A 72,089-nucleotide genomic window follows, 5' to 3' on the forward strand; every position below is an offset into this window, starting at 1 on the left:
ACACACACACACACACACATTACGCCACACACACACACACATACACACACACACACACACACACACACACACACACACACACACACACCTGCACACGCACACACACACACACACACACACACACACACACACACACACACACACAGACGCACACACGCACACGCACATACGCACACACTTAAATGCATACACACACACACACACACACACACACACATACTATTATAGCTGCAGGTGAGTCTATCCTTGCTAATAAATCTGGGCAGAGATTTTCCACTTCCTCTTAAATATTGTTGATTTAATCTCTAGTAACTGGTCACTTTACTCCTGTCTTATATTTAAAAAGGAGGCAGGAAAATGAACTTGATGATATGTTGAAGAGCTTAATAGAATATTCTGATCTCACTTTGTTCGCTTGCAGTCATTGCAAACTTTGTCAGCCAAAGTCCTCCCATGCTGGCCTGTACTTCTGAGAAGTAGATGCCAACAATAGGGGGCCAAGGACCGAGCCCTGTGGGACACCACTTGTGACCGGCTTGAGTCTGACACAGCGCCAGCAACTCTAACCCTGTGGGTTCTGTCCTTGCCAGTTTGCAACCCATCTTGTGACATATGGGTTTACATTTAAGCTGGTAAGTTTTTCTACAATACCCGAGTGGGGTATTGTCGAAAGCCTTGCAAGGTCAAGGTAGGCTGTATGGACTGCCTTTCCTCATCAATGGCCTTGGTGACTGTTTCAAGAAGGCTACCAAGTTCAAAAGGCATGATCTTCCCTTGACAAAGCTAAACTGGGTCGGGTCCAATGTCTGCAAGTCCCCTATATCTTTGTTTATGAGCTCCATTATGATCCTCTCCATAGCTTTGCAGACTAGACTTGTTGCTTATGGGCGGTAATTACCAGGGTCCGAGAGAGCCGCCTTTGTGGAGTGGGACCACAGCTGCCGCACGCCACTCCTTGGGCACGATCCTGTGGTAAGGCTGAGATTAAACAGCTGCCTTATCTGGGGTTAATTCCTCATTTAGCTCGTGTAGCACACAGCCGGGGACACCATCCGTCCCATTGATGCTGTGTTTTTAGCTTTAGAGAGAGCAGCTTTCACCTGCATTTGAGATGTCCGGGAGGCTACACTCGGCTGGGATAGTTATCTCTCCTTTAGGGGAGAGGGTGAAGTTTGCACTGAACCTGTCTGCCAGTATGTTGGCAATGTCTGTGGGTTCAGTGATTTTTGTATCATTTTGGACTAATTCTGAGCATATCTGGGAGTTTCCACCCAGGTTCCTAACATAGCTGAAAAGGCCTTATGATTGTCCTTGAATCCATGGCAATTTTTCTCTCAAAATTGGCCTTAGTTGATTTTATGAGTGCTCGTAATTTTTACTAATAATGATCAGGGTGACTTCCTTTATGGATTTTGTTCTATCATGTAATAGCTTTCTCCTCTTATTGTAAAGTTTGTTAATGGCTGGGGTCCACCAGACTGGACGTTTGCCCTTTGTGGAAAGAGTCTTGGTTTTATTTGGGATTGCCTGATCCATGCAGTATTGGAGGTATTCATAGAAGGCATTTGTAAGGACTTCCGCAGCTTGGGTTGTGGTTTCCTCTGGCTCAGGGGCCTTGAAGGATACCACACCAGTCTTGAGTAGTGTGAAGTTTGCTTTAGAGAAGTTCTTCACTATGGTCTTTTGTTTGGGGTGGGGCGATGTGGATTTCCAGTGAGATTAGTTTATGATCAGATCTCACCAATGAGGGATATACTTCCGGTGTGGAGCATTTGTCCCCATGTTTGTGACAATGAGATCTAGTATATTTTCTCCTCTCGTGGGAACAGTGACTAGCTGTTCCATGGCATTTGAATTTATGAACTCCAGGAACCGTTGGGCTAGAAAGTTAGGGCTTGAGTAATGTTCCCAGTCTATATTCGGGTAGTTGAAGTCACCCAATATGATGGTGTTTGGAGATACATTTATACCTCCAGTGTCTTCAGGAAGGCTGTGTGGGGTTCCTGAGTTTGAGAGGGTGGCCTGTAGCATGCTACAATTTGTAGAGCAGTTTTGCCTATGGTTAGTTGCACCTGGATGGTTTCGAAGCCGGCGTTGCCACCAACCTGGAGGTGTGGGTATCCTTTATGAATATAGATACACCCCTCCTTTTGTGGTGTGGTCCGGTTTTGGGGCCGAACGCATGATATGAGGTAAAACCTAATAGTGCCGGGTGCTCTCAGGAGCCTTGAACCAGGTTTCAGTTACAGCACAGACATCGATGTTCTCCATACTGAGAAGGGCCTCGAAAGTGCATTTTGAGATTTAGACTTCTGGCATTGAGCAGCATTACCCTCAGTTTCTTCCCATTTTTGTTTTCTAGGGTGGTAGGTTTAGAATTTGAGCCTTGCCTAAAAAAGGCACTATGGGGGTGGTAAGAGCCTTAGCCAATATCCGGAATCCCAGGGGTGACAGGTGCAAGCCGTCCCTCATGGCAGCGTGGCTTGTCAAGCATGTCATCCCAGGCAGACAGACACTGGATCCCCTTTGAATGACACCAGACATTAAGCCAATTGTTAAAGCTGATCATCTTGTCTCTATATTGTGGCATCATGCTTGAGAATGAACATTTACTGTCTGTGTGTAATAATGTTCACTGTGTCAGACAGAAAACACAGTCTGCAGAGGCAGATAACTAAAGAACTCGGGCACTTTAAGTAACTTTATGATGGGAGATGGCAGATTTCCTCTGGTACTGTTAAGCTTTTGTTATTCACTGTGCAAGGAATGTGAAACAGTCATCAAAAAGAACGCAGCATTGACTAAGAAGGTAAAAGCAAGCTAATTTCATATCTAGCAAAAAGTACTGCAACCTTTTAACTACTCCTCTCAACACACACACACACACACACACACACACACACACACACACACACACACACACACACACATGCACACACACACACACACACACACACACACACACACACACACACACACACACACACACACACACACACACACACACACACACCACACACACACACACACACACACACACACACACACACACACACACACGCACATGCACACACGCACATACGCACACACTTACATGCATACACACACACACACACACACACACACACACACACACACACACACACATACACACTATTATAGCTGCAGGTGAGTCTATCCTTGCTAATAAATCTGGGCAGAGATTTTCCACTTCCTCTTAAATATTGTTGATTTAATCTCTAGTAACTGGTCACTTTACTCCTGTCTTATATTTAAAAAGGAGGCAGGAAAATGAACTTCATGATATGTTGAAGAGCTTAATAGAATATTCTGATCTCACTTTCTTTCTGTAGTGGCCACAGGACTGGGCAAGCTATCTGGATCCCTTCAGATTAAACACTGAAGAACACGGAAAATGCTGTGGTCGTTGACTTAACAAAAACATTTGCTCTTTTCTAGCCATTCCTTGTTTCATAAACATCATCTATTGGACTGGTTTCAGGAAATGCACACACACTTCTCAACCTGCAGACATTAAAAATGGGTAAATAGGTATGTGCAGCTCAAAATTTGGAATCTAATTAGCATTAGATTTGAATAACAGATATTGCATAACTCTTCCCTTTTTCACTAGGAAAGCAGGATAATATTCAGAAACCCATATTTAAAAAACAAACTGACAAAAATGATAGAAACATGTAAGCACATTACCAATCAGAAAATATACAGTCTGAAGACTTTAATGAACTGTGTTGCAAAATTCTACTAGACAAGGTCATTTATTTATGCTTCTAAAAAGGAATAAAAGCCACAGTGAAAAAGATGTAACCGTGAACCACAAATCAGAGGTCAGGAATCCAAGAATGCTTTTACTAAAAAATAATAAAATACTTCAAAAGGTCTCTAGAGCCTTGGCTTTTACACCCTAGAGAACTTTTGAAGTTTTTTATTGTTTTTTAATAATTTGTTAAAATAATACAGGTTTCTTGATGATCTGATATTTATATGCAGAGATGGTCGTGAATAAGAACAAATTTAATTTAAAATTTGATGGATTACAGATGGGAAACAAAGTAGTTTTTCTGGATATTGAGATTGAAGGAAATGTGGATTACAACATCAAGACAAACGTTCATAGGAAGTTTGAAAGTGGGAACCAATTTCTGCATGGACATAGTTGTCATCCCCCCATACTTTGCGGTTCTACCCTATGGGGAATTTTTGAGACTGCAGAGGTTATGCAGTGATAATGGGGAATTTAATGAAGAATTACAGAAGGCTATTACAATGTTTAGTAGAAGGGGTTATGATGATAAGTTATTATGGGAGAGTGTAAATAAATTGAGTAAGATTGATAAGAGGACTAATTCAACTATTAAAGATGAAGATCTCCCTACGCTGGCTAAGGTTGAAAGAGAACAGATATTTTTTTGCCACTGGATATAGCTTATTTAGTGCAGAGTTGATATAATTATTGTTTTTTTTTTTGGTGCATCATAAGGATTTTATGAGCGTATTAGAGAATAAGCCATGTATTTCGTATAAAGGGGATATGAGTATTGGTGGTATATTGATTCATGGGAAATTTTTTACACCATTGGAAGGTATGAATGGGGAGATTACTCTTAAGGGAATAGTCCCTTGTGGGAAATGTTGTTGTTGTAGTTTGTGATTGGGAATTTTCCTAAAATCAATGGAAAAAAAAAATATGAGGTTCAGGGAAATTTTAGGTGTAATAGTGCGGGGATGGTTTATGCATGTAAGTGTCCATGTGGAAAATTTTATCTTGGTGGGAGTAAAAGGGCATTTACAACAACAATAAAGGAGCACATTAGGGATACAAAAATGTAAAATAGAAAGTCCAGTTGCCATGCATTTTAAAATCCATCCCAATAGTGATGTTGAGGGACTTCAAGCAACAATTTTAGAGCAAATACATATTGAGCCATTTGATGAAATTAGTATACAAAACTAAACTGCTTCAGAAATAATTTATTTTTATTTTAAAGTATGATCCATTGTCCCTTAAGGGATTAAATATGGAATGCAATTGAAGGATGTTAATTTGATTGTTTAATTAATTGATTGATTATTGTGTAATCATCATTTATATATAAGGAATGTTTCACCAACATGGGGACTCTATGCTCCAGACCAGAAGTGTATCCCTCACTGGTAAGATCAGACCATAAACTAATCTCACTGGATATTCACATCCCGACCCCACCCCCTGCCCAGAAAACCACAGTGTAAAACTTCTCTAAAGCAAATTTCACACTCCTCAAAACCGAGGTGGAATCCTTCAAAGCCCCTGGGCCTGTGGAAAATACGGCCCAGACTGCAGAATCCTTTATAAACACATTCTATGAACACCTTCAGGAATGCATGGATCATGCAATCCCAAATAAAACCAAGACCCAATCCTCCAAAGGCAGACGTCCTGTCTGGTGGACCCCAGCCATAAACAAACTATACAAAAGAAGGAGGAAGCTATTACATGATAGAGCAAAATCCCAAAAAGGGAAGGCATCTCTGATCAGTATTAGCAAAAAAACTACGGGCACTCATAAAATTGTCTAAGGCCAGCTTTGAGAGAAAAATTTCACAGGACACTAAGGATAATCACAAGGCTTTCTTTAGTTATGTTAGGAACCTGGGTGGGAATTCCCAGATATGCTCAGAATTAGTCCAAAATGACAAAAAATACACCGAACCCACAGACATTTCCAACATCCTAGCTGACAGGTTCAGCACAAACTCCCCCCCCCCCTCCACCAAAAGGGCAAATATCTATCCCAGCAGAGTGCTGCCCCCCTGACATCTCAGATGCTCAGGTAAGAGCGCCCTCTCCAAAGCAAAAAACACAGCATCAATGGGACCAGACGGTGTCCCAGGCTGCATCCTACATGAACTCCAAGAAGAGCTAAACCCAAACATAAAACTACTGTTCAGTCTCAGCCTTACTACAGGATATGTACCCAAAGAGTGGCGTACAGCAACAGTGGTCCCTCTCCACAAAGGTGGTGCCTCAACAGATCCTGGAAACTATTGCCCCATAAGCCTGACTAGCTTGGTCTGCAAAGCTATGGAAAGGATCATCATGGACCTCATAAATAAAGATATTGGGGACCTACAGACACTGGATCCTACCCAGTTTGGCTTTGTTAAGGGCAGATCCTGCCTCTTAAACCTGGTCAATTTCTTTGAAACCGTCACCAAGGCCATTGACGAGGGGAAGGTGGTTCACACAGCCTACCTGGTCCTCGCAAAAGCCTTTGATACAATACCCCACTCAGGCATTATAGATAAGCTCACCAGCTTAAATATAAACCCCTATGTCACTAGATGGGTTGCAAAATGGCTCAAGGACAGAACCCACATGGTTAGAATTGCTGGAGCCATGTCAGACTCCAAACCAGTTACAAGTGGCGTCCCACAAGGCTCAGTCCTGGGACCTCTCTTGTTCAGTATATATTTCTCGGAGGTACAGGCCAACACGGAAGGACTGTGGCTGACCAAGTTCGCAGATGACTGCAAACTGGGCGCCATAATCAACTCTCTAGCCGACACAAGCATCCTCCAAAAGGGCCTCATAGAAACAGACAACTGGTGCCAGAGCCATGGCCTCAAGCTAAACGACAAAAGTGTATAGTCATCCCCTTTGGCAAAAACAAAGTGCCCACAAATTACCACATAGGTGGTAATCCATTAAGTACAGAAGAAGTAATTAGAGACCTGGGGACCCAAGTTGATAGCAATCTCTCATTTGACAACCACATGGCCAAAGTGGTTAGAAAAACATTTTATATAGCCCACCTAATCATGAAGGGATTCACATCTAGATCAGGGGAGGTCATTGTGCCTCTTTACTCATCCGTCATCAGGCCCATAATTGAGTGCAATGCCCCTTTTGGGATGTACCTTACCAGACACCTGCAGCAACTGGAAAGACCCCAAAAGTACCTCACCAAGAGGATCAAAGGGCTCAAACAGATGCCATATGCTGCCCAGTTAAAGAAACTCCAGCTCTACTCAGTGGCATACTGCCTGCTCAGAGGCAATCTGTGCCTGACGTATAAAGCAATGTCCAACCCGGAATTAATGGACATGCTGCACCTCAGAAAATCCAAATCCCATTGAGCCACGCGCTCAAGAGACTTGAACCTCAGCACTGAAATAAATAGGACATGCTGGAGGGACAGATTCATAACCCAGAGGCTCCCTTCACTCTGGAATAAAATCCCAGTCCAGGTTAGGCAGAGTCCCTCATTGACTCTCTTCAAGAGGAATCTTGATGAGTGGATGGGAGATCATAGGTTTACCCCGGGTATCACTTCTGTGTCACTGTTAGACAGAGGCACAGTATACTAACCTCGAAAAAGGGCATAGTAAAATTAATTTAAAATGGGTGGCAAAAGCCAAACACACTCTGGCTAGGCTTATAAATGCCCTAGGGCAGATAGCCTAGTATGAACCTATGAACCTAATTGTATACTCTGTAAAGGCTGTTAAAGCTGAAGTGCTAGAGAAGTTTTGAAGTTTGAGAACTTTTGACATTTTTTATTATTTTTTTAATTAAAGAATTTTTGGATTCCTGTCCTTTGGATTTGTGGTTCACTGTTAAAAATAAGATTGTTTCTCCAAAACAGGGACAGTTGGGAGGTATACACATAGTAATTCTATTAAGATTGGCATATCTCTCTCTCTCTTTGAACACATTTGTTCTCTTATGTTTGGACCTATTCCACCTTGAATCATCTTGCTACTGACCAACTGGACAGCTCTATAGACCTATTGATTCCCACTGCAGGAGAGAGCCCTTTGGCCCTCTCATTCTCATTGCAGTATTTATGTTAAACCTATCTGCACATGCTCAGTAGGCTATCCCCAAGGAGGACATGAAATGGGCACAATTCAGTGCTGTCAGTGTCTCGTACAAATGATGTAAGTCTGCAGAAAATCCCCATCTCCTTATTGGGTTTGGTATTTCCCATTAGTTTCTCCTGTCATTATCTCCCTCCCAAAATTAAACAGGCTAAGCTCAATCATTTCTTAGCCCCTCACACCTACTCCAGCAGATGCCTGAGTCACTAATCAAATGGGAGACACCTGTGTTAAAATCTTGACACAAATATCGTAATTCTTGGTTACCCCAGGGCTCATTTAGAGACCACCATTTTTAATTATTTGATAACTATGTGATCCCAATAGGTGCAATTGCATTTCTTTTCTTTTTCTTCTTATTTTTCAATATCATTTTATTAATATTAATGTATATACACCATTTAAAAAGAAAGGAAATAATCAAATTACAAGCAACAGTGTTCAATAGCTAGAATTATATTATGTAAAAATGGAAATCGAATTCAGCAACTTTGTTTAAAGAGTTTTTAGAGTTAGATACAGTTTTATGCATAAAAAAACAATGCAGTAAGATTTATAATTGTAAATAATAGTATAGATTTTGGATGCAGGAACAATGTGGAAATGCTACATTTGAAGTATAAGAACAATTAAGCTGAAATGTCTAACCATTGCAAGTTCATTTCTAAGAGTGATCAAAACATGTCTGAGCATTTAATTGATGTGTTCAGAATCACATTGTTTGAAATCAGAGTTTGAAAAAAATCAGACCGAAAGCAACAGAATAACACTTATTACCAGATAATGACTTTATCTCTGTTTGCTAAACTGCCATACTAATTTGCATTGACTTATTTGCATTGTTCTGTAGCTTATGATTTGTAGACCTGCCTAACCATCTGATATTTCTGTGTTCTGTTTACCTGTTACTAATCAGATTGTCGTAGTCAGCAGCCAACATTAAGAATGCTCTGTAAGTAGCCAGTGCCAGTGACACAGAGGGATAAACCCCTGACTATAGCCAAGGTAACCCGAATTCTGTTAGTGGCTCAGATGTCTACCGGATATCCATCATAATTTTTATGCTGATTGTAGGACAAAAAATGTGGTTTATTTCAGTTTCTGTAAGATATTTTATGCATACTACATTGGTAAAACCAATCATATGCTGAAAGACACGATGCTTGAGCACTACAGGGATGTATGGAACGCAAAATAAACTAGTGCCTTGGCGCAACATGTTTTAAAAGAAGAAATGAATCATAGCTTTGGTTTCTTTGTATTAGAAATGTTAGTTGAAAGTATAAGGGGAGGAGACTTTAAAAACAAAACTGAAGTGGCAGAGCAAAATTGGATAATTAGACTTCAGGCAGACAGAAGCCACGGTGGTACAGCAGTAGCGTTGTTGCCTCACAGTAAGAAGTTCTCCTGTTCGATTCTGAGCTGGAGTGCCTTCTGTGTGGAGTCTGCATGCCCTCCCCACGGTTGAGGGGCCTCCAAAAGACATGTGTGAATGGGCGTGCCTTCGCTGAAGGTTGGGTGTTGGGCTGGCAACTCGGCACCATAAAAATCAACTGCCAATCATTAGCAGACCAGAGTTCCGCTGTGGCAACCCCTAACCGGGAAAAGCCGAAATGACAAGAGATGTCAGACAGACCTCCAGGACTGAATGCCAAAGTCTCCCTAAAACCCTTCTTGAAGGAGAGACCTTTAAAGTATGATGAAACACTAAACTGTTATTTTTAAGATAGCGTTTTTAAAAATTTTAAGTGCTCGACAATTTGTCTTTAATTTGTTAATTGATTTGTGATGTCATTAATTGATATGGTTTTAAATGCTTCTGTATTTTAAGAGAATGCATGTCTGATGAAGCAGTGAATACCGTGAAAGCACTAACATAATACATTTTGTTATTTTTTTCTTTTTCCTGCTGTGAGTAACTGAGGCTGTTTCTTATTTATTTTCCACTGTTTTGCTGCTGTTGGTTACGCTGCAAGTGTAAGCTGTTTTCTTTTTTCGTTTAAATAAAATGGTTCTCTGCAGCATCTGGAACAGAAAGAGGATACAAGTGTTTAAAAGATCTGCTGGCAAATATTGTTACTTGTAGTTCTGGCACTGACTAATACTTCTCTTACCTAGCCACAGTCCTCAGAGTCCCTAGCTATCAGAATGTGACAGGTGTGACCTTACAGTATGGACATCCTCCCTGAGCAACAAAAAAGCTGTCCTAATCTGTTTTGACTACTCAAAGTTCAATGCTCAGTGTATAAGTATCTCAAACTCTGAGCTTCATTTGGGACCTTACATGAGTTTGCCACCTACCAGTCAATAATCACATATCCTATTCCTAAACAATTTATTGACACCACCCTTAAATATCTCAAGATTAGTAACATTCCTAATAATTAAAGGCACTTTGTTTTATAATTTATCTTTCCTGCTATGGAAAGAACTTCTCCCAATACAGTTTTTGAGACTGGAATGTTCACAGGTAAACAGCTTTTTCTCATTCCTAGTACGTGGTTCTTAAACTCCATCTCGAAGGTTGTTGCCAAGATATTGTTATATTTACATCTGTAAATTAAGATAAGATCACCTTAATCAATCTATAATTAACAGAAAAATGAGGACAGCATATCCAACTTTAACTGTAGCTAAGATGATTTACTCTGTGAACTGTCTAGTGTAGAACCTCTGCAGCCATCTAAGCCTACACAACTTGGAACCACTATTAACACAGGCTACAGCAGGACAACATTCACAGTATTGTATGCTAGGTATTACCACCACCTTATAAACAGGAATAAGTACTCCTTCACTCCTATTAGCGATACTGCATCAAATGTCCCTTATTACAGAGTAGGACTTTCTTATAATCTGTAATAAACTGTCATCATATTTAAACCTATTATCAATAACACTTCCCAAATCCCTAGTCTTGTCTTTGCCCACCATTACAGAAGATGCATCCCATTTTTTAACCTGCATCTTATTTATTTGTCTTTTGATATTTGGTAACCAGCTGTTCTTCAGGCAAGGCAAAAGGAGTAGCTTTCAGAAGAGGGACACAGTTGGTTGGATGTTTATACATGGGTCAAAATCCTACTAAGGATATTTCCATGTTGTGGAAATTCCAAAAGAGCTGCAAGAGTTGAACCATGCTAATAAAAAGAATGCAAGCTCACAGCTGCAGTTTATGGACTACTTTGGGTCATTACTACAACTATAGAAGGTGGACGCACACTTTGTTGGACACCTATCATCAGAAGCAGTGCATGCAACTTCCTAGCAATAAACACCCGAAAAAGACTTTTAATTCTTATCAGCTACTTCCTTGTAGGTGAATATATTCATGGCAAAGAAGATAATCCCAGTGCTTAGTGTGATGCAGGAATGAAGCACCATGTTAGGTGATGTCTGTGGCTCCTTTTAGGACTAGGAGTTTTCTGACAGGACAGAGAGCAGGCACTGGACATGTATCCCATAGCAAAAAATAATTTGCCTATAGCCTGACATATTCCCAACTGGACATCCCCATGCCATATAAGCAAAACAGTAGGGTGTCTAATCCTAATGCATCTCACGTCCTTAGCAAGTAACTTGTGTCATAAGTGTTAGAACTACATAAAGTTCCCATCATGATTAGCTTTGTGCCATACAGCCATGGAACAGTTCTGTGAGAACATTCATATCATTTATATACTTAAAATTCATCAACAGTACATACATCATGTTAAGTCCTGCCGTATTAGAAATGGACAAAGTTATATCAACAGAAGGGATACACTTCAACCACCTCCCATACCACAGGTGCAGCAGATGGATAAAGCCTGAAGAAGACTGCTTCACTCTCTGACAGTACATGTTGAAAGCCCGCATCTTAAAAGACAGATTTATAAGAAAGAATATTTCTGAGGAACACCTAGAAGGTGTATAACATACCTAGACACATGTATACATGTACAGCTAAACCAAAGGAATAAGAATGCAGAGCTGACACAGGAATGTAATTATGTCTAGTAGGAGAGGTTTTTAACCCCTGGAGTCCTGGTTAATGACACCTAAACCCCAATCTCAGTTTCCTTCAGGGAAACCTATACATAGCAAATATGTAGAAGTGTGACTGAGTAAATGAGTGGTCTCCTGAAATCATGATTTATGAGTAGCAATGCCCACAGGTGACACCCTGAGTAAATGAGTGGTCTCCTGACATCCTGATTTATGAGTAGAGATGCCCACAGGTGATACTCTGAGTAAATGAGGGGTCTCCTGACATCCTGATTTATGAGTAGCGATGACTGCAGGCAATACTCTACATGCACATCCAGGAAAACATCTCAGAAGGTCACCCTGTATGTAAATCTGCACAACATGATGACAACTAAGCATGATGTTCTTCCAGTCTGTGGTGGAGGAGGCCTACCCAAGAAGCTTGGACAGTTGAAACTGACCAGACCCAGATTGGACAATCAGATGGCACAAAGGACTTTACTTGAATTAAGTTGGACAGATGTTCTACCTAACCAGGAGAACATTTCTGAAATCCATTAAAGGACACCACTCACCAGTTCAGTGTGCTCTAATGCTTGCTTCATAAAAGTTATCAGTTCCAGTTCGCAAAAAAGGCATACATTTTTGGAGGGGGCTGGTTTTTAGGAAAATAAATATTTTTGTGTATGTGCGAGTACCAATTCTTTGTAAATGATGCTTGCTTTGAGGTGACAAGATATGCCAGTTGGTGTAAGATGTGCAGGAATTATACTTCATGGTTATTCAAACTCACATGCGTATAGCTACATTTTGCCTTTTCTAAACATGGTCATCTTTGAGCATGACTGATGCTATGTGCATGTTCTCATTGCATGCTGGAGGCTGCTGAAGAGTTCTGTAGACTTCCCCAGCTCATTCTTGTGAACCCGATCAGAAGCCAACACGTAATTACATGCATTGCCAAACACATTTTGTGTATTACTGAGATTCATAGAAATAAATGTAAAAGGGCCAAATTTACATATAAAACATGTAAATTACCCTGAATTTGCATGAATAAATTTAACACTGCCATATTATAGATTCATAGATTAGTACTAGGCTAACTACCCTTGCGAGGCATTTTAAGCTTAGCCAACTATCCCTTGTGAGACTCAAAGTCCCCTAGTTGGGAGGGTGGCCTAATGGTTAAGGTGTTTGCATTACAAACACAAGGTGCAGGGTTTGAGTCTCACATGGGATAATTGGCTAGGCTCACAAGGGCAGTTAGCTTAGTACTAACCTATGAACCTAAACCCTACACCTTGTGTTTCTAAGGCAAACACCTTAACAATTAGGCCATCCTCCAATGTTAAAATGCTGTGTTACCACCATACATTTCACTGCCACGTCTTGAACCAAGGGACCCTGTGCAAAACAGTCAGAAAAACATACCACTATGCCAAATCAGCTGAAACAAAATAAACAGCCTCTTAACTTGTGATTACTCAAATTAGGTGGAAAATTACTGAGGAACCCACAGCATTTTTGGCAAATTAATATGAAACAGTTCAACAGGATGTAAGATTATTGAGAACACTTCAAGAAATGGTTTGTTTTACTCATAAGATGGGAATAGTAGAATGGAAAATTATTACAGCAGCAGCAGAAATAATTCATGATCGCTGAGAAAATCATTTACTTTTGTGTCATTTAGTTATTGTACATACATGTAGAAATGCAGTGATTCAGTTGTGAAATACTGAAGTGGCTGGCATGAATGTTTTGTTGGCTCAACATACATTTGTCTTTACTTGGAGATTTCTGAGTGTCACTGATGAATGAAAAACGACAGTATTATGATTATAACAAAGTGACCGTGGCTAAGAGAAGCATGGCTCTGTTAACCAACTGCTTTCCTTAATATTGTGAGTGTATTCATGATGCTGCAAACATTATAATTTTCAGCATAACTTTGCTGAGATGGACTGAGACAGTAGCATATAGAATTGAATACTGACATGGAAGGATTACATTAAATACACAGCAGTTACTATAAACAGGTGCCCTTTCACATCTGCACAGAACAACAATGAAGGCAGTGTGCATGGTAAGTGTCCACCACAACTCCTTACTCTGCATACAGTAGTGTCTGCAACTTCTTTCTTAGCAATGTTTTCAAATCATTTTACAGGGTCATCAGCAAAAACGAAACATTTCCACTTTACCAATACATTTGGAGGATATCAGCTGCAGAATGGCTGTTGAAGATGATGATGATGATGATAACATAATTATATTTATGAGGCAAACTGAGGAAAGTGACACACAGTCCCCACGTTTAGTAGCAGGATCTTGCACCCACAACATGTTAGTAGCTCTGCAGGACATTACAGTGCATCACAAAGTCAAACAGATGCAGACATTGCACTCATACTTGTACAGGGAGAAAACCCCTGCATCTCTACACCAGTTTCTCCAAACCCAGATGAACACTTTCAGGATGATGGCAGAAATTCAAAGGTAATAGTGCACAGTGACACATTTACAACGGAGAAGCAAGTGCAGGAATTTGTTACAGCTACCTCAGGAAACACAAAGCATTGTCTGCCAAGAAGGAAATGTGCCATGACATTGTTAGGACTCAGAGCACTGCCACAAAGAGTCAGCTGGAAATGCTCAGAGACCTCCAAGTTACACGACATGATTTCCAACACTACATGGAAATGGCTCAGAATTGTGATAATGCCATGATCACACTGATGTGTAATATGGTGGCACACCAAGCATCCATGGCTGCCTCCATTCATACACTACTTATGACTTACCAAAGTCAAGCTGGAGTCAGTCTTGATAGAGGAAGAGGACAAGATACTGTCTGGACATGTAGGCAGATCACTTGAGACTGCAATTGCTTCTTAAGAGAGTACTGTAATTAGCCAGTGGGGGAAAACACAACAGCTTTCATGCAGGCCATGTCACCATCCATCTACACCTAGCAGAAGCTCTCATTCGAGGTCCCAGCCCTGCAGCAATGTCAGAGCAGTGTCTGTAGAATCACTTGCATCAAGTAGGTTGCAACATCAGACCAACTCACTATCCAGTTCTCATGACAGCCCCTCTTCATAATCACTTGCACCATCACCTAGCCTATTTTTAGAGATGCAAATGACCCATTTGACCTTGACCTAGGTTCAAGCATGACATTTCTGTCACATACAATTTGACCTTCATGCACATGACAATGTTTAGCTCAAAGGGGAATAACTTATTAAAAAAAGTGGAAGGGAACTTTGGACACTTTTCAACTGTATGCATTTCATTCCCTGTAATGGTACTGCTTAAAACCTCATGAAACTGTAGAAAGAAAGCTGTATATGTCATAACATAAGATTGCAGTGATTAACGCTATTAATGCTCTATGCATTACCACTGTTACAACTGCCAATTACCTACAACCTAAAAGCAATAATATACAACTAACAGCTATTGTGGGAAACACTGGTAAGAAAATTAAAATGAGTGCCCTGCCATGTAAACAATCACTGCTGCCACTTCACCCTCAGCACTGCACAACTGATGACTTTTTTTTGTCTCTGATGCCACAAATTATTATGTATGACAAAATGAAAAATCTGATGTGCAGTCCCACAACATAAAATATAGTTCAGACTTTGAGGTAATATTGCATAATACAAAAGTAATATGATACAGATTTATTCAACTGTAAGGTATACACTCATGTTAAATACTTAAGCATCACTTTTTACTAATTGTACCACCTTAGGACATTCATTACTTGCATGCTTAGGTACACCACCTCAGCAGAATTTATTGTGCAAAACAGTTAAAAATGCAATTATTCATTATATGATGCCTCACAACATCACAAAATAGGAATCTTTGAGTACTCAGGCATGACTTTTACCAACAATAATATGAGTATCTGTTCTGAAATAAAACAATTCATTATTTAAATATGAGAATAAATGTCTGATGAACAATGACTGTAGACCATGCACCATACAACATAACCCACAGGTATCACTGTATGATTTAATTATACTCCATATGTTTTTTCTTTGCAAAATAGGAAACACTAACCTGAATGTTATTGTTCATTGTTCTAGCCTAGATGATTCCTCTTTACCTGAGCTGCCATATGGCATACACAAGCCTGAGACATGGGATTCCTTACTACCGTTACCAGCTGGTCACAATTAGTGGTAGTAGGACTGGAACTAGGATATCACTTCACCACCAGACTAGTGCAGGATTGTATTATTCAGAACGCAACACACTGTAAACATCCTGCATAGAGTGGCTGGGTCATATTGAAGGACACCCCCAGTCCCATCTAGGCACCTAAAATTATTCTTCAAGTAACCAAAGACCCATTCAGTGACAATACAGGTCTGGGACAGGGCTGTACTGAAGTTTTCTTCTGCAGATCCACTTGAATTTCTCACTGATGTCATGGGCTATGACTCCAGTGGATATCCAGCATCACCTGAAATAAAGAAAGAAAGAGAGAGAGAAAAGGCCAAGGGGTGAGACAGAACAAAGGAAATGTGGTTTGATATTCTGCAGTTCATTTCATCATGAGTAACTACTTAAACAAAATTGAAACAAAAATCTTCTACTTACCTACAAGATGACCACTGGGCATCCTAACATGCAGGAAAAGGAGATAGAGGGGTCCAGTGTGCCAGATCTGTGAATCATGCACAATGCTAGGATAATGAGAACAAATGTTGATGCATCACACACTACCTGGAAGTGGATGCAATGGTAGCCCTTCCTGTTGCTGTACCATTCCCAACGTGGACCATATGGGGGCCTAACATCAACATGGGTGCAATCTGTTGTAGAGTACCTCAGGGAAAAGTGCCAACCCATAAAAAGGCATGCACTTGAGGAGATGCTGGGAAATAGAGGTACTGATCCACATACACCAAGAGTACATTCAGGAACTGCTGGAGTATCCCAGGAGCAGAAGCTTGTTTGATACCATTTATGGCCCCAATCTGCTTCTTGAAGGTCCCTGTGGCAAGTATAGTGAGGACTATATACACCTTTGTATCCACAGGGATAGGAAGTCCACATCTCACTAACAGCCTTAGAATATCCTCGTCCACTCTGACCCTATAAAGTATCTGCTGTTTGTCAAAATTATAATGTTATCCTCTGCCTATATTTCTGCCTTCTTGGCTGGTGAGTGCTGCTGGGTGAAAGTGCTTTTGGCTCATCAGAGACAACTAGCTCATATCAGGAAATAGTAAGGATAGTATTAAGTGACAGCATTATCATAGATTGCAAAGTAGATGGAAAAGTTGCAATTCAGTCTTTTATAATGAATCTGGAGATGATGCAGAATATGCAAAATTTTAACTATGAATCAGAAGTGAGGGGGAGAAGGTTTATAGGTTCCTAGGTAGGTTCATAGGTAGGTACTAGGCTATCTGCCTGAAGGCATTTATAAGCCTAGCCAGAATGTGTTGGCTTTCGCCACCCCCTTAGATTAGTTCCATGTGCCTCTGTCCAGCAGAGCCACTGAAGTGATCCCCGGGGTAAACTTTCTGTTTCCCATCCACTCATCAAGGTTTCTTTTGAAGAGTGTTAGCGAGGAGCTCTGCCTAATGTAGATTGGGATCTTGTTCCAAAGCATGGGAAGTCTCTGGGACAGGAATCTATCCCTCCAGCATGTCCTATTTATTGTTGTGGTGAGGTTTAGATCTCTAGAGCGTGTGGCTCGTGGGGATAAGGTTTTCTTTAGGTGGAGCATGTCCATCAATTCTGGGTTGGACATGGCCTTGTATGTCAGGCAGAGATCACCTCTGAGTAGGCAGTATGCAGCCGAGTACAGCTGTTTCATTACCTTATGCCATTTTTCCTAACGTTTTACTTGCATCTCATTATGATTTCAGCTACTTATGCTTATGCATGGCCATAGCATGTTCGCAAAAGTGGCCTGTATGAATCACGGCTTTAGTGGACTTATTTGTAGACAGTGCAGATAGCCTTAACATGTTTGCGTAATGACTATGTAGCTCATGTCCTTAAAATATTATCTTAACCTTAAACAAGCATTGCAGTCTTGAACAGCTGTATACAAAAGCCACGCCGTTACTAAATAAGCTTTAAACATAACTGCTATACTCCTCAATATATCAGATTATGGCTATTCAAAAATAAACTGAATTTGTGTTTAAATTAAAACTAGTTCATTAGCTGTAATCAGACATCTGTGAAATGAATAATGTACTGTTGTTGGCATAAATGTCATAACTTATAAATACATGTTTAGCAGAAGCTATTTCAATCCCTGGATTAAAATTGCTAAGGCTAGTCAAACCTTTGAATTATTTGAATGCAAAATATCAACAGTTTCCAGGCACATTCATCATGTGCTGCTATTCTGCTGTGATAATATTAAACAAATGATTCAGGGTTTAGAGTTGTTTAGCAACAGTGTCAAAACAAAAAGCTGTAAATCTCACAACATCGGAACATGAAAACTCAAAGCATTTTTTTCTTGCAATATATATTATGTTTCAGTAAATATTAATGAATGTGAAACAATCATATGTGAGTCACAGCTTGATGCATCAATGACATTGTCATGTCTTTGCAGTCTTGCGAAACATTGTGGAAAATCTATACTGTCCATGGCTCACCGAATCATGGGTAAGTACTGGGCGAGCAGCCCTCGCAGGTCATTTTAAGCCTAGCTAATTTCCCTTTTGGTGCTTGAATTAACCTATCTCATTTAGAGACTGGAATTACCTATCACATGGTCAATAATTATATATTTCCCTTAGTGAGAATAAATGAGATTATACCATAGATAAGGCCATATTATTTAGGTTTTGTTTCCTGTTAGTAAGGCATCTCTGTGAGCATTCCAGTTGTTGATTGTATCTGGGCAGATACATGCTGAAGGGGGCATTATACTTAATGACTGGCCTAAGGAGGGCTGACTAAAGAGGGACAATAACATCCCTAGATCTAGACACAATCCCTTTGTTTATAAGTTGTGCAATATAGAAGGGATTTCTTACAGCAATGGACATGTGTTGATCAAAAGTTAGATCACTGTCTACATACATTCCCAAATCCCAAACAACTGGGTCAAGTCTTAGAGGCATATTGTCAGTGTGGTAGTTTCCTGGGGTAGATGACTTTCTAAAGGATGCAATAATACATTTTTTTGGTAATTTGTTTCAGTGCATTATTTTGGCACCAGTTATTTATTAGAGACAAACCTTCTTGCAGGCTGGCTAAGTCATTTGGGTATTCAATGACTGCTCCTAGCTTGCAGTCATCTGCACACTTAGTCAGCCAGAGCCCTTTGGTAATGGCTTTTACTTAAGAAAAGTAGATGCCAAACAGGACATGTCCCAGCACAGAACCCTGGAGGACTCCACTGATGACTGGTCTCTTTGTGAAGGAAACATCCCCATATTGATTTCCTGTGTCTTATCTGTGAGCCAGTTGGCAATTCCAATGGGTGATGTAGGGGTTTATTCACAATTTATTTAGCTTTTCTATTATGCCTGAGTGAGGAATTGTGATAACTGGAATTCCAAAGGGGTACGCTAATGTACCAAAAGAGCTGGTAAAAACAAGTGACTCTAATCTGGCAATAAATATGTGTGCCAAGACAGAAATCCTTAACTGCAACCATCATTTCCTTTCAAGCAAGCAGAAAAAAAAAGAGAAAAACAGATCTAATATTAGTAAATGCAGTGTGTGTGTGTGTGTGTGTGTGTGTGTGTGTGTGTGTGTGTGTGTGTGTGTGTGTGTGTGTGTGTGGTGTGTGTGTGTGTGTGTGTCTTATAACAGGTAGTTATCTGTATGATATTGTTTCTGACTATGTATTTTTAACAAATGTCAAATAAATAATAAATAAATAAATGTACTTTCATAAAATTGTGCATTTTTTGACAAATCACTGTGATGATCTAAGGAGTAAAGAAACCATTTAAATTATTTAATTTTTTCATGTAATTTATATTAATATATATATATATATATATATATATATATATATATATACCTATATCTATATATATATATATATATAGTTATATTATACAGGTTAAGTGGGGTTTGTCTGTGTGTGTGTGTGTGTGTGTGTGTGTGTGTGTGTGTGTGTGTGTGTGTGTGTGTGTTGGGGGAGTTTGTGTATTTTAGGCTTCACTGATAGTGAGAGAGAAGTTGTCACTGTTTTGTGATTCACTCATTGTGTGTTTCAGTACATAGATGTAGTGTTGTTAATGTCCATTTGTGAATGTTTGTTTGTCTGAGTTTTTCCTGTGTAGTGACAGTGTTATAGGAAGGTTTTAATGACCTTAAGGTGTAGGGTTGGGGGAAGGGGCAGCATTTGGCTTAGGTTTAGCACCCATTACTAAGATGGTAGGGGTGAGGGAATAAGTCGATACACCTAATAAGAAAGAAACAAAGCAATAGCTTGGTGTAATCAACCAGTATAACAATGGTGAGAGGAGAGCAGAATAGTGACACTCTGACAGAGATACAGAATCAAAACAAAGAGAGGAGAATTAATATTGAAGCTACAAAGGCAAGCATTTGGTAATGGTTTGTAGTAAAAAGGATCCCGTGTTACCAGACACTCACTCAAATGACAGATCAACAGAAAGCCAATACTATAAAATATGTCATCAGAGGATCTGAAGGTGAACTGATAGAAAACTATAAAGTAATAATCAACACAAGATAGATGTCCACACCTAGACTCAGAAAAAAGGGCTAGTACAAAAACAGAAAGGACAAAAACAGAAGCTAAATTGAGGATCCTCAGAGCAAAGAAGTGTTAGCAAGTACACAAGTGAGGCAGATAAGAAAATGTAGAGTTCTAAACCCATATCTGTCATAGGAGAACACAAATCTTAAGGAAATGAAAACTTTCAAGATGGTTGTACAGATAGCATGAAAAATTAAAGCTCCTGAAGACTTTGGTTGGGAGCCACCCTTTGTAAAGGAAGACAAATGAGAAGTTCTAGTACCTTCTACCTTAAGAAAAGCAAGTGAGTAAAGTAACCTACATAAGTAGACTTACATGTAAGTCAGCTAAACTTTAAAAAAACACAATGGACAGATAATATTTTAAGCAAAGCAAGACAGAGACAGAAAATAGTTAAGGTTGTATGGAAAGACAAAGAACAGGATGTTTCAATTACGTCTTACCCCATTTGGATAAAGAGGTGATCTCTTATATAGATTAAAGATAAGGAGATTATTCTATATCAATTTTTATAGTACACTAGTAATAAAGATAGCCCATAGTCATGCATTGGGATCACCTGAGAATGGACAAAACTAAGAGACATGCATTAGACAGATTTTATTGGCCAAGTATAATGAAAGAAATAGAAAATGTTTCTTATGCAGACTATCAGAAAATTGCATCCTTTCCTGGATTTAACTGTTTACTCATCATAATTTCTATTACAGAAACATTGTTTTAATGTGGGGCTGCAAGGAAAATCTAGCAAACAAGTTATTGGCATCACTGGTAATAATGGACTATGCCACAAAATTTCCAAACATTATACCATTACACAAGGCTAACATTAAGGCTATTGCTAGAGAACTGGTACTGTTACACGTCAGAGTGGGTATCCCTATACAGACAATCATGGCAAAGGCATGTCCTTTGTGTCAATGGTATTTTATCAGTTGTGTCAGTTCTTTATTACATCAGTGTATTATCCACAGAATGATAGTGCAGTACAGGGATTCAACAAAACACTGAAATGCATGTTAAGAAAAGTCACTGAAGCTTAAGAGATGTAATAAATCAGCTTAAAGAATTTATCCAAGCAATTAAAAGCAGAAATGCATTGAACTACAAAGTTAGACAACTGGGAAAGGGAAATAGCGCAAATCTATGACATCAATACTTCTGCAGCTAGCTTGAAAACTGAAAATCAGATGAGGTAGTTCAGAGACTCACTAACTGAAGTACACCTAGTGGAATCCTTGCCAATGATACAAAATCTGGAAATAAGAGAATTTCTAATAACAAATAAAAGCCATTTCTCAGAAATATCTGACAGAATTAAAGTGATAAAACAACATACAGACAATACATAGAGTGGAGGTTAGACAAAGTAATACAGTCATGGCAATAGTAAATGAATAAGTTCAGAATATGCCTAAATTATGGGTAACAGAAGAGTCACAATGTGAATGAAACAGTCTGGTGCTACTAGTTCCACAAGCTGATGGAAGCACCAGATTCAGTAATGGCCTTAGAAAGGCGTGCAGCATTCCAAAGATGGATGACTATCCGATCTGTTGATGAGCTGATAGACAAACTAGGAAAAACAAGGCACCTAACAGCATCAGACTTTTCAAATGGGATATTGGCGGATACCACTTTCCTGCTCTGCAAAATAAAAAAAACAGTCATCTGCATATTGAATAAGACAAGCTTGCTGAGTGGCGTTGCATAGGATATTGATGAAAACATTAAAGACCAGTAGACCAAGAATAGAGCCTTGCGGAACACCCATTTTAACTAGGAGAAAAGAGAAAAAGAAATCTATATGACATATTGCTATTTTTCAGATAGGTAGTTTGAGAACCATAGAAGAGTTGGTTTGGAAATGCCCAGAGAGGACATTTGAGTCAGAAGTTTCTCATGTGACACTGTGTCAAATGCTTTCGAGAGCTCTTCCAAATTGACCCTTTCAGTCAAATAATAAAAGAAACTGCCTACCATCTGCAAACCACAATGGGCTGCTGGGATCAGTTTCTAGTCCAATAGTGTAGCTAGAACATGGAATAAAATTCCTGTAGAAATCAGTTCTATCGCACATCTTCATTCTTTCAAACCGTTACTAAAAGACTTCCTCTCTGCCTCCTGGCTTTGTCCCTGCTCTTCATCTGGGGATAGCTCTCCTACACCCTTCATCACCTTCCTTATACCTCACTTTAAAGCACTAAATCATTTAACCTGCTCATCCCCATCCAATGCTTCACTTTATTGTACTTCTTAAACTACTATACCTACTTCTAATTATCACAACCAAATTACTGTTCCATCAGTACTTCTCTACACTCATACTTGCTTACCTCCACTAATACCTCACTCTATTGTATTTCTTAAATTACTCTACCTATCTTATACATCACTCTTATGTATGTAAATTCTCAATACATGTCTTGTAAATTTAGTGTTTTGAATATCAATAAAAATTTTATTATACCGACTACTATGCTATGTATTCACTGAAACTGAATTATAAAATGTGTTATTATAAATATCGATTACATTACATATAATATCTTGGAGCTTTTCTTCCCTGGTCTCTGCTGAAAAAAGACACCTGTGCCCAGGTGAACTTTCCTGGTAAACAAATGTCAATAAATAAATAAAAGAAAGAAAGAAATCTAGGAAACCAGAAGAGATAAACTTTCCTTAGTCTCTAGTTTCATTAATGGTGTCAGAAAAGTTGAGAAGAGCTGTAGTGGTGCTATGGCCTCTTTGAAAACCATGTTGTGTTGGTGTTTGGAGATCATTTTGCAAGATATACTGAAGGAGTTGCTTATGAACACATTTCTCCAGGATGTTAGAAACAGGGGACAAAATGGCAACTGGCCTAAAGTTAGATTTCAGAGGAGTTACCTCCTTTATGGAGGGGAACAATGAAGATTTTTTTCCACAGGGCAGGGACATGGGAATCTTGAATAGATTTGTTAATGAGAACTGAGACTGAGCATGTTATAGAGTCTACAGTGAGCTTATAGTACTTAGCAGGGAGATCATCAGCAGAAGGAGAATAGGGTTGAAATTTCTTTAGTAACTGTTTAACATATGATATGGAGACAGGTTGGAGATTGACGGCATGGACATCAGGATTAGTAGAGTTTTGAGGTATATTAAATGTCTGGGGAGAGATGGAGGCAACAGAGGATATGATGTTTATGAAGAAAGTGTTTTAATGTGGTAGCTGCTTCTGAGGGGGATGTCTGGATAGCTGTTTGGTAAGGAAGGAGAGTCAAATTAAAAAAAAAAGTTCTTAATTGAGCTCCAGAATTTCTGGGGATTTTTTTCCATGATTATCATGTGGGTCAGGGTAATTTGTTTTGTCTTGTTGAACTTGCCTCTTGGTGAGATTGTGCAATTCCTTGTATAGATGTAGGTTTAAGTAGTTTTATCGTTGTGCCATTCTTTCCAAGCTTTGTCACTCCTGTAGAATGAGAGAGCCAAGAGGTTAGTAGTTTTACTCTTTTATTTCTTGTAGGGGCAAAAGGGTATTTAAAGTATTCATCAGTATATTGTTGAATTTGTTGACAGCTTCATCTAGGCATAGGGTTTGGAGTGGAGATCAGTTGACAAATTTTAGTAGATTATTGAGGGTATCCGTATGAAATTTAGAAAGATTTTGGGTAGTTCTGTATTGATGTTTTTTAGCTGGTAGGAGATTTCTCTATTTGTGAATATAGAGTGATGGTCACTAAGGAAATCAGGCAGTACTCTTGCGATAACATACTTGCTAGAGTCAGAGACAAGTACCCAGTCAAGGACAGATGTTTTATGATTTGCTTTGTCGAGTCAAGTAGGGGAAGAGAGAGCTGTTTGAACTCATTCAAGTTAAGACTAGCAGCAGGGGTGTTAAATTTGACAGATAACCAATCATTCCTAATGTCACCTAAGATAATGGCTTATATTTTAGTTATCCAGTATATAGAAGGCAGCTAATCAAAGCTTCTTATATTTATTAATATTGTGAAGAGAGATACGACGTTTTGTGTTTTGGAAGGTTAGTATGTTAGTTTTGAGGGGTGAGAAACTTAGACAGTTATTATACACAATTGCAATGCTTCCCCCTTTTTTGTGTAGTCTGTTACATCAAATTATACTGTAGCAAGGGAATAGAATTTTGAAGTGTTTTATGTGGGGTTTAAGCCGTGTTTCGGTCAGTGGTGGTAGTAATATCTGGTGAGTTTTGAAGAAACCATGCTTTTAGGTCTATAACTTTGTTTAGAGTACTAAAATGTTAATGGAAGCAAGGAAAAGTTTTCTGGGTGTTGTATAGGACTTAGAGGAAGAGGATGGTGGAACAGATGAGGCTGAGAGGCAGGGGTTGGGATGGATGTCAACACAAAGAGTGACTTTAAAGAAGAGTGGATTAGGCTTTGTTTGTTTTTTTATAAAGTACATGAATTTATTCCACGTTATGTCAAAGTGAACTGAATGTTTAGATGTTTTATATTTCAAAAGGTGAATAGGTTGGCCATTAAATACATCTGAGGAAGTAGATATGAAGGAGGGTTTAATGAGTATATGTGTGTTGCTGGTTGTGTGTGAGTGTGAATTAAGTGAGACAGTACCATGGTAGGTAGTAAGGTGACTTAAAATGAATAGTAGAGATGTGATGATGCAAACAGATGACATGGTACATGGAGAGGACTATGGAGTAGTTAAGGGGAGATTATAGCTGAATGAAAAGGAAAAGATGTCAAAAGAGAAATTAGGAAAATGAGCGGAAATAGATGAGAGTAGAAATGGCTTGCTGGAGATTCCAGGCCGGATGGTCCTTTATTATGAAGACGGAGAAAGGTTAAGATTTTAATAAGGTACAGTTAGCTACAGAAATGTAGAATATATTGCAGTGTGGTAGGGTGGTAGGGTGAAATTGTGAATTAAGGTAAGTATTAGGAGAATGATTAAGTGGGTGATGTGTATAATAAAAGTTTTGTGGGTGTAACTTTTTCTGTCAATATTATAAAGGAAAGATAATGCTGAAGAATGAATTGCTGAGGATGAAGAAGTGATTATTGTACAAGGGGTAAAGGCAGAATAAATGTATAGATTGTAACATTAGAACAATAGAGAAGAGTAAATTAGGTGAGGAAGTAGAGAAGAATATGTGTGAAGGAAAGGTGACATAAGATTGTAAAGGGTTTGTGTGAATACTACTGGACAACAAAGCAGTAGCAGGGATTTTTGAGGCTATGTAGGAAGAAGTAGGGATAGGAATAAGGAAGAGGAAGGGTGATGTTCAGTATAAATTTAGACAAGGAGGGGGGCTGGAAATTAGGGCTAGGGTAGGGTGGTGGGCATAGTAAGCACAAGCACAGCAAGGGTGAATGGAATGGATTAGAACCCCTCCCAGGTAGAGGTATTAGCGCAAGAAAAACAATGGAAGTAATGAAAGGTTTAAACAGCAGTTTGATAAAATAATGTGAGTAACTCAACAGGACAGTGGAGCAAAGAAAGTTTAAAACAGTTCCTTGTGGGTTGAAAAGCCATACATTAAAGCCAAGAGAAGCTGCTCATGACAAGAAAGGGTTCATATTATATGATGGAACGCTAGAAATAGGGAGCGATCTATTATCAAACCCAAATGCACGAAACCACAAAATTTAGAAGGAACGGATCAGCAAATTTTTCCCCAGGGAAAAAAATTCTCTGATCCAAAAAAAAAAAGAAGAATGTACAGCCAACATGCCCCCCCACAACCCCCCACCTTAAATATACCAACTCCGAGAGTGCACCACAGTGAAGAAAACAGCAAAGTCTGGAGAATGGTCTGGAGATCCGTTCCTTCGCTATTCTGTGGTTTCATGCATTTGGGGTCGACAAATGAGCGTTCGTTATTTCTAGCATTCACTCATTTAATAGGAACCCGGCAAGAAAGCCATATGTATTCATAGGTCCATAGGTGTTTGTTACACTAATGACAACTAGAGCCCTTCTAAGCCTATTATGCAACTCAAGTGTGACTCAGAAATTTTATTTATATATGGGATGATTTACTGACTGCCTCTGTCCATCAGAGACATAGGCACCAGATGAGGGGTGAATTTCAGATTACCAATCCATTGGTCCAAGTTGCGCTTAAATAGTGATAGGGTTGAACTCTGCTTCACATGGATGGAGAGCCTGTTCCAGAGAATGGGAATTCTCTGAGAAACATATCTCTCTCTCTCCAACATGTCTTGCTAATGTTGCAAGCAAAATGTAGATCTTTTAATCTAGTAGGTCTGATGTTGTTTGTTGTGCAGATGTGAAAAAGGTTCATCAAAACAGGGTCCAGGGATGCCTTTTATGCCAGGCAAAGATCTCCTCTCAGAAGTTTGTATGATATTGAGTAAAGAGACAGGGCTTTAAGGCGATTAGTGTAGGACATTTTGTTTAGCCCTGTATTCTTTTTGTAAGGGACCTTTGTGGACATTCCAGTTGCTACATGGGTCTGCTCAGGTACATACTGAAGATGGCATTATACCCTATGATGAGTCTGATGAGGGCTGAGTACAGTGGTAATTTGACCTCTCTAGATCTAGATGCCAAGCCCTAGTTTATAAGTTGAGCAACATAGAAGGATTTTCTTAGTACCTTGGACACATGTTGGCTGGAGGATAAGTCACTATCTACATGAGTTTCCAGATCCCTGACTAATGAATTGACTTTTAGGGGTGTTTAATTGATGATGTAGTTACCTGGGCTTGTCGATATCCCAAAGGGTACTATAATGCATTTTCTTGGTATTGAGTTTTAAGCTATGGCTTTGGCACCAAGCGTTTGTTTGTGTTAGACCTTCCTGTGGAGTGTTCTCATCTTAGGGGGATTCAAAGACTGCTTCCAGTTTGCAAACATTTGAGAACTTGGTTAGCCAGAGGCCTTTGACATTGGCTTTGATATCTGAGAAGTAAATGTCAAAGAGGAGTGAGCATAGCACTGATGTCTGGGGGGCTCCACTGGTGACCAGCCTCATTGTGAAGGTGGCCTCACCGATTCTAACCTCCTGGGTCCTATCAGTGATCCATCTATCTATCCAGGGTGTTATAAAGGGGTTTATTCCTAGTTCTATAAGTTTGTTGACAATGCCCTTGTGAGGAATTATATTAGATGCTTTAGCCAGATCTAGGTAGACAGTATGTACCACTTTCCCTTCATCCATTGCCTTACTGACCTTTTCAAAAAAGTCCACCAGATTCAGTAAGCATGACCTTCCTTTGATAAAGCCGAACTGGGATGGATCTAGTGTCTGGAAGTTTCCTATGTCCTTGTTGATAAATTCAATGATAATTCTTTCAATGGCCTTTCGAATAAGACTAGTCAGACTAATGGGTCTGTAGTGTCCAGGATCTGATGATGGTCCTCCCTTATGCAGGGGGATGACTGTCACTGTCCTCCATTTTTGTGGCACAAAGCCTGTTTTAAGACTATAGTTAAATAATGACTCCAGGGGTCCGGATAAGTCATATTTTAGACTGTTCAGGAGGCATCCTGTGGTGTTACAGGGGCCCACTGAGGCCATGTTCTTAGCTTTAGTGAGTGCAGCCAGTGCAAGCTCCGTAATTACAGTTGGAGGAGTTACATTTGAGGGTATTTCTTGAGGGATGGCTGTGAGTAGGCATGGGGGGGTAAAGCTGGGATTGAATCTGTCCTCTAACAGGGTTGCTATATCACCAGACTTGATGAATGTGGCACTATTAACCACCAGTTCAGCTCATTGCTTTGTGCTGCCCTTGAGGTTTCTGACATAGTTGAAGAAAGCCTTATGACTATCCTTCACATGGGTGCTATCTTAACCTCAAAGTTGGCTTTGCTTGACCTAATTACGCTTCTTAGTTGCCTGTTTAGTTTGATGAGAGAGGTTTTATCTTTATGGGAGTAACCTTTCCTGAGTTGTGCCATAATTTTTTCCCTTTTGTTGTTTATCTTGTTTAATTTGGGATGCCACCAAGGTGGTTTGTTTCTGGTGCTAGTCTTGTGCTTACTTCTAGTAGGTACAGCAGCCTCTATGCAGCAACATGGTTGTACAGAGTTTCTGAGAACAATTCAGGATAGTCTGTTGGGTTCTTGGGGTTTGGAGGGACATAGAATTTTGACAAACCATCACTTAATAAAAGTTAATTTGCCTTGGCATAGTTCCTAACTGTTACATGTTTTAATAGGATTGCAGAGTTGATTTTGATTTCAAAGGAGAAAGCCTTATGGTTGGACCTAACCAGGCAGGATGAGACATTGGGGGTTCAAGTGTTTTCCCATATTTATGAGCACGAAATCCAGTATGTTGTAGCCTGTAGTGGGAGTATTCACTATTTGGTCATCGGTGTTTGTATTTATGAAGTCCAAGAATCTCTATGTCTATAGATTTGAGGCCATATAGAATTCCCAGTTTATACACAGGTAAAGTCTGCCATGAGTAGGGCATTAGTTTGAATGGTAAGTGTATCCAATAGGTCCAAATATGCATAGTGAGCTTCTTAGGACATGCAGGATGACATATAGCTGGCTAAGGATATGGTACAGGATTTTGTCTATAATGATCTGCACATGGAGAAACTCCAGTACTTCCTCCTGTTTGAACACCCTAGATGTATGCTTGTTACTGATGTATATTGACACCCCTCCACCTTTAGCCCTTGTCTATCAGCTACTGGTCTAAAAGTGTGGAAGGCACTAAAACCTTACATTGCCAGGGTCCTCTCTGTCTCTTTAAACCATGTCTCAGTAACTGCACAGATGTCTATGTTATCAAATGTGAGGAGGGCTTGGAGGGAGTGTAGTTTTTTATTTAGGCTCCTGGCATTGAGCAGCAACACCTTGAGGTCCACTTGAGTTGACTTTAGTATATTGATAGGTTTGTCATTTTGGCATTGTCTAAAAAAGCACTATGGCGGGTGAATAAAGTTTTAGCCATTATTTTAAAGCCTAAAGGGGAAAGGTGCAGACCATCCCTAACAAAGCAATGTAGTCTGTTAACCATGCCCCCCCCCAAGCTGACAAAAAAATGTATCCCCTTAGAATGACACTAGACAGGCAGCCCATTGTTGAAATCAATCATTTTTTGCTCATATTATGGCACCATGCTCAGTGATGGTAATATGCTACTCAGTGCTAGGCTCATAGCAGCCTGTCTGAAAGTTCGAGAATGTCTGTCTTCATACAGTCTAGGGAAGTACATCTCAGGTCATTTACAGCTACATGGACTATAACGGAATCATACTGGTTCCTGCAGCGTAATGATTTGAGTACATGTATGATATAGTGGATCCTGGCTACAGATAAGCAACTAACAGCTATTTTCTCCTTGTTCAGCCTGGTGAAAGGGACAACAGTATATCTTACAATGGATTCCCCTATGAAGAGAGTGTGTTTGATTGCCTTAGGAGCTTAGTGTTTGGGGTTCCACTGAGAGTGACTGTATGTGTGGTGTTAGGCGCTGATTTTTCTAAGTGCCTTTGTTCTTGCTGAGGCATAGCTTTGACAATGGGTAATCTAGGCAATCTTTGTTGTTTAGGAAAATTGCTTTTAAATTCCTCAGCATATGTTAATCTATATGTGTGTGTCATGTGCTATGTGAGGTGGGTGCCATATGCATGGTTTCGACAATGTGATGTGTACTTGAATGCAAGAGTTTAGCCTCCAGTGTCATTGTGTAAGTACATCTACCCCATACTGCATCTGCTTCTTTAAGGATTAAGTGGTTGTCTCTAAGAATGAGGCAATTGCTACATTGTCTCAAGATGCCCATATCCACCAAGATGGCTACAGGGAAGTTAGGAAACTATATGTCCAGTCCTTTGATTGGTGAGCTACAAGTGGTGCACTGCATTGAGGTTAGAAGGCAATTAAGGGTTCTTTGTTGATGCAAACGAATAAGGGTGCTTTACTGGGGCCCTTTATCAGGGCACGTCTTGCAGGAATACAAAGGTTAAGTAACAAGAAAAATACAAAGTAGCAAATTACACAGTAGCAATGTCAGTAAAGCTTCTCAAAATTGTAGTTCTCAGCAATCAGGCAGTGCAATATCAGAGAACTTAAAATTTTAAAGTGTAAAAATCAGCAGATAAAGCAGTTAGAATGAAGAACAGTAAAATAAATCTTTCATCTGCCAAGGATGGCACAGGATTTATTCAGGACCCTCTCAGATTATGGTACTGATGTTAAACAGATGAGAGTTAATGATGATTTGCAATAGGGGAGGTTCCCTCAAGAGCAATACTTGTTTGCTGAGTGCTCACTTAGTATTCTGGATCTAGGTAAACCAATGAGTGGGAAAAGTATTTAAGCTTCTAGAAATGACAATAGCAATCAAAGTGGGAGGGGGGAGTTTAGGTAGTCATAGGTTCATAGGTTCATAGGTGTGTACTAGGCTAATGGCCCTGGAGCCTTTACAAGCCTAGCCCATAGGATTACACTGGCATTCTGCCACTCAACCTTAGTTCCCAGTGCCTCTGTCGAGTAGAGCCACTGGAGTGATCCCCAGGCTGAATTTTCTATTTCCCATCCACTCAAAAAGATTTCTCTTGAAGAGGGCCAGTGAGGTTCTCTGTTTGACATGTATGGGAAGTCTATTCCATAGCATGGGCAGTCTCTGGGTTATGAACCTGTCCCTCCAGCATGTTCTGTTGATTGTGGTAATGAGGTTGAGGTCTCTGGAGTGTGTGGTATGGAGGGATTGGGATTTCTTTAGATGTAGCATATCTAACAAAGCTGGGTCAGACATGGCTTTGTAAGTCAAGCAGAGATCGCCTCTAAGTCGTTGGTCTCAGTGAGGCCTTTCTGTAGGATGTCAACATCACTTGGGGAGTTAATAATAGCTCTCAACTTGCAATCATCTGCAAACGTTGTCAGCCAGAGTCCCCTCATGTTGCCCTGGACTTCTGAGAAGTAGATACCAAACAGGAGAGGACCCAGAACCAAAACCTGTGGATCTCCACTCATGACTGGTCAGCAGTCTGACTTGGAGTCAGCTACTTTCCCACTGTGGGTTGTATCTGTGAGCCAGTTTGCAACCCACCTAGTGATATATGGGTTGATGCCTAGCTTAGTGAGTTTTTCTATGATTCCTGAGTGAGGAATGGTATCAAAGGCCTTGGCGAGATCAAGGTAGACTGTATGAATCACCACAATGCGTGAAAACCAGAGACACTAGCTTTTGAAACCACAACAACAAAAGGATGGAAAGATTGGGGGAGGGGGAATTCAATTTGCTGTCAAGAAGCCAGGAAAAATCAGATACAGAAACTTATTCTTCACCATACCTCTCAAGTGTACCTCATTACGAGGATCATACCTCACTTGGGGTCTTAAAAAGTTTATGTTCCTCAAAGTTCCACATTGAAAGGGTCTGGCACACATTCTATGTTATGAATTTTTTTAACTGATATCCATGGCAAATAGAAATAAGTCATATTAATTCATTAAAAGCCCTTTATTATACGTTAAACCAGCATATTTTAGGCATCCTATGACCTTCCTAGTTGAAGTTGTTAATAAGCCGTTAGTATGTGTTCCACATTTTGTCCACTTGTTCCACATTATGACGTCTGGTGTTCATCATTTTGGGGATGGAAGGTTGAGAGCTGTGTTGCTCACAGTGTCAGCATGTGAGCCAAAATGGCCAAGAAAATGTTTCCTTCTAGTGCAACATAGACAGTTAATTAAACAAAGACCAGTATTAAAGTGAAATGGCTTTAACAAACCTGAAGTACATAAACATATGAAGTGCACTTTTTCCTTTAGCAGTAGCATTGGCTGCAAGTTCAGTAGTACAATGGTTTTAGCAACTTCCCTAAAGACAGTCTTGTATACTGCCTATCTTGAAAATTATTTTTGCAGGCTGTAAAATCCACCTAGCAGAACAGAAATAATTTTATGGAGTTAAAGTGTAACCTAGACCAGTGGATGGGGAATAGGATATTTAAGCTAGGCCTGGCACCCATGTTCCTTATGGACAGAGGTAACTTATAAATGCCTGGCCTTTATGTCCTGTTTGGATACAGGACATCATTATTCTTTCGGGAAAACTTGGCTAGACTTAGAACCCCCCCCCCCTCGGCCCCAGGTCATTAGCCTAGTAACAATCTATGTATATATAAATCTATCATAAAAATGGGGAAAACAATCACTTTCAAGACTAAGACAATATATATTGCCACCAGAATTATTACAGGGGTAAGTACTTGTTCAGCAAAGGTATCTCAGATAGGAATTCAAATGTAACAAAGATGCTACAGACCAGAAAATCAGAAATATTTAACCTCTCATTTATGAAAAGACAGAAGAAATAAGAAATAAATTCTTAAGGCCAGCCATATCCATCAAAATCTGCCAAGACTTTTGATAGAGTTTTACAGACTCAGAAAACAAACCATATTCAAAAACATAAAAACTTTTTTTGAGCTTCAAAACATAACTGAAGGTCTAGTGGCCAAAATGATAATTTGATCTACATTAAGATTGCATAATTCCCAGTAAGTTTAGTTGACATCATACAGATTACAAGCTCTTGTCAGATACACAATCACCATTTTAAAGCTTCTTAGTGCATGACCTTATTATTTTCATGATGCTTTGAAGATTGACTGGTTTTGCTCGATCTTCTGAGTTTCATTTATACGAGTACATGTCAAAGTGTAATATACTTTTTATATATGTCAAACTGTTATATATTCTCTTTATATATTTATATATGCATATATACATGCAGATACATGTGATCTGTATATGTGTGGCACACACACACACACACACACACACACACACACACACACACACACGCACACACACACACACACACACACACACACACACACACACACACTCACACACACACACACACACACACACACACACACACACACACACACACACACACACACACACACACACACAAACACACTCTCACAGACACATGCGCGTGTGTATGTATGTCTTACACCTCATTGAAATAAACAGTACATGATGCTTCTTTCTGTTCAAGTTTGAATTTAATAATACTGTTGTCACCAAACACAAAAAGGTGTAACAATATAGACATTTTGACGCTTGGTGTCAGAATTAGGCAATCCCAAGTTTACTCTTCAGTAGAAGTTGTTTATTGTTATGGCATAACTCTCAATTTCTTTGTTCAATAATCATAAACAAAGTCAAAAAATAATGGGGAACAAAGGCCCAACATAAGGAACTATTTTAAGTATGACTTCAATGCACTTTAAAAAGTTAATAGAACAACTGGTTTTGTAACAACATGTATTTTCTGAAGAATAAATATGAAATACATTATTGACTGTAATCCTTAGTGATTTACCAGAAAATTATATATATATATATATATATATATATATATATATATATATATATATATATGGACAGGGCAAAATACAAGAGAAATCAGGGACAGTTGAAAGGTATGCTTTTTGGGTTTGTCACTGCCTATTTCCTACTGCCATGGAGTGAGCAACATCAGATGGGTAAACACAGCATCTGTCTGGGGTGTGTCTAAATTTCAGCATGATCACATGATCATTCTAAATAAATAATTTATTGGAAACCAGACTACAACATGTTAACAGCTGTTACATGCTGAGGATACAGAATTTTGCTTTGGATAATGTGCAGTCATCATTTTTAATTATATTCACCTCTTGTCTGTAGTCTGACCTATTTCTCATGATTGTGAGACAGACATAAAGTGTGGGAACCTTAAAGTCTACTTCTGACATCATGTATTCCACAAAATGCAGTTGCATCAGAAGAAGACATGTTCACTTGGCTAGGACATAATAGCCTCCAGACTGTGTGCTGGCCAAAACAAATACAATTGTAATAGCAGTTCATGAAGTGTATGCCAAACCAGGGCCCCATCCACTAAAAAATAATACCAGCAGTTAGTACTGTAACACAGTTCATATGACATGCATCACTGGAAAACAAATTGCTTATCGTTTTTATGAATAGGGGAAATCACCTAATGTTACATTAAAGTATTCCTAAAATCTGGCATAAAATAACTGAATATTGAAGACAGGCATCTCTCTAAACCATTGTAAAATGTTGTTTCTATTTACCACATGTAAAATCATACCCTTATCTAGTTACCTAGCATCCCAATTTATCCAAATGGACTGTTGTCTGTGTTTACCCTTATGGAAACAAATTAATTGCTACAATCTATTTTCCTGTCTGTCCCATACACCAAAATAGATTCCATATGACAATTAACATTCATGTCTTTTTCTTTGCTTCCAGCCACAAGTCAGCACCTTTCATTTCCTTCTTCAGTTTTTTCTTGGCCTATATTTCATCTCAGGTTAGAGACCATGTATGTATAGAAAACAAATATGTGATAGATGAGAATCCATTTTACCTTGTGTCATTGTAATCCTTTGGTTCTTCGGTTTATTCATTCACACACTTACTGGTAGCACAATCTGTCTTTCTGTTCGACACTACAAACACCAATCCGGAGTGTGTCCCTCAACGTCCCTTTATATTTCTTTACATTATTAAGTTGACATGTTTAAAAAAGAAACACACTTTCATTTTTTCAATTAGAATGACATTACTTAGGGTTAGTTTCTTATCACATAATGTGTAGAAAAGACTGATACACTAAAAAAGTGTTACCTCAATTTTCCAGATGTGGAGAATGATATCATTTAATATCCTTACTGGCCACTTTTAATATCCTTACTGGTCACTGCCCCTCAATGCAAATTTTGTCTGACAGAAACAAGCAGATGTGAAGATTGCTGGTGTTTTAATGGTCATTCCAAGATATATATTTATTCTGGTCTCACATGGCCTATGAACAGTTTACAGAAGAAATCCACATGATATCTGCATAGGCAGCAAGTAATTTATTCTGAGCAGAGAGAACATTTCCACACTGTTTTCTATAACAGTTTTTTGAATCTGTATTATTCTACAAAGCTACCATCAGCTTAGGTGGACGGGGCCACGTTTTATCATCTTATCTCTGCCTTTTATGTCTAATAATACCAGTTCTGTTATTTAATTAGTGGAAGGTTCCATTACAATTAAGCATAGTGGCATCTCTTATTGTTTCCAAAGAAATTGTCAGACAAACATCTTGTGAGAAGGCTTAAAAAAGGCTAGGTATTGTGGAATGATTCCTAACTTCAGTTGTTGTGTTAGTCTCAAAGTGCAGCTCAGCACTATTAACTGCAAAGGAGGCATTCAGGTGATTCTGCATGATGTTGCAGTCTATAATTTAAATACAGGGCTTAGATTTAATAAAAAATATGAAAGGATGCATTTCAAAAAAGGGCAGCATATTGGCATAGACAGGGTCTATGGTTAATTGTCGAAGAAAACATCCATTGAATGGCTTTTCATTGTATACCACTATTCAGAACTGCTATTTGTCATATAAGCTTTTCATCATAAAGGAAATAATTGAACAGTTGTAGCTGGCCAACATCATGATTGTCCAGTGATGCTGTCAACTAAAAATAAAGAATAGTAACATTCGGAAATATGACTTCTGAAGTGCACCGTTTCAATTAAAGTACATAATGCCTTTTATATCTTAATAAACAACAATACTGTCCTCTTATAAATCTGTGACCCTGGAGATGGTATATATATATATATATATATATATATATATATATATATATATATATATATATATATATATATATATATATATATATATATATATATATATATATATATATATATATATATAATTAGCTGGGTGTGTGGAAGGACAATCCAGTAAACACCAGATACTGCTTATGTGGGAAGATGTGCCTCCCACTCCCCCTGTATTTTCTCTGTATCCAGACAAGTTCTTGTCATTAATTTTATACTTTGATCATCCACTCCCTCTATATCTCCTGTTGAGATTGACTCTAAATATTTCATTTACTATGTTATAAATCCATATCATATCCTGCATCCCATTTTCAAAATGAACAGATCCAGTTCCAAAAGTCTAGTTTAGCACTCCCCTTCTAGTTCCATAACTATTGTTGCATCTTCCTTTTGCTTTTTTATTGAGTAGTTTTTGCCCACTTTCCTTGAAAGTGCACTAAAATTCTTCATAACATTGTAGCTGTGACATAAACAGTAATTTACAGTGTTGTAGAATTGCTTCTGATCTCCTTCAGTCAGTTCCTGTTCATACACATCCCATAAACTCTTTCATTTCCACTATATTTCTAAGTCTAAAACAGACAGTTCTTTTGCAGTCACAAACATTCTAAGAGCCTTCTGTTACTCTCTGATGCCTATTCTGACTCTCTTCATCTGGTGTAGAGTTCAGGAGTGCTATTTCCTAGGTCTAAAACCTTATTTTTTGCAAAATTGGACCTCAGCTGCCCCTTCTTAGCTTACACCTTTGTGCTGTTAAAGTCCCTCATTGACATGTCTTCTCTTACAACATAGTTCTTCTGTTTTTAGTGTTGTTTGCAAACAGGATGATCCAGTTTTCACTCTCTCTGGTAATATCTGAAATACTGCATACATATATATATATATATATATATATATATATATATATATATATATATATATATATATATATATATATATATGCGGGTGCATTGTCACCTCACAGTAAGACGCTGTCCAGTTCGATTCTCAGTTAGAGCGTCTTCTGCGTGAATGGGCGTGCTTTCGTTGAAGGTTGTGCATCAGGGCTGGCAACTCGGCATGTAAAAATCAACTGCCAATCATTAGCAGACTGGAGTTCCACTGTGGTGACCCCTAACCGGGAAAAAGCCGAAAGAAACATACACATACATACACACACACATATATATATATATATATATATATATTCATATATATATATATATATATATATATATGGCTTACTATTAAAATCCCGACGTAGCATTGTACGCCTATGAACTATTCGAACTACAGATGTCCAAATAGTTCATATGTGTGCAAGCTACATAATCGAACGATATATTTGCGAATGTACTGTGCATTCACAAATATGACCGTTCGAAGGGATATACAGGGATCGTGGTACAGTGCGGGTAGGGAAATACATCCCTTTCCTCACTGTAGTGCAATCTCAAAGTTGGAATATATAGTTAGAGGGGGTACAGGGGGGCTTGCCCCCCTGCATAAATGGGATTGTAGCTGTAATAGTTAGGGAGTTACAGCAAGGGTGGTGTTGCTGTTACTTGCCGTAAAATGTTGTATCTGACATTTTCGACATTTACAGCTGATTTTCAATTTTATGACCGTTCGGGTAAGTGTACTTTCGGTCTCTTAGTTTACAGATTAGTACCTGTTTTATTGCGGAAAAAAAAAAAATATATATATATATATATATATATATATATATATATATATATATATATATAGGTTCATATGTAGGTACTAGACTATTGGCTCTAGGGCCTATACAAGCCTAGCCAAAAAGGTACCCTGGGCCACCTAAGAAATTTTTTTCCCTGTGCCCCTGTTGAGCAGAGCCACAGATGTGATCCCCAGGGTGAATTTCTTATTTCCCATCCAATCATCAACATTTTTTTTTTTTTTGAAGAGTGCTAATGAGGAGCTTTGTTTGATATGGATAGGTAGTTTATTCCAGAGTATGGAAAGTCTTTGGGACAGGAATCTATCCCTCCAGTATGTTCTGTTTATTGTGGTGACAAGGTTTAGGTCACTAGAGCATGTAGCTCGGAGGGATTGGGATTTCTTTAAGTGGAGCATGTCCAACAGCTCCAGGTTTGACATAGTTTTGTATGTTAGGCAGAGATTGCCTCTGAGTAGACGATATTTGATGAAGTAAAGCTGGAGTTTTTTGAGACGGTCTGCGTAAGGCATCTGTTTGAGGCCAGTAATCCTCTTTGTGAGGTATTTCTGTGTCCTTTCCAGTTGTTGTAGATGTCTTGTGAGGTACATACCAAAAGGGGCGTTGCACTCTATAATGGGCTTAATGAGTGACAAGTAATGGGGAACAATGACCTCTTTTTTCCTGGATGAGAAACCTTTTGTGATGAGGTGTGCTACATAGAAGGATTTCCTGAGTACTGTGGCAATATGATTTTCAAAGGAGGGACTACTGTCCACCTGTGCCCCAAGGTCTCTTATCACTATTTTGGTGTTAAGTAGACTATCACCTATGTGGTAGTTCATGGGTACAGAGTTTTTACCAAAGGGGATGACAATGCACTTTTTGGCATTGAGCTTGAGGCCATGCCTTTGACACCAAGCATGTGTCTCAGTGAGGCCCTTTTGTAGGATGTCCACATCATTAGGAGTTTCAGTTATGGCTCCTAGTTTGTAGTCATCTGCGAACTTCATTAGCCAAAGACCTTCTGTGTTAGCCTGTACTTCAGAAAAGTAGATATCAAACAGGAGAGGACCGAGGACTGAACCCTGTGGTACTCCACTTGTCACTGGTCTGAAGTCAGTTTTGGAGTCTGCTACTTTCACAGTGAGCCAGTTTATTTATTTATTTATGTACTGACATTTGTTAACCGGGTTTGTTCAACTGGGCTTGTGGCCCATTTTCAGTGGAGACCCGAGGAGAAAAGCTCCAGTAATACATTTTAAAACAAGTACAATTTTAAACAATATTGATATAACAGCAGTTATAGCAAAACAATTCACATATGTTGGGATACATGCATAAAGCTAAAGTTGCATTAAAAAGAAGCTAAGTAACAATTTTACATTAATATAGTTCAATAGGTCAACAATTAACATTTTTTGTTTGTATAAAGTTGTGCAAATGCATAGTAGACACATTGGAGAGAGAGGTATAATGATGTACTAAGTATGATCCTTTTGAGGGTACATAAAGGGAAGGAAGGCTAGGTAGGGTCATGGCAAGGGCAGGTTCTGGAGTTGAGAAAATAAGCTTTTAGTTCATTTTTAAAGTGTGAGGTGTGGGAGACTGAACGTAAGTCAAGGGGAAGTTTGTTCCAAGCATGGGCAAGGGAGTGTTTCTAGAGTAGTTTGCCTACTGACCTTTTTGGGTGGTAGATATCAAGTAATTGTTGGTTAGAAGTATGGAGGGTCTGGGATGGGATGTAGATGGAGACTAAGAAAGATAGAGATGGACAGAAGGAGGGTTTATAAAGAATAGAGTGTAGTGTATGAAATTGATAAGATAGCAGAAACTGGGGAAGTTCAAGCCATTGAAGAGAGTTTAAAGAAATGCAGTGGTGTGAGTTGTATGGGGAGTTAGTAATGAATCTGGTCATTTTATGGTAAGTCTGTTGCAATTTGTTTAGAGTGGAGGCCTGGATATTGGTAAGAACTGGGGTGGCGTATAAGAGGGAGGGGAGGAGGAGTGCCTGGCCCATGGTTTAGTCTAGATTCAGGGGTTAAGAATTTTTTGTTCCGATATAGCAGACCTAGTTTTTGTTTTTTGTTTTTTTATACATTGGAGTATGTGTAGGTTGAACTTGAGTTTGTCATCGATAATGACCCCTAGGAGTTTTGTGTGGGTGTCAGGTTGGATATTTGCATTGTTAGAAGATGTAATAAAAAAGGAGGTATTGTGATGAGAAAGAGAACGGGGAAGGAAAAGTAGGAGTTTGGTCTTTTTGGGATTTAGGATCAATAGGTTGTGAGAGAGCCATTGTTCAATGGATAGTAGGGCCTGTTGGGTCAGAGAGTGTAGTTCAGGAATGTTATTTGAGAGGGATATAAGTGTGGAGTCGTCGGTGTACTGAATAAAGGAGGATTCTTTTGCATGAGATGTAAAGATCATTGGTGAAGATGTTAAACAAAAGGGGTCCCAAGATGGAGCCTTGGGGAACACCAGTGGAAATGGGAAGGAAAGGTGAGGAGGATGAGAGCCATTTGACATATTGTTCCCTGCCAGATAGGTTACTATTAAACCAGGCAAGTGCGGAGGGTGATAGGTGGAGATTTGCAAGTTTGGATAGTAGTAGAGGATGAGAGACATTATCGAAGGCTTTGGAGAGATCTAGGAAGAGACAGGAAATGAGTTTATTGTTGTCTAGGGCCTCTGCAATGATATGAGTGAAGGAAAGGAGGGCAGTGGTGGTGCTGTGGTGAGGATGAAATCCATGTTGGGTAGGGGTAAGTAAGTGGTGTGTGAGGAGGTGATTGAGAAGCTGTGAGTGAATACATTTTTCTAATATCTTGGAGGGGGGACAGAATGGCAATGGGTCAGTAGTTTGAGGGGTCAGTGGAGTTTCCACCTTTATGAAGAGGGATAGTGAAGAAAGATTTCCAAAGGGTGAGGACAGTTGATTCCAGAATAGATCGATTAATTAGTATAGATACAGGATAGGCAATTGAGTCAGCAGCAAGTTTGAGGAATGTAGGAGATAGATTGTCAGTGGAAGGAGAGCAAGGTTTTAGCTTGAGTAGTAAAGATTTGATGTAAGTAATGGGAACTGGCTCAAAAGAAAAAGTTGTGTTAGTGGGACTTGGAGAGGTGGGTGTTGAAGAAGAGTTTGGCTTAGTGGTTACCAGATTTTGTATGGAAGAGATAAAGTGTTTATTCAGGAGGGTAGCTGTTTCCTGAGAGGAAGAGTTAGGGTATGGGAAGGGATTAGAGGGCTTTTCAGGATAGAGGATGTTGTTGAGAGTTGACCAAAATTTTTGAGGATTGGATTTGTTGTTAAGCTGAGCAGAGCTATAGTATAATTTTTTGTCATTAGTTGTATGTTTTTTTGCAAGGTTCCTAAGTTGCCTGTATTTTTGAAGAAAAGGTGGTTGTTTAGTTTTAGTCCAGGTTTTCCAAGCATGATCTCTTTGTTTCATAAGGGACCTAGTCTCTTTGGAGAGCCAGGGAGCATGGTTTGATTTTACTCTGATCTTCCTAGAGGGAGCTAAGGAGTTTAGAGTATTCATGAAGATGCTATTGAAAGTGCTTACAGCATCGTTTAGGGGGAGGTATTTTAGAATGGACCAATCTATGTTGTGGAGAATGGAGTTAAATTGGGATGAATTGAAAGTCGATAGTTTTCGACAGTCTTTGATAAGGTGGGGTTTAGGAATATGGGAGTAGTGTCTTAAGATGGTGGTAGGAAGATGATCACTGAGGGAGTCAGGTAAGGTGGTGGGATTGTGGTATTGGTGGGGGGAATTGGTAAGGATCCAGTCTATGATGGAGCTAGAAGAGGAATTTTTATGGAAGCAAGTGGGAGATGTTATAAGTTGGTGGAAGCCATGTAGGTGGATACTGAGTTGGGGGGAGTCAGTTGTGAGTTTGGACCAATCAATGTTGGCATCACCAAGGATACGTGTCTCATATGGTATGTTGTGGGAGAACCAGGATAGGATGTTTTCAAGAATGGGCAGATTGTTACCAGGAGGAAGGTAGACAGGGGCAATTGCAAGTTTTTTGTGGAGATTCAGATGGCAGTTAAGGATGATGATTTCAGCTGGGAGGAAATCAGGAATTGGGGAAGGGTATGGTGAGAGGTTACGAATGTTTGAGTAGAGGATGGCCACGCCACCACCTTTTTTTACAGGTCTATCAGATCAGAAGGTATTATAACCTGGTGGGAGTATTTCACTATATGAGATGTGTGGCTTGAGCCAGGTTTCAGATAGGGAGAGGATGTGAGGGGTATTGAGAGCTATCTATGAGTGCAGCTCAGTGACTTTATTTGCTAGACTCTGAATAGTCAATGAGTAAATAGTTAAGTATTTGGATGGAGATGATTGTTGTGACTGAGGTTGGTGACTGTTAAAGGAGTAAGATGGGGGCAATGTAGAGGTAGTTTTGGGGAGAGACGAGGGGCCAGGGTTGGGATGGATATCTCCAGAACAAAGTAGGTTTTTAGTGAGGAGAGAGTGTGTAGTAGATGCTAGATGGAGTTTGTATAGTTTTGACTTAGCTTTGTGGGAAGGTTTAAAAACCTGTATTATGGATAGTTTATATAGACTTGAGATAGAGGTAGTAAAGAGATTAGGGAGATAGTAGAAGATGAAGTAGTTGGATATATGTTGTATGAGTGAGGTTGGTGAACATAGGAGTGGGTCAGAGAGATTGGAGTGGTAAGAGGTGAAGATAGAGAGAATAAGGAGTAGTGTAGAAGATATTAGAAAATAATACATGTTGGAATAAAATATGGTCAGGTAGAGTAGGTAGAGAGACAGTGGTATAGATGAAGTGGTGTTGACAAGATTGACAGAATAGTAAGGTGGTTGTGGCAATAGGCAGGAAGTGGAATTGTAGTGGCTAGTGGGACAGGAAGGGGAGGGATAGTTAGGTATAAAGGTAATTGTAATGGGGTGGTTGGGAATGGGGGTAGGGTAGAGGAGCAAACGGAGAGAGGTTAGCACCCTGGTCAAGATGAAGTCATAGAAACAATCAGAAAAGATAGTGAAAAACTAGCTTGAGAGACAAGGATATAAAGTTTATAAAGGTATAGTCACCAGAAATAAAATAAAAAGAAATAAAATATAAGCAGAAGTAAGCTTACAGAAGGACACTGGCCTGAAGCTACACAAGTAGATTTACTTGAAGGAAACCCAGTGCTGTATGGTTAAAATAAGCTACAATAGAGAGGGGCTTTGTAGGGGGAGAGAGAGGTATTACTAGCAGCTAAAAGCAGGGCAAAACATAAAAAAACATTAATATGTAAGAGTCTGAAGACAGTAAAATAGGGCAGGTGCACTAGGAAAGGCAATTATGAGTGAGGCTAGAAATGAATTCAGGGAAGGGTAAAGTGCAGAACAGGAGAATATACACAGAAACAGTATGAGGATAGTGGGTAACCAAAGAGAAAGGGTCGGAGCTGCTGGTGGCTGCTTTTCATGGTGACTAGAAAAAAAACACTGTAAATTCTTGTTGGCAACCCATCTTATGACATAGGGATTTATACCTAGTTTAGTGAGTTTATCTATAATTCCAGAGTGGGGTATGGTGTCAAAAGCCTTGGCAAGATCTAGATAGGCTGTGTGTACCACCTTACCCTCGTCTATGGCTTTAGTGACTGCTTCAAAGAAGTCAATCAGGTTTAGGAAACATGATCTGCCTTTTACAAACCAGAACTGGGTGGGGTCCAGAGTTTGGAGATTACCAATGTCTTTGTTTATAAGTTCCATGATGATATATTCCATGGCCTTGCAGACCAGGCTCATTAGGCTAATGGGGCGGTAGTTGCCAGGGTCTGTGGTGGCTCCCCCGTTGTGGAGTGGGATAACCATCACTGTGTGCCATTCAGTGGGCACAAAGCCTGAGGTGAGGCTATGATTGAACATGGTGCTTAGGTGGGGTGCCAGTTCATTCTGTAGTTCATGTAGAACACAGCCTGGGATATTGTCAGGTCCCATGGATACTGTGTTCTTGGATTTGGAGAGTGTGGATTTTACCTGTGCAGCCGTGATTACAGGAACTTTGCATTCCTCTGGTATAGAGCTGGGTCCTTTAGGGGGTGGGGGGGGGTAAAGTTAGCACTGAACCTATCTGCCAGGATGTTGACAATATCAGTCGGTTCTGCATATTTAGTGCCATTGTGCTGTAACTCAGAGCAGATCTGAGTTTTGCCATTGAGATTCTTAACATAGCTATAGAATGCTTTGTGGTTGTCTTTAGAATCAGTGGTGATTTTGTTTTCATAACTAGCTTTGGAGGATTTATGAGGGTTCTCAGCTTCTTACTGAGGCTAACCAGGGAGTTCTTCCAGTCATGGGATTTTACTCTTTTTTGCAACAGTTTCTTTCTTCTGTTATAGAGTTTGTTTATGGCAGGGGATCACCAGTTTGGCTTCCATTTTTTAGAGGATAGCATTTTGGTTCTGTTAAGGATAGCACGATCCATGCACTCATGTAAGTGCTTATAAAGTGCTTATAAAGTGCATTTGTGTAGGATTCAGCAGTTGTACCTCTATTGTCTGTCTGCATGGGTGTTGTGAAGTTTGCCACTTCTGTCTTAAGAAGCGTGAAGTTGGCTTTGGAGAAATTTTTTTACGGTGGTTTCCCTAATGGGGATTTGGGCGGGATGTGGATGTCCAGGCCGATTAGCTTGTGGACGGATCTGACCAACGAGGAATTGACCTCTGGTGTGGAACACTGGTCGCCCGTGTTGGTAATGACCAGGTCTAGGATATTGCTGCCTCTGGTGGGGGTGTGGATAAGTTGATCAAAGGCGATGGAATTTATGAATTCCAGAAAACATTGAGCAAAAGAGTTGGTACATGAGTAGTTTTCCCAGTTAATGGTGGGGTAGTTGAACTCACCTATTATTAGGTGTTAGGTTGTACCCTAATACTTTCCAGTGTATCAAGAAATGAGGAGTGGTAATCCTGGGGCATGGTGGGGGATCTGTAGCAAGTTACAATTTGGATTGCAGTCTTGCCCAGAGTTAATTGCACTTGGATAATCTCAGATGCATTATGCTGAGCAACTAGCCTGGAGGTGTGGATATCCTTAATAAATCTGGACACACCTCCACCTTTAGTGTTTCAGTCCAGGTTAGGTGGCCGAAAGGTGTGGTATGAATTATAGCCTGGTAATGCAGGGGTGCTCTTTGGAGCCTTGAACCAGGTCTCTGTCACTGCACAGATGTCGATTTTCTATGTTCTCCATTTTAAGGATTGCCTCAAGTGAATGCATTTTGAGGTTTAGACTTCTAGCATTGAGTAGCATTACCCTCAGATTTTGCTTGCTTAGGCCAACATAGAGCCAGGATAACATATGTGAGGACAGTGTCAGGCTTAGGGTTAGCATGCCTGAGTAAAGTGAGGAAAGGAGGGGTTGAAACCTAACCATAACACTATCCCTGCCCCTAACCCTGACAGTATACTTTAATTTACAAGAACCCCTTTCTCTATCAGAATCTCTAAACTCTGATACTTGTTAGGGTAGGGTTTAGTGATCAGAAAAGGAAGCCATTCATTTCCATTTTAGATCACTTGGCTTTCATTTTTTTTTTCAGTTTGGGTAAGCTTAGTTTCAAATTGTTGGCGTCAACGCGTTTTACACTGTTTCTGCAGTTTGATGATGCTGTATTGTATAGTCATATGTATGTGCGTTTGTGTGTATTTGTGTATTTTTCTGTTTTTATTTGTCTGTGTATTTATGTGTGTGTGTGTGTGTGTGTGTATATATATATATATATATATATATATATATATATATATATATATATATATATATATATATATGTATGAAATACTCTGAAGAAGTCCATTTGGATGAAAGTGCTTTTGGATTAAACTTCCATTGCTATTTTATTCTGCCTTTCCCTACTGCTGGACTGTTCTGTTTCATGTAGTTTCTTTTTGGCTATGAATTTGTAATTTCCAGTAATTAATTGATTTGTAAGAATCAGCCAATTGACGTTATTTATGAATTGTGTTCTCCACAGTACATTTCTGTAAGATGTTGTGAAAGAAATATATTGTCAGGTTTTTTTCATATATATATATATATATATATATATATATATATATATATATATATATATATGTAGAGAGAGAGGGAGAGAGAAAGAGAGCAAGAGAGAAATGATAGAGGTGCTTTTCTAGTCTGTATGGGTTAAAAACATGCTATGTTTTTTTCTTAACACTGCAAATCTGAGTCTAATTACTGACCAATGACTGAAATTGACCCTTTTGGATCAGTGCATTCCTCCAGTAATGAAATTAAAAGAACTAACTAAACAAGTTGGCACAGTGGTACAGCTGTTCAATTCTCGGTTGGGGTGCCTTCTGTGCAGAGACTGCATGTCTTCCCTGTATTCTCGTGGGTTTTCTCCAGGTGCTCCAGTTTTCTTCCACATTCCAAAGACATCTAGAGCATTTTTCCCTGGGCTTCTGCTGAAACAGGCTCTATCCTAGTCAGACCTTCCTGGTCAACAAATGTTAACTAAACAAAGTAAACGCATGTATTTCCAAAGGTGGAGAGGCAGAATGAAATGGACAATGCATTTCTATTGTTCAGCAGTTAATTAATTCAAAGGCTCATTATTTAGCTATACAACATGTGCAGATATCTTTAAGACATGAAAAGAAAGAAAAAATAGATACATTTCTGCCTTCTGTGTCATAAGAATTCCTCCAATAATGTGAATAATTAATTATGCTGTGGCACAGAGTTGTAAACTCAGAAAGAATTCCACTTTAAGAATCACACACAGACATATTCCAATATGCAGAATACATTCTGAGAAGACAAAGGAATGATTTATATTTTTACTTCACATTATTTCAGTAACCAGCACAACTACTATGTTCTTATATCCTCCCTAACACTAGAGTTCTGTACCATCCCAGAGCCATGGAATGCTACTTCCTTACCACTTCAACGCAGGTAGACAATAGACAAAGTGCTACTCATAATACCTATGTCTCTCAAAGCAACGATTATCATTTTAGCACTAAGTACCATATTCCAAAACACTAGTTGAATGTGAATGCAAATGCAGGCCAAAGTGGCTGAAGGTGATAAACCAGTGGTTATTCACTACACTGGCTTTGTACCACACACCACAACTTCTAAAAGCAATTCACATAATAGTGTCTAGCAAAACTAAAGAAGAATAAGTTGTAATATTCAGTGTATCTGGACACAGTCCACAGCCCACAAACAAAAGTACGGTTAAAGCACATAATCATTTGAGTGTAAGGATTGTATAGACACTATGTCAATAATTATGTTTTTGCAGTCAAAAAAACAAAAAATCTTCAGCCTATGTAGGATTGTATGCAGAGAAATCCTACAACCCTCAACTTAAATGTTCTGCAGTGGTGTGCTACAGCAAATCTAAATATTTAACATGGCAAATATAAATACAGACACTGGAGATGAGAGTATTTATTTATTTATTTATTTATTTAGTTATTTAGTTATTTATTGACATTTGATTATAGCCAAGAAGCATTCTAGAAAAAAAAGCTCCAGCCTGGTGGAGAGAAGAGCTACCCATTACCCATGAGATAGTAAACATTTTTTCCACAGGTTGTACAACTAGGAAAGCTATGCAGATGTGCCTGTCCAAATTGCTGCTTTGATTCAGCAATATCTGTGTATTTATGTTGTTTGCCATGGTATATGATATCTGGTCCTTACTCAAAATAAACATTATCTTCCCTGAACAATACTGGGGCTGACCACCGAAAGAGTTAAAGTCAAAATTAAAGAAGATAATTTTTATTTTCTAACTATTCTCCTAAAGTTCTAAAGAGAGGCAGCAATATATGTATGTACATTTTAAGTATGCAGTTTATTTTTTGATGATTGAATATATGTCAAACTTGCTGTGTTGCTGATACTGCACAGTAACCTAGAACTTTAATATGAATGAACTTTAAAATGTGCAAGAGATGTATGTAACAACCATATTTTGGAATGAAAGCTTCTGAATTTGGATATATCATTTGTACAAAGACCGTTGGAAATTAGAGTGGTAAAATCTCTTACAAATGTAGCTGTTCTGTATTGACCAGTGGGTAGAGTTTGTTGAATCTCTGAACTGTGTGTTGGTGCATCTATACTATCTGCAACATTCTATGCCAGTTTAGGTCTGCCTGTTCTGTATGCTTTTCATACAATACAGTAAGCCTTCCTCTGTGATGATGGCATAACCTGCTGTTTTGGGCTAGTTTATATTTCTGATATGTGCTTCTGCTCCATTTGATTTCTATTTCATGTAGAGAATTATGAATCACAGGCACATTCTCAAAAACTTTTGGTTGCTCTGGTTCAGTCCAGTTTTTGTTAAAACACTAGTTATTATGACAAATGGAATAATATGTTTTCAAATGAAGGAGAGGAGCAGGCCTCGGTGAACTGAACAAGTAATTCCTATTTTGTTTAAACTATCATTTCAATCCCTATGTTGTACATAAACTGGCCATCATGCTGCCAGCTAGGAAGAGTTTAGTTTTCTTTAAAAGATTAGAGATTAAAGTAGGATTCAATGATTGCGAAGGGTTCAAATGGTATATTCCAGTGGTCTAGTTTCTGAGTTGGGGTGCCATTTACAGTTTTGAGTCATATAATTCTGTTTCATCAAAAGTGTAAAAGTCACTTGCTTTTAAGGTATAGTTTTGCCCTTTAAGCTGTTTCTTGCCCTTACCCTGAGATGCAGTGATCCCAGAAGTCGTTTACACAGAGGCAGGGAATATGGGAGGATAAAGCCCCCCCAGCAAAAAGCAAACTTAAAAGTAGTGAAGTTTTCATACTAGTGAAGCATTTCATTTATGTGGCTCAATTTTTTAACAGAGAGCTCCTGAGGTGGTGGTTCTTGGAGTACTTCCCAGTTAATGACATACTTGTGCCAGTTAGCATTATCCCAGACAAAACTTTATTTCATGTGTGTGTGTGTGTGTGTGTGTGTGTGTGTGTGTGTGTGTGTGTGTGCGCATGCGTGCGTGCGTGCGTGTGTGTGTGTGTGTGTGTGTGTGTGTGTGTGTGTGTGTGTGTGTGTGCGCGTGTGTGTATATGTGTGCATGTGTAGGGTGGGGAATTTTGACTCCTAACCTTTCTAACTCTAATGCTAATACGCCTGTATAAAATAATAGAGAAGTAGTTAGAAAGTACAGCATAATAAGTAATTTTATTATGCAGACAATGCTATTAATGTCATATTTTATGTTTTTTTCCTGTTGTATGATCATAAGTTTACTGAGTGACTGTCTGTAACTTACCCTTAAATAGTTTTATTTTTTTCAATATCATCTTTAAATATCCCAAATGATGTTATAGCATAAGCTGCTGTTGTGGGGATTTCTAGACTACTGTTGTTTGTTAACGGTGTGGTGCATATTAGACTCACATGAAGTGCCTATGAAGTTTGATCTGCTTATGTGATCAGTGTAGTGTTGTATGCAAGGCTAGGACAGGGCATTCAAACAATAGTGTGGGCAACACAGTTTATTTGCAGGTCATTATCATGCCTATGAGACTATACTGGTGATACTTGAAATAAAACTTCCAAATCCTTGGCTGGAATTAATTGACAAATGCTGTATACCTGCACAGAGTTAGTATCCTCAATGATCTTCTGTAAGGTGCTGCAGAGTTAATCAAACAAGAGTCGTGCAGTAGACAGCACCTGCAAACTGAGTAAGAAGAGAGAGAGAGAGACGGGCACACATAACTCACTCACATGACATGGGGAGAGACAGGGATGCATAACTCACTCACATGACACAAGGAGAGGCAGGCATGCATAGTTCACTCACATGACATGCGAGGGTGTGAAGCCCTGACTTTGACTCAGATGATCTAAGCTTCATTAGTTACAGGGTCACTAAATGGGATGGGCCAATGTGCATGAAAGCTAGTGGCTGCTGCTGGCTCACCCATCCAGAGTGGGGGTGGGGGGGGATTGCCATATGGATGGCACTAAGCAGAACACTGGATGTTATACCCATGAAGCTCAATTATCACACACTGCCAAATGATGCTGTGCAAAACACAACTTGGGTAGTAGAAATTATGCAGTAGTGGACACACCTTCCCAATGTTAGGCAGCATTGTGGAGCTCATAGGTGCCACCGTGCAGAAGCAGTTCCAGGGACAGATTGCTTCACAGGACCCATTAGCTCACCCTCTTCCTGCTACATGACTCTTACCACTGTAGAATGAATTGGCCATTGGGCTTCCCTGACAGTAGTAAATGAGCCATAGGACTCCCACCTAGACTGGGATGTCTGTCTCTCACCCGTGTAGAACTAATGGGTGGATGAACCATTGGACATGGCCGGAGATGGGATTGGAGGTACAAATAAAAGAAAAAACAAAGAAACAAGTTCATGAGTAGAGATACAATGGCACACATGGCTGATATGATAGACATAACAGCTAAGGTAAAGTAGTGCTGCCTAGTAAGAACATGCTCATTCACACACAATGTAAAGATGTATAGCTATAGCTATCTCACAGCCACCACAAGAAGGGCAGTACAGCCGAGTAAACCAAACAACAGAAAGACCACCCCAGGTGTGCACAACACAGCGACAGGCTTGTTCAACATATAAATGTAGAGGAAATGGCATAGAGAGGAAAGTAGGACAAGGTAGAACAGCTAGTGGAGGCAAATAGAGAAGATTATCAATAAAGTATGAAAGGTGGGGTGAAAGGAAGGGTTCATTTTTTGTATAGAAAGGGCCACATTTGTAAGTTTTATAAAATAAGGGCAGGTGGAGAAGGTAATGAGGGTTGGTTGGGGTTGGGACAGAAGGAGGGGCAGGTAGCAGAGCCAGACAGATAAAAGCAGAACATAAACACAGAGAGACAGGGGAAGTATGTACAAATAAGATGAGGAAAAAGAGAATGTGAATGGGTGATGATGGGGAGAGTTGAACAATAGACAAGAAATGGTGAAGGATACATAAGGGAGGGAAAACAGAACAATGGGAAAAGTGTGGGGTGCTGTCATACGTGGCTTTCAGGCTGTCCCAGGAGGCAAGAAACCCAGGCATCACTCACCAGGATGTCTGACCAGTTGCTGATACAGAAGCCCTCTCTGGGGCCTGCCAGTTGCATGACTCATCCAGCCATGCCAGAAGCTGCTCAATGTTTCCAGTGCAAGTGTTCAGCTGCCCACACTTCTTATCAGTGATCAGAATCTGCAATTCATACTGGGAGAGCTCCTCTCCATCTTCAGGAGAAGAGCCTTCACCAATGCATTCTGTGAACTAGACAGACAGAACTCAGTGGCTCCCTTAGGTCACCTACAGTTGGGGCGAGGACATTAGTCATGCCAGGGAAATGCAAGAAGTGACTTGTCATACGTAAGTAATATAACATTGAATCCTTACAGAAAATGTATTACTGGCATTCATTTTTGATACCAGTGCTGCACTAGACTACACATGCAGTGCTAAAGAACTTTGGCAAATGCAGTATCAGTATTCAGAAAACAAATTCCAGTACTGAGGATCATATCCCCTGACATCTTGTGCCCAGGCATCCACACAACTATGCCCCTGGGTGACACCACTGTCAAGGACTGCCCCTGATATGTCTATAACACTTGGAATTAATCATCAGATGTGCTATTCAGTAATACTAGCACAGACAGCTGCTACTCACAGCATTGTGGAGATGGTAAGTCTGCTCTTTGGCTTGTGGGATGAGTTACACCACCTGCACAGTGGTCAGTGTCATGGAGAATAGGAATATAGATCACATAGTGCTGTTGAGGTGCCTCCATGGGATAAATGGCAACCATCATCCAGGATGTCCCCAAACACTATTCAGTCTGTAGCCATGGGAGGGTAGAGATGCTAGGTGTTTGGGCACAGACCATCCCAAGTTAGACTACACATATTAATGATCAGCCAGCATCACTATTACCTGTGGACACTGTGGACAGACAGCTTGCAACCCCCTGACCCAGACATTGTCCAAGACATTAGCAGTGATGATCCTCTGGTTAAAAGTCAGAGAAGCCTCATCAGTCTGCATATGCATGGTCCCATAGTTCTATCCCTTCCTTGTTCCCTGTGTGGTCAAATGTCCTACCACCCCAGTGTTGGGAGTCAGCCATGTTATGGGTTATCTTTTTTTTTATCAGGTTTAATACATGGATGCCCCATCACATTATGCACTCATCGTAACCAATCAAAACTAATGCAAAACAGGCACAAAAACAAAAAACTGGGACTGCCTTTAAAACAAAAAACACTGTTTAATTCGACAGTGTTTTTTGTTTCAAAGGAGGTCCTGCTTTTGTTTGTTTTTGTGCCTGTTATGCACTCTTGTCCTGTAGTTCAACCCTCATCCCTGGCATGGACCATGTCAAGACTTGACACCACAAGTCAACACAGAGGAAATTACAAAGAGTCATACACTGGCAGCTCCAAACTGGAGAATGTTATTGTTAAGTCTCCACCACCTCCCAGGGTATATGATTAATGTGCTCATCTCCCATAACACTACCCTATAGTACAGTGTTGGAGTTGCCTTTCATTGTGTCACCCGACTTATGCAAGGGATATTTTTTTCCAGAAAGCCTCAGTCATTCTGTTGGTCAAAATTACACGTGTATAGGTTCATAGGTGTGTACTAGGCTAATGGCCCTGGGGCCTTTACAAGCCTAGCCCATATAAGTGCCCTGGCATTGTGCCACCTGTCATTAGTTCCCAGTGCCTCTATCAAGTAGAGCCACTGGAGTGATCCCCGGGGTGAACTTTCTATTTCCCATCCACTCATCAAGATTTTGCTTGAAGAGGGCTAGTGAGGTGCTCTGCTTGACATGTATGGGAAGTCTATTCCAGAGCATAGGTAGTCTCTGGGTTATGAACCTGTCCCTCCAGCATGTTCTGTTGATTGTGGTAATGAGGCTGAGGTCTCTGGAGTGTGTGGTGTGGAGGGATTGGGATTTCTTTAGATGTAGCATTTCTAACAGAGCTGGGTCAGGCATGGCTTTGCAAGTCAAGCAGAGATCAACTCTCAGTAGATGATATGAGTCAGAGAATAGCTAGAGTTTTTTGTCTGTCCATGAAGGACATATGTTTAAGGCCTAGGATCCTCTTTATGAGGTACTTTTGTGGCATCCCCAGCTGTTGCAGGTGTCTAGTGAGGTACATGCCAAATGGAGCATTATACTCCATGATTGGTCCAGTGAAGGAAGAGTAGAGACAAATTATGACATCTTTCTTCCTGGATGCAAAATCCTTGGTAATGAGATGTGCCACATAGAAGGACTTTCTCACCACAGTGGCAATGTGGTGGCCGAAGGAGAGGTTGCTGTCGACCTGTGTCTCCAGATCTCTTATAATGCCTTCAGTGTTCAGTGGGCTCCCATCAATGTGGTAATTAGTGGGAACTGAGTTTTTCCCAAAGGGGATAACGGCACACTTTTTGGCATTAAGCTTAAGGTCATGGTTTCAACGCCACTCATTGGTCTCAGTGAGACCTTTCTGTAGGATGTCTGTATCACTTGAGGAGTTAATAATGGCTCCCAGCTTGCAGTCGTCTGCGAATTTGGTAAGCCACACTCCCTCTGTGTTGGCCTGGACTTCTGAGAAGTAGATGCGAAACAGGAGAGGGCCCTGGACCGATCCTTGTGGGATTCCACTTGTGACTGGTCAGCAGTCTGACTTGGAGTCCGCTACTTTCACACTGTGGCTTCTATCCGTGAGCCAATTTGCAACTCACCTAACGATATAGAGGTTGATGCCTAGTTTGTTGAGTTTATCAATAATTCCTGAGTGAGGAAAGGTATCAAAGGCCTTGGCCAGATCAAGGTAGGTTGTATGAACTGCCTTACCTTCATCCACCGCTCTGGTGACTGACTCAAAGAAGTCAATCAGGTTGAGCAGGCATGATCTACTTTTCACAAAACCAAATTGCATGGGATCTAGAGTTTGGAGATTCCCTGTATCCTTGTTAATTAGGTCCATGATGATGCACTCCATAGCCTTACATATCAGACTCATCAGGCTAATGGGGTGATCATTTCCAGGGTCTGTAGTCACTCTTCCTGTATGGAGAGGGATGACTGTAGCAGTGCGCCATTCAGTAGGGACAAAGCCTGAGGTGAGGCTGTGAGTTAACAGAGCACACAAATGTAGTGCCAGTTTACTTTGTAATTCATGTAGAACACAGCCAGGGATATTGTCGGTTCCAATGGAAGCTGTATTCTTGCCCTTAGACAATGCAGCTTTAACCTGTGCTGCAGTAATGTTGGGTGGTTGGCATTCTTCTGGTATTGAGATTGGTCCTTTGGGGGGGGGGTAAAGTTGGCACTGAATTTGTCGGCCAGTATGTTGGCAATATCTGTTGGCTCAGTATAGGAGGTACCATTGTGCAGTAACTCAGAGCAAATCTGGGTATTGCCATGGAGATTCTTGATATAACTATAGAAGGCTTTGTGGTTGTTCTTAGTGTCTGCCGCAATTCTGCCTTCATAGCTGGCTTTGGAGGTTTTGATGAGAGATCTCAACTTTTTTTGAGGCTAATAAGGGAATTTTTCCAGTCTTGGGACTTCACCTTTTTCTGCAACAGTTTCTTCCTTCTGTTGTAGAGTTTATTAATGACAGTGAACCACTTGACTGGCTTCTTTTTTTGGAGGAAAGCATCTTGGTTCTGTTGGGTATGGCTAGTTCCATGCATTTATGTATGTGTTCGTACAGTGCATTGGTGTATGATTCAGCAGCCATGCATCTATTTTTCATTGGCATGGGTGCCTGGAAGTTAGCCTCCTTTGTTTTTAGGAGACCAAAGTCACCTTTGGAGAAGTTTTCCATGGTGGATACCTTTGCAGGGGGTGTGGGTGAGATGTTCATAGCTTCATAGGTTGGTACTAGGCTATTGGCCCTAGGGCCCATATAAGCCTAGCCATGACAATTCCCTGGCTATTTATTCCTACACTATTTACTTTCCTAGAACCTTGTCTAGCAGGGCGACTGACGTGATCCCCAGGGTTAATTTCCTCTCCCCCATCCAATCGTCAGGGTTCTTTTTGAAGATGGCCAAAGAGGTGCTCTGCTTGACATGTATGGGCAGTCTATTCCAGAGTCTGGGGAGTCTCTGGGTTAGGAACCTATCCCTCCAGCATGTTTTGTTTATTGTGATGACAAGGTTTAGATACCTGGAGCATCCGGCTCTGAGGGATTGGGATTTCTTTAAGTGTAGCATGTCCAACAGCTCTGGGTTTGGCATGGCCTTGTATGTTAAGCAGAGATCGCCTCTGAGTAGATGATATGTGACAGAGTATAGCTGGAGTTTTTTAAGGCGGTCAGCATGGGGCATCTGCTTTAGGCTTGTGATTCTTTTAGTGAGGTATTTCTGCGGCCTTTCCAGTTCTTGTAGATGTCTTGAGAGGTACATACCAAACGGGGCGTTGTATTCTATAATAGGTCTAATGAGGGATGAGTACAGTGGGACAATAACCTCCTTTTTTCTGGATGAAAAGCCCTTAGTGATGAGGTGTGCCACATAGAAGGATTTCCTGACTGTTGTGGCGATGTGGTTATCGAAGGTGCGACCACTGTCCACCTGTGTCCTTAAGTCTCTTATCGCACTTTCAATGTTTAGTGTACTGCCACCTATGTGGTAATTCACAGGATGATGTTTTTTCCCAAAGGAGATAACTATACATTTCTTGGCATTGAGCTTGAGCCTATGGCTCTGGCACCAAGCATCTGTTTCTGTAAGGCCCTTTTGTAGAGTAGTGAATTTCCATGGTGATTAGTGTGTGGTCAGATCTAACCAGGGAGGAATTGACTATTGGTGTAGAGCAATAGTTGCCCATGTTAGTAATAACCAGGTCAATGATGTTGCATCCTCTAGTGGGGGTAAGAATGAGCTGGTCCAGGGCATTGGAATTGATGAATTCCAGGAAGCGTTGGGCCAGTGGATTGGTGCATGAGTAGTTTTCCCAGCTGATGTTACCTAGTATGAGAGTGTTGGGTTGGATCTTAAGAGTTTCCAGGGTGATTAGGAATGTGGAGTGAGAGTCTTGGGACATGGTTGGGGACCTATAGTAGGCTACAACCTGAATCACCGTCTTACCCAATGTTAGTTTTACCTGGAGTATCTCAGATGCATTATGCTGGGCTACTATTCTGGAGGTGTACATATCCTTTACGAATATGGAGACACCACCAGGTTTGGAGCTTCGGTCCATGTTCTGGGGCTGAAAGGTGTTGAATGAGTTAAAGCCTGGTAGTGCAGGGGTGCTTTCTGCTGCTTTAAACTAGGTCTTTGTTACAGCACAAATGTCGATGTTCTCCATTTTGAGGAATGACTTGAGTGAGTGCATCTTGAGATTTAGACTTCTAGCATTGAGCAGTATGACCCTCAGATTGCATTTATTTATAGCTGTTATGGTGGTAATTTGGTCTTTGGAACACTGCCTAAAAAAGGCACTATAGGGGCAGCAAGAGCCTTAGCCAATACCCGGAAACCCAGGGCTGACAAATGCAGACCATCTCTGGCAAAGCATTGAGGTCTATCAAGCATGTCATCTCAAGCAGATGGATACTATATCCCCTTAAAATGACACCAGAAACTTAGCCAATTGTTGAAGTCAATCATTTTCTGTTTCTACTGTGGTATCATTCTGGGTGATGGTAGGATGCTTCTCAGGGCTAGGATCATACCTGCCTGGGCCACATAATCAGAAGCTCCACCATGTCTTTTTGCATCTAGTCCAGGGAGGTGCATCTCAGGTCATTCACACCCACATGGACAATGACAGAGTCATACTTGTACTTGTTGTGGAGTGACCTGAGTGCGTGTGTTATGTGTTGGATTCTGGCACCTGATAGACAGCTGACCGTTACCTTCTCCTTATTCAGCCTATTGAGTGGGACATCAGTGTGCCTCACTATTGAGTCAGCTATGATTATTGTATTGGGCAAGCTGTTTTGCCTTAGGGGCTTAGTTTGAGGGGCACAGTGTGTAGGTGAGATATTAACTAAAACCTTACACATAAACTCTGAAGCTGCAATTTCAGCTATCATTGCTGAAATAGTGAAAGTAATTTCCCATGGTGACCAAGTGGAATTTTTTTCCTTCCTCTATTTCCTGGTATTGATCTGAGAAGCTAATGCTGTAGGCTCCCAGAGTTGGCCTATAGCCTAGAGGTGTGCTGATGTCCATTGTATTTTATTTTGTGCTTTAAATATTGCCAGCAGAGGTACATCACTAAACACTGTGATGGGCAAAGCAAATCAGAAACTCTAATACAAGCAGCTAAATGGCTGGAAGGAGCTAAAAAGAATATGGAATGAAAGTGTGTTAAGAGCAGGCTGGTTGAGATTGTATCATGCTACTGTGTTACTGCAAAAGTAATGAAATGCTTGATATAAATGGGCACTCAAGAACTACACGGCCTATGGAATTCTGCAGCATGATTACTTTAATGGAAAAAGCAGGATATTTGGAGGAAGAAAGACCACTCAGCAATGTTCTTGGAGGTCATTTGTATCCATATGGAGAAAAGTCATTATCTGTTTTCCAAGGTGGAGGAACACACCCAGTTCAGGGAGGACTTACAGTTGGTATCCCTGGTTCCCTATCTCACCCATGGCATGATTATTGGGAAAGACTTACCTTTTTTGATGCATCAGTCAAGACAATGAGAAGGGGAAAATTCCTAGAAACCCAGACAGAAGGACAACCCCAAGTTAAATATATATATATATATATATATATATATATATATATATATATATATATATATATATATATATATATATATATATATCCAACTACTTACGCATAAATATATGTAAAATATGTGTAAAACATTAGTCTGCCTCTCTACACATCATTTAAGCTATTACATTCATGAATTACTGTGAATTAAAAGTAAAATTTGCACACATTGAGCAATATTGATCCATGTGCATGAATATAAGACTTCTGATTAAAATGTATAGTCATGGATCACAAAATGGTACCCATATCCCTGTAAATTTATTGAAGCTTAAGTAAATAGGAGCCGTGAAATGGACTGCAGTAATAGAAAAATGAATAAAAGTGTTAAACAGCTGCATATTGCATTTATGGTGGAATGTTAGTAGTGTTACCTTCTATAGCTCATTTTATTCACTAGTGCCTGTGAAACAGACAGCCAGTAGAGAGAAATGAATAAAAGTGTTGAACAGCTGCATGTTGTATTTATGGTGGAATGTCACTAATGTTACCTTCTATAGCTCATTTTATTCACTAGTGCCTACACTTGTTTAAGCATTCAGTTTTCCAGTTACTAAATATCTGCTACTGTTCATGATTGACAGTAAAACTGCCATGTAGCATAAACTGTAATATTTTAAAGTAGTACATTTAACGTCTTGGTGTGTGTGCATGCTTGTGCATGTGTTTGTATTGATAAATGGGTCTGAAGGGGCTAGACAGGATGACACAGAGTTACAAAGTGCCAACATTTTTATTGTATCTAAGTAAATTATTATCCTTTCCAATATAAATAAATCTCTTATACTTGAGCCATTTCATAAAAGTGTCTGTAGAATCTAGACAACTGCCTGGGAACACAGTGCTTTCCCTACTTGCTGTTCTTTGAGGGGTACTTTTTAATCCCTTTGGCAGTTTGAATCAGACTACATTTACCTAGAAGTCAGGCAGTATTACTAGATCTGTCTACAGCACTGGTACACTTTTCTTTATATTCCACATAGTCTCACCTTTGCCTGGTGATACAGAAGGAAATCTCCTTACTGTGGCAACAGAGATCAAAGTTTGACTAGTGGTCCAGGTGCCAGAACTAGGGCAGAGAGGGAGAACATGGTGACTTGTATGCCGTTATCCTCTCAGTGGGGAGGTTTGCTTTGGGAATTCTAACACTAGCTGTGGAAGACTTCTGAATTTAACACCAGATATGCAAGATGTATGATGGTGCGTTAAAACTCACATATACCTTCTACAATGATGTTACCATGCATGTTTTTGAGGAGTGACACATAAGTAGGGCATAAGCTAAAAATTCACCCCCAGTTCTGCAAGATGATGTTAGTCAGGAATGCACAGCCTAGTCTTCTCCCTTACAAAAGAGAATGGATGGGATTAACCCAGCAATAATGCCCAATAGGGTGTGTGTTACTGTGTAAATAATGCATGCCCAGAGGTGTTCTGAGGCCCAATGCCACAGATGGAGGACCTCTACACCCCTGGAAGGGTGTTTTGTACACAGTAGCACATACCCCAGAAGGCATTATTGCACTTAGAGAATGGGCTGTCTGTTAAATTGTTTTATATTTGTTTGTTTTGTTCATTTTTTTAATTATTTGTGACGTAAAATAGTTCCTCCACCTAATGCTATAACTTAGTGTAGTATATGCAAATACTATTAAAGGAAATATTTTACATCCAAAATATAAGTTTAATAATTGTTTAATGTCTACACCCACACACACTCTCACAGGCACACACGCAAACATTTAGAAGCAGTGTCATTTTAAAAAGACATGATTAAACTTAGTTAATAATGCCAGGCATTAAACTTTTCTTACCTATCAACTTTCCAGATTTTCAAAGAATGTTCAGATGTTTACCAAATTTTTATTTTCGGTCTGTTCCTCTTAAAATCTGTAGTTTGCTGGCAAATTATTGGTGTTGAAGTCACTAAATAATGACACACATTTGAGTTTCAGACTTCATTTTCTTCAGAAAACTGCATGCTAAAACAAATTTTATTCTAGCAACTTTCTAAGTTATAAGAGCAATATTTAAAATCTGTACCTACTTCAGAGCCTTTCTGTCCTATCATTTTAGGTTTTATCCAGACTTCTAAGAGGTTAAGAGATATGCAAACCTCTTAACTGCTGCTGCTACTGCTCAATTGCTCAGTTTTTCTCTCTCTCTCCCTCCCTCACACACACACACACACACACACACACACACACACACACACACACACACACACAAACAAAATTTTATATTTTTTTAAATAATCAGTTACTTTTATTTCACACTCACTAAACAGCAAAATGCTGCTTAGTGTAAAATAACGGCTCAGTCAATCTCACTCTCACTTTCATGCACATATACACTCACAAAAACATAGGTTCACAGGGTCATAGGAAGTTACTAGGCTATTGGCCCTGAGGCCCTTACAAGTCTAGCCAAGAATTTAGCCCATGTTCCAACATGTCAGCACCCTATGCCACTGTCCAGCAGGGACATACATGGAATCCCAGAGGTGTATTTTCTGTTCCTCATCCAGTTATCCAGGTTGCGCTTAAAAAGGTTTAATGAGGTACTCTGCTTTACATGGAGAGGGAGTCTATTCCACAAAAGGGGGAGTCACTGGGACACATATCTGTCCCGACAACATAAACACACACACACACACACACACACACACACACACACACACACACACACACACACACACACACACACATATGCACGCACTTTTAATTTTTTTTAAACATTCACTATTTATTTTAATTTTACACTCGCGAAACAGCAAAAGTGCTGCTTAGTGATTGTAAAATAATGACAACCATTAGCTTCATTCTGTCCGAGCTTTATGGCACCTTAATATGATGCTGTGAAGAATTGGTCTCCTTTTTCGGTGGACATTACCTGTACATTAATACCATGCTGGAGAATGGTCTTCCTCGAATCAGGGTGCCAATATATGGTTTGCCCATTCTCTAATGGAAGGTAATTTCTGCTGACCTGATCACTACCAGCTGGGAGATGGAGGAGCCCTACATCCAGTTAAAGATGTAATGCTACTTTAATATACTTAAGTGTACTTTCAATATTCATGGAGTAAACTGATCCAGTGAAATGCACAGCTTTGGCAATAGATACTCAATATTATGCCCTGCAGGTGACCTGAGTGTGAAAACTGACATGGAGTGCTATGGCTTATGTTAAAATGAATACAAGAGTATTTCTGAGCTGATTCTATAACCATGATGTGTGGCAATTGATTGTTCTGGTCTTGGGCTACCATCTGAAGCAGTTTATGTAGTTAGTAAGTGAGATCATACAGAAAAGTATGGATGCAAACCTCACATTACTTTGTAGAATTGATTTACCTCAAATTTCTGACCTGAGCTTGTAAGATTTTTTATTTTCTAGTAAATCACTGGGGATCAGTAATGTCAGGCATCAATGTTTCATTCAGCATACTTTTCTGAAAATGCATTTTGATGCAAAACTTGCTATTAACATTTTAAGTGATTTAGACTAGTATTTAAAACGGTTTCTGATTGTAGGCCTTTCTTATTTCCCATGTCCACATTACTTTTAGTTTTGTTCTTGAGCAAATAAGTTGAGAGGTATGATGGGATGCTGTTGATAGCTCTGTAGATTTCATGTTTACTGTTAAGTACATCACTTGCTTGATGGTCCCAACAAGAAAATAATAGAAACTACAGTGGTCAGTAGACCCTGTAGAAACCCTCCATTGCAGACCATGAAGCAGGGCATATGTTTCACATATAAGGGCTTTGAGCAAATCAAGATAGCGGTGCATAAGATTTCTCATACACAGGCAGGCCTGCTATATTAGTAAATCCTCTTTTTTGCACCAGGAATTTAATTGTCTTTGAGATTCAGGGTAGGAAGCAAGGATGTTGCTGGTCTTTTTTTTCGGCGTTTCCCAGTTAGGGGTCTCCACAGTGGAATTCTGGTCCACTAATGATTAGCAGTAGATTTTTTTATGGTGCCAAGTTGCCAGCCTGATGCCCAACTTTCAGCAAAGGCACGCCCATTCACGCATATCTTTCAGAGGCCACTCAACCATGGGAAGGACATGCAGATTCCACACACAAGGCACTCCAGCTGAAAATCGAACAGAAGAACCTCTTGCTGTGAGGCAACAATGCTACTGCTGTACCACCACGGCTCTAGTGAAGAAAACAGTACAGAAGTGTACTCCTAAGTAATTGCATTAGCAAATGAGTATTAAAACAGTCATCAAACTGGTTTTGTAATACTTTTATAGGGTTTATGGCTGATCATTAATCCACCTGTCATAAAAACTAGTTCTGTCAAAAACTGGTTAGCCTTGTGCAGCATTAGATTCAAAAATATAGATTAGAAAAATTGCAAACTAGCAAACCACCAGAAACTTCACAACTGCTGTAACTTAAAATGTACTAACTCTGGTAACTACACATCACTTGGCTAAGGAAAATCTCCCGTACTCAGTTGTTACACAATCTCTCTCTATTAAGTGCTTGTTTTCAATGAAACATGGCAAAAGGCAAAAAGGTTTGATGATTTCCATTTGTAAAAAACACTACTCAACAGATGTCAGACCTCCTCATTTGATACACATACAGTATGTATGTGTGTGTGTGTGTGTGTGTGTGTGTGTGTGTGTGTATATATATATATATATATATATATATATATATATATATATATGGGTCTAATTCAAATAAATCAAAAAGACCGCTTAGCTGAAGATGACGTAGCTGAGAAGAAATCACTGAAATTTCAGTTTAACAAACAAGCACATTGCAGAAACTTTTCCCATGGTAAGTATTTAGTTGGCCAACATGGGGAAAGTTGTCCTTTTCCACACTGTAGTGTGACCCCGGAGGGTGTGGGGCATAGCCCCCCCACCTGGGTGGGTTGGAAATAGTGCAGTGTATTTTTCGTTATATGTTGGTCAAATGGTTACTTACTGTGGGAAAAGTTTTGGTAATGTGCTTGTTCATTAAACTGAAGTTCGGTGATTCATCTCGGTGATGTTGTCTTCAGGTAAATGGTCTTTCATTTATTTGAAGTAGACCCATATATCCACTGTATTTTATATATATATATATATATATATATATATATATATATATATATATATATATATATATATATATATACGGTTGGCGTTAGACTGTTCAGTCATGGGAATGGTTGACCTTGGTATGATCAACCCATATTGGTCGATGTTGCATAAGGCTGACAATTGTGCAGGAAAGGGTAATCTCCAGTGAAAAGGAATATGCCTCTTCCCTGGAGAATCATACGATCTTGGAGTTACTATATATAATTAGCAAGGGGGTTAATTGTTCCAAGAAGTAACCTTAGAGGCTATGCAGAAGTGTGTTGATCTTGTTTGATTCAATGTCACTGTGTTGAAGTTAAGCATGTCAGCATAATTCCAAAACAACCTTAACTACTAGACCCATGTATTTATCTGTATCTGTCTAGCTATATATATATATATATATATATATATATATATATATATATATATATATGTATATATATATATATATATATATATATATATATATATATATATATATATATATATAGCAAGATAGATATATGGTATCAGTCTTGTGGACAAAAGTTCATTTTTTGAACCGGGAAAAAAGATGTGTGTCATCAAAAATCAACTATTGCGACTGGAAACATTGCCCTTTCCTACTGTAGTGCAGGCTCAGAAATATGTAATTAGCAAGGGGCATTGGGGATGCACAAAATGTTTACAAGTTTGTTTTTTTTTCTTTTGTGGTAGGTTTGGCTTTGAACATTTGTGCTCAATCCAAAAATACACACACACACACACACACACACACACACACACACACACACACACACACACACACACACACAAAAACACCTGGGAAAGGCTGGCAAAGGTTTACTAACTATGCCCCTTCTGCCCAGACTATAAGATAGTTATCACTGCCACCAGTCACTCCTTATCAGCTACTTTAAGGCCCTTAAGAAAGGGTGTCCAATCTTACTGTGTAATGTTTTTGTTAATACAAAGGGTAGTTTGACCAAGAGCAAGGCTATTAGGAGTGGCTTACACAGTGTTACCAAATAAATATGCAAGTACTCTTAGAACTTAAATATCTTTACACAGATCGGCCACAATGAAAAGTTTAAATATATTCATTAATAAATAATAAAAGAACAAGAAAATACTAAATATATATTTACAGTGACATCAGAGTTCAAAACCACAGGAAATATTTAAAACAATATTGCAGGGCAGTCTCAAATAAAATAAATAAAAATAGCTGAACTATGCTTCTCTATATTCCTGACTGAAACTAAGAGCATTACTATACCCCAGTTAACTTACTTAAAAACATATGTGGTGAATGGTTCTTGTAGTTGTTGTCAGGTCCAGGACAGAATAGAGAATGATGTGTCTCTCTAAGAGACTTCTTAAAATAATATCTCAAATATTACTGCTGGGATAGCTTGCAGTACATCATTTATTTCATCTGACTCTATCCCAGGTGAAGCCCCTATTGTTGGAAGCTAGTAGTATTTAGCATCTACCTGTGCAAATGGCATGCATAGATCTCTGATCTTTTGGCCGATGCTGGAAGTCATAAAACAATAAAACACTTCCAAGACAATACAGAAAATTCCCTAGTTGTAGACATTGTGTCTACTTCTTGCATTGAAACTGAAAGACATCATCTTTTTTATGGCCTAGCCATAAAGTAATTTAATTTCAGTTATTTTCTGAAGTTTTGCTGGACTGAATTTAACCTCCTGTTTTCCAGTTTCCACTGATAAAATATATACATTTCAATAGTACACAGGTGAATGGTTACATTTTAAGCATAAGCACTTTATAAATTATCTTTTCAACACGTCTGTACAAACCTAGTGTGATATACACGACATACAGTTCTAATACATCTGTAACACAAGCATCTTACACAAAGCATTTCAATATTCACCAATGACATATAATTATTTACAAAATTCCAGCTAGCTGGGCTGGCAGTATCCCCGTTTGTCACACATCTTTATAAATCATGTGAATATTCACAAATGACATATAATTACACTATCTCTCTTTGTCACAAAATCCCTCTCCTTTGACCATCATGTTGCAATAGTTGTCAGGAAATCCTTCTGTCAGGCACTACTAATCACAAAAAGGTATTTCCTCTAGATCCAGAGAAGTCCTAACTCCATTAGAGACGAAAAATGTCCCATTTTGGATGTATCCTACTAAACATGTCAAACAGACTCAAAGTTTCCTGACAGAAAGATCACGGGACAAAAAGATGTAAGTTATCAAGAGAGGCTGGGAGGCCTTGTCCTTGTATTTGGTGTTTGACAGACTCCTTAGGGGTGTTTTGTGTCTTGCCTTCTGGGCCATTAGAGATATGACAGTCAATGATCTCTTATGTCTCCACAAATCAAACAGACCTGCAAACACTAGAACCAGTGACCTGAACCTGCATCAGCAAATAAATAAAGGTGGATAGTCAGAATTTCCCATGACTACCCCTTTTCTGGAAAAATTTCCTCTTGCAATCAATCAGTGTGACACGCTGTCTTTCTTTAAGACAGAATTAGACAACTGGGTGGATATTCATAAATTCACCCCATGTATGATTGCCTTATCGCACTGTGAAAATGAAGGCAAGGTCTAAGCATGCATACTGGCAAGGCATAAATGGCCACATGACTCAGTTTCCTTGCACCTTCTGTGATTTTATAATTAGGCATGTGTGTGTGTGTGTGTGTGTGTGTGTGTGTGTGTGTGTGTGTGTGTGTGTGTGTGTGTGTGTGTGTGTGTGTGTGTGTGTGTGTGTGTGTGTGTGTGTGTGTGTGTGTGTGTGTGTGTGTAAATTAAACCTCAAAGAACATGTGTATCAGCTACTTGGGCAGGGAAATGAAGCACTGGTTGGACAGAGAGAGTGCTAGAGGTCTTGGTTTGGTCACTCAGCTGAAGTCTCAACTCGATAGCTGTGCCAGTGGGGAGTCTTATTGGGGATCTGAAGAAAGAGTGAGAAACCTGACCTGGACTGACTGTGGTCCCCATGAACTCTTAAGCGAAACTGCGCTTGATGCAGAGAGCTGCATCTGTAAATATTGTGTGTGTACTTGTTATCCTCTCAGTGTCCATCCCCCACTGTTGCCAGTGGTGAGGTCTGAGGCTCCTTGATTACTGGTCCAGTGGTGGGGCATCACAGAGCTATTGACCAACTTCAAAGGTCTCTCACAGCTTCTTAATTTTGGAGTGGAGTGTGTTGTATACTTTAGTCTGGGTGGAGGGTTTGTTTGCCAAATACAATGATATTACAATTTTTAGCATTTAGTTTTAGCCTATTTAGCTACTAATGTGTAAATTCACAATGTAGTTTCTACATATCAAAAGGGCACCCAGTTTGATAGCAACCTGACTTTTGACCACCAAGTTTCCTCCATTGTACGGAAGGCTTTCTACATGACCCACCTCATAGGTAAGGGTATTTCATTCAGGAACAAGGAGGTCATCCATAATCAAGTACAGTTCCCCCTTCAACATGTACCTTGCCAAGCACATCCAGCAGCAGGAGAGACCACAGAGGTTCCTGACCAGGAAAATCCAGGGTCTCAAACACCTATCTTATACAGATAGGTTAAAAGCCCTGTCCCTCTATTCAGTCTTGTGCAGATTACCTAGAGATGACCTCAGTCTGGCATACAAGGCCATCTCAGACCCAACCTTGATGGATTTGCTGCATATCCATAAGTCAAACTCCATTCACACAATCCATACTGCATGGCCTCAACCTGGTCTTTGACATTAATAGAACTTGTTGGTGGAATAGATTTGTGTACCAAAGACTCCCTCATCTGTCAAAAAGACCCCCTCTCCATGTCAATTGGAGCACCTTACTAGTCCTCTTTAAGAGGAACCTGGACAACTGGATGGGAAACAGAAAATGCACCCCTGTGATCCCACCTGTGTCCCTGCTGGACAAGGGAAACAGGTGCTGACTTGGTGGGAACATGGGCGAAATTCTTGGCTACGCTTATAAGGGCCTCCAGACCAATAGCCTAGCATCATCCTATGAACCTATGAACCTATGAACCAGTTTACAATCATTGGCAAACATGGTTACAAGAAGTAAATGCAAAGGTCCTAGCATGGAACTCTGTGGTACCCCACTGGTTACTATCATGATCTCCATGACCACTCCTGCCACTCTCACAGTTCTGTTCCCCAGCCACTTAACTGTCCACTTTACTACATAGGGATTGAGTTGGCATGTGGTATAGTATCAAATGATTTGGTGAGGTCATGATGTGCTATATTGGCAATATGATCACTGTCCATGATTTGTGTTACCCTATGAAAAAATTACCGGATTCATTAGACTGGATCTACCCCTAACAAAGCTGGGTGTAAAATATGAGATTTTATATATCTTACTGCACAGGGGCGGTGAAAGCCAACACATTCTGGCTAGGCTTATAGATGCCCTTGGGCAGATAGCCTAGTACTTACCTATGAACCTATGAACCTATGGTCTGTTATGACCCATTTCATGGCATTGCAGGTGAGGCTTGTCAGCCTGATGAGTTTGTAATTTCTGGGGCTTGTGGTGGGGCTTTCCTTGTAAAGTGGCATCACAACTGCTTTGCACCATACCTTGAGGACAAAGTTGGCAGATGAGCTCAGGTTGAATAGTTGTTGGATCAAGTCCACCAGAGCATGTTTGTGCTGTTCAGCAGACAGCCTCATGTAGTATCATGACCCATACTGGATAAAAGACTTCAAACATACAAACTTCATTATATAATACATAATATTATATATATATATATATATATAATATGGGTTTGATACAGATGTTTCTGGGTAAAGTTAGTACTAAATTTGTTTGTTGGTACATTTGTATTATTCTCTGGATCGTAGTAGGAAGTGCTACTTTGAATGAGTTCAGAGAAATGTTGGGTTTTATTTTGTAACTTCCTGACAAAGGTAAAGAAAGATTTGTAATTATCCTTATCTTTTGATTATAGTTTAGACTTCTGTGAAGCCTTAATTTTCAAGGTGGTATTCTTCAGTACATTGGATAACCTTTGATGTTACCCTGATTTGTGAGTCTTTGGTTCTGCTATATATTTTAATGAGATTTTTTTCTCTTATTGTTTTGTTCATTTAAGAATATAGACCACCAGGATGCTTTGTTCTTCCCTTTCCCTTCCTGTTTAGCTTTGATAGGGACTGTTAGGTTTATACAGTTTTCTATATGAGAGTAAAATTTGTTTGCATAACTATTAACCATGTCAAAATTTTTGGGGTACAGTTGTATTGAACTTAGAGACTCCATCATAGAATTATATGAAGTTTGTATGTTTGAAGTCTTTTAATATAGTGATGTTTGCCTTAGGTGGTTTAGGGACTTTAAAAGAGGAGGTTATCAATTTGTGGTTAGACTTGGCTTGTGGAATATTTCGTATAGATGCCACATTTGATAGGACCAGGTCAAGAACATCTTGACTTCTAGTCAGTTATCTGACTATGTGATTCAGACAAATCTTGTTTATGAAATCAAGGAATTTTGGGGTATAGCCAACATTTGAGGCATAGGTCTCCCAGTTTAACAATGGGTATTTAAAGTCTGCCAGGATGATGTAGCTTTTGTACACATGAAGTTCATCTAATGTCTTTAAAACTGGATGTGGTTTTTAGGGATTTTTATATTGGTCTTGTAGCATGATGTAATCTGCCAGATGTTTTTATATAGGTTGAGTTCGGTCTTGATAAGTTTGGTCTGTGGGTCTGTGGGAATCTATCTTGAGGTAATGTGGTCTATAACAAATGTGAATACCCCACCACAATCTCCATTGGGTCTAAAGGCGTGGTAGGCAAAGCACCCTGGTATAGAGTGGGGTATATTCTGTACTTTTAAACCAGTTTTAAGAATAATACAAGGATGTGCCCGAAATGGAGGAGGGCTTCAAAGCCTGACAATTTTTGTTTTTTGTTTAGACACTTAGCATCATTTTCCTAAAGCAGTCGTAGGTTATTGAGATATGTTAGCACTAATTCTGACATTTGACTGAACTCATAAGTGCAGCCTTGCAAAATCATGATAGGGCAAGGAATGGTAAAAAAGTTTGAATAATGAACAAACTACATTCAAAGAAGCTAACGAAAAATGTGTGTAATGGTGCAAATTTAAAAAAAGCCAGTGGTGTAATTGCAGCTACATATAAGCATTATCAGTGTCCTTGTTTAAGGCTTTTCTGACTGGTCGAAGATCTCACCACAGGCGTCTGAACTAGTAATTGTGATAAGGCAGTGAATGGGTAGACAGATGCAAATAGTCAAGATGGCTGCAGAGTACAGCTGCTTGGTAGCTCTCTGATCCACAGAATAAAATAAAGAAATGATTTACAAGGCATACTAGGCAGATGTAAGGGACACATAGTTTTTTTAATACTGAAAACATTATGAGAGTGGATTATGGGCATAGCTAGTAAATGCCAGAGTACAAAACCATAGCTTGAATAAACTAATTCTGCAGACATATGCTATTTATTGAGTTTGATTTATTGTTCACAATGAGTGTTTATGTTCCCTCTGTGTCATTGTTGTTTTGTCTATTTACTCCACTTTACTGGCATCTCACAAAGACATGCTGGTAAACTATCGACTCTGTGTTATCACTGTGCACCTCTCAATTATCCAGAGTTTTGCAGAATGTCCAGATTTTTTGCCTCATATTTGTGGTCTATTTGTCATGAAATTTGTGGTTTTCTGGCAAAACACAGGTCACTAAATAATGTCATAAATTTGAATTTCAAACTTTATATCCTTCAGAAAATCCATGCTAGCACAAATCCTGTTATCCTAGTAGATTTCTAAATTTATAAGAGCATATTTAAAATCTGTTCCTGGTTTTAGATTGTTACCCTCTACCACCACCACCACCATTATTTATTTGTTTTCCAGTGTAGGGCACTGATCCCTATGGACCTTTTTACCACTCAGGCAGAGAGCAGTGTCTGGTTAACTGACTTCCTTGAAGTCACACAGTTAGGCAATGGAGGCTTATTTTAGGCTTGTACAGACGTCTTGCTCTAAGAGACTGAGAAATATGTCCTTGTGCCCTGTCTTTACACTGTCTTTGCAGGTTAGATTGTGGCTGAAAAAAGTGCACTAAGATCTGGTCATTCACCTGGTTAGCATTCAAATAAATGAAAAACAAGAAACATCCCGTTACTAGTTTATGGAAATAACAGTAATGTCAGTTAGAGTAAGTAATATGAAGTATGTAATGCCATCTGGTGGGCATTTTTGGAATTAATCTTATACCATTGGTGTTTCTGATGCCTTGTCCAACATATACGGTAGAGACAAACCACACTGCTATTTGTTACAAGATGTTGCATGATCATGGGACTGATTGTACAGCTTATGACCCACTATCTTTCAAGAAGCTGAATGTTGTAACCACATGTTGATGTAATCTTGAAAATGTCTCACAATTTTTTCTCCTTCCTAGCCTCCCTCTCTCTCTCTATTTTCTCTCTGTCTCTCTCACGCACACACACACACACACACACACACACACACACACACACACACACACACATATCTGTGTGTGTGTGTGTGTGTGTGTGTGTGTGTGTGTGTGTGTGTGTGTGTGTGTGTGTGTAGCCGTATATACATATGCACACACATCAACAACCTTAATCAACTATCACTTAGGTTACGTAAAAATACGACTACCCACTTACTTGTACACACAAATGAGTACAACACAAGCAGTCAACAATCAGAAACCACCAGGAACTAACCATTCAGACCATATTACAAGAATATAACATTGTTCAAACCAACTACTAAGTGGAAGAGAAAAAAGTACAGTTGTGTAAGTTGAACTTACCATAACAGTAGGCATTCAAATGATCACTGCTGCAGTAGCCTTAGCAATATTGGTTATATCCTGCTATGGACATAACAGCCAACTTCCAAAGCTTCAGGACACACACAAACTGTCAAGCAGCTCGCGATGATCTGTCAAAAAGTCTAGCTTGGGAGTGAAGCCATTCAGAGCTTTCCTTCCTGCATAGAGAGGGAGGCTGAGCCTTGAAAGGACATGCTAGGATTAACAAAAAATAAATGTCCACACCCTGGCATAAAAAACACACATTAACAAGCAAGGGGGGTGGAGGAAGGAAGCAGCAACTGCAGTGATGATCATTTGAACAGGTACTGTTATGGTAAGTGAAACTTACACAACTGTACTATGTTCTTCATATCGATAACTGTTGCAATAGCATTTGCTATATGGGTAGATTGCCAAAGTTAACTACATTTGGGAAGTGGAAGGAAAAGAGTCTGGGAGCCCCCCGGACAAAGGTCCTAGTAAAGCATGATCTGGAAATAGAAGAGAAATCAAGCTTATAATTCTTTGTAAAACTATGTACAGAGAACCATGTAGCAGTTTCTAGAACACTTCTAGATTCCAAACCTTTCCAAAAAAAATAGATGAAGCCAAGGCCCAGGTAGATTTGTTGCGATGAGTATAACAAAAGGTATAAGGCAAAAAACTATACTAGAAGACAAAAAATATATATTAAAGTAAATTTCAAAATAAAAATAAGCACAACCCTAAAAAATTTCTGGACAGCCATTAAAGAAACCTTGCATCCCAGCCAAAAATTCAACCTTAATCCCTCTCCCAATAACTGACCACCTAAAACTGCAATACAAATTCTACTCTTATTTCATAGATAGTATAACATCTCTAACCAAGAATTCCCCAACATCTGATCCCAGCCCTTTCCAACAGCAACCTATCACCACATCCACTTTCACCTTCAAACCTTTGCCCAGATCCTATATAAAACTTCTCTTAAACTCAAAGCATGCTCTACTTCAACTGATGACCTTCAAAGTGAGTACCTTAAAATAACAGCCAATAGCAGTGCCTGCCCTTTACCCATCCTTATAAATAGGTCAATCCAGGAATCCCATGTTCCCTCGCCTTGGAAAAAATTGCACATTATCCCTTTGAACAAAGGAGGAAATTCAACAGACATTGCTAACTTTAGATCTATAGCAATCGTATCCTCGTCTCCAAAATACTTAAAAAATGTTTTCAAAAACAATCACTAAATTATCTCCTGCAGGAATAACTCTCATATCCACCAGACAACATGGCTTCCATCTTTCCCATAGTACTAACACTGCACTTCTAACCTTTATAGGTACTGTCAGTAAAGCTAGAGATAACAGCAAACTAATCACTTCCTTATTTCTAGACTTGTCTAAAGCCTTCAACACAATTTGACATAGCAAACTTTTTCTTCAAATGTCCCCATTAGGTCTCTCTCAGCCAACCCTTCTATGGTTCAAAAGCTACCAATCCTGTAGGTATCAGTCAGTAAAATG

Source organism: Protopterus annectens, chromosome 3.part0 (assembly GCF_019279795.1).
Source record: "Protopterus annectens isolate FY-2018-M chromosome 3.part0, PAN1.0, whole genome shotgun sequence".
NCBI classification, from domain to species: domain Eukaryota; kingdom Metazoa; phylum Chordata; order Ceratodontiformes; family Protopteridae; genus Protopterus; species Protopterus annectens.